This window comes from Protomyctophum parallelum (assembly GCF_964188405.1).
Source record: "Protomyctophum parallelum genome assembly, chromosome: 7".
NCBI classification, from domain to species: Eukaryota; Metazoa; Chordata; class Actinopteri; order Myctophiformes; family Myctophidae; genus Protomyctophum; species Protomyctophum parallelum.
The window spans coordinates 21,354,257-21,426,345 of NC_139705.1; the positions used below are offsets into that span (position 1 = coordinate 21,354,257).

The window sequence follows — 72,089 nt, forward strand, 5'->3', positions numbered from 1 at the left end:
CGCAATGCTTTAAACTCTTCCCACTCCACTATGTCGGAACTAAAACCTTAGTACCCGTAAAAAGTCGGTGGCCGGTGCCTAGGCTGTGAGAGACGCTAATATGGTTTCTGCCTCGGATTCGGGTTTTGAGACGGCATCGCACACGAGCAACCATGCTGCTCCAACAGCCGGAAAACAAACACAAGCACAGCGGCAAATGGGAAGAGTGCAAAGCATCCAAAGCATGACCTTTTACACCGGGGACTACAGTAGTTTGCTATCTGAAACGGAGAAGAGAAGACGAAACTATTTGTGTAAGGTTTTCCTGTCAACCGCCCTCCGCCTCCTCCCAGGCTCCTAGCACTCAGAAAGAAGTAGCACTCAGATGGATCCTCCCCCTTATGAGTAAGGACGCGCTGTGATTGGGCCAGTAGCCACTTTGAGTGGCAGTCGGTGGGAAATGCTCTCGCCACAACATTTTCTAGTATTCTGGCCATAATAATCATTCTGGGCGGCCCCAGCTGTTGGTACGCAGAAGCGCTTCCCGGCGCTTGATTGACAGCGCATTTTTAATTTTTACCGCGCATGCGCACCTGCGCACCACTTATGTGCAGCCCTGGCTATAACCCATGTTTTTTTGTTTTTTTTTCATTTTTTTCAAATCCTCAAAAATGATGAAAAACGGCGTGCTATAGTATGCCGTACGATATGGGCTAAAGCCCATGGTCCAAAATGATGAAAAACGAAGATTAAAAAAAAAATCAAAATCAAAAAACGATGGGCTATAACCCATGTTTTTTTGTTTTTTTTTATCCTCAAAAATGATGAAAAACGGCGTGCTATAGTATGCCGTACGGTATGGGCTATAGCCCATGTTCAAAAATGATGAAAAAAGAGGTAAATTCTTTTTCAAATTTTCAATAGTATGCTATAGTATGCCGTACGGTATGGGCCATAGCCCATGGTCAAAAATTCAAAAAACGAGGTTAATTTTTTTTTTCAAAAATTCAAAAAACGATGGGCTATAACCCATGTTTTATTCATTTTTTTAATTTTTTCAATTCCACTAAAATGATGAAAAACGGTGTGCTATATGCCGTACGGTATGGGCTATAGCCCATGTTCAAAAATGATTAAAAAAGAGGATACATTTTTTTTCAAAAATTCAAAAAACGATGGGCTATAACCCATGTTTTTTTTTTTTTCATTTTTTTCAAATCCTCAAAAATGATGAAAAACTGCGTGCTATAGTATGCCGTATGGTATGGGCTATAGCCCATGTTCAAAAATGATTAAAAAAGAGGTAAATCTTTTTTTCAATTTTTCAAAAAACGATGGGCTATAACCCATGTTTGTTTTGTTTTTTTTGTTTTTTTTCAAATCCTCAAAAATGATGAAAAACGGCGTGCTATAGTATGCCGTACGGTATGGGCTATAGCCCATGGTCAAAAATGTAGAAAAACGAGGATAAAAAAGAAATTCAAAAATTCAAAAAACGATGGGCTATAACCCATGTTTTTTTGATTTTTTATTTTTTTTTCAAATCCTCAAAAATGATGAAAAACGGCGTGCTATAGTATGCCGTACGGTATGGTCTATAGCCCATGGTCAAAAATGATGAAAAACTAGGTTAAAAAAGAAATTCAAAAATTCAAAAAACGATGGGCTATAACCCATGTTTTTTAATTTTGAATTTCTTTCAAATCCTCAAAAATGTTGAAAAACGGCGTGCTATAGTATGCCGTACGGTATGGGCTATAGCCCATGGTCAAAAATGATGAAAAACGAGGTTAAAAAAGAAATTCAAAAATTCAAAAAACGATGGGCTATAACCCATGTTTTTTTTTTTTTTTCATTTTTTTCAAATCCTCAAAAATGATGAAAAACTGCGTGCTATAGTATGCCGTACGGTATGGGCTATAGCCCATGTTCAAAAATGATGAAAAAAGAGGTTAATTCATTTTTCAAATTTTCAAAAAACGATGGGCTATAACCCATGTTTTTTTGTTTTTTTTTCCATTTTTTTCAAATCCTCAAAAATGATGAAAAACGGCGTGCTATAGTATGCCGTACGATATGGGCTAAAGCCCATGTTCAAAAATGATGAAAAACGAGGATAAAGAAAAATTCAAAAATTCAAAAAACGATGGGCTATAACCCATGTTTTTTTTTCTCATTTTTTTCAAATCCTCAAAAATGATGAAAAACGGCGTGCTATAGTATGCCGTACGGTATGGGCTATAGCCCATGTTCAAAAATGATTAAAAAAGAGGTAATTTCTTTTTTTTAAATTTCAAAAAACGATGGGCTATAACCCATGTTTTCATTTTTTTTTTTTCCATTTTTTTAAAATCCTCAAAAATGAGGAAAAACTGCGTGCTATAGTATGCCGTACGGTATGGTCTATAGCCCATGGTCCAAAATGATGATGTTCTCTACCGCAACATACTTAAAAGTATAGCGGTGTATGAGAATGGGTGTTGCGGAGGATGAGAAACTGTTTCTCATCCTCCGCAACACCCATGATGATGTTTTGCTAACAACATATAGAAGCCTACATTCTTAGTCAGTTGATTTGTTGGTCACCCCAGGCATACTCCATATATGGTCATGCCTCGTGACATCACGTGGCATCATCAGGGATGGAGATCTCTGATATCAATAATAATTATTAAGCTATTATGGGAATTGCCCATATATGGAGATCCCCAATGTCATCAATATTGGCCAGCAACTCTACATCTGACCTCAAACCCTTAGATCTCTATATATGGAGCTGACCTGTTCCGACATTCCATATGTTGATCATCCCCCATCCATCCTTCCTCTTTGATGTCTCCCTTTTGACCGATACCTGTTCATTTTAAATTCTAGACGGGCCTTCCCCAAAGTTATTAGTGTAGCCGCGTCCGGCAGCCGGCGAAAACTAGAGTTCTCAACAGCCCCTACCTGGGCCCTCATCAAACCCTGTACACTCAAGACACTGCCCCCGCTGCCACCCTTAGTTCTCCATATATGGAGCAGACCTGTTCTCACATTCCATATGTTGATCTGACTTCATCAAACCCTGTACACTCAAGACACACTCCATATATGGCCATATGTTGATCTGACCCCCATGCCAAATGCCAGCGCTCACCCAGCAGTTCGTCATCCCCCAGGCGGATGCGTGCACACTACCTCGCCCTTTTGCTTCTCGCCCTCAGGCGTCTTACTGGTTTACTACAGTAGAGCAGTTTGCTGTCTGTGTGGCCGTGTGGTGCAGCAGTTTACATTCCATATTCGGGAGTGCATGCATGTAACTTATGACATGCAGGGTTATTTATATACTTAAGGCTCTCAGATTTCACACAGTAATAATGTCTACAGAGGTTAGCATCAGAATAGCTTCAGAAATGATTCTCATATCTTTCACCAAGTCTCCTTCTGGACTTTTATGGTGACCCATACTCTAATCATTCGTCAGCTGACACACACTCACCTGTTGTGCCAAGGCTTTCCCCACACCAAATGATGTTATCATCAGATGTTCGTTGTCCGTACGTCCTTCTGTTTGCTTGCAGAAAATAAGCCAACTTACACAGCAGATGTTTTGGGTGTTTATTTCTTTTGTCAAGGGTGAGAGCACCATTTAGACATAAAACAGGACAGAACAATTTCGAGGGTGAAGACTACTTGCCCTGCCCAAAAAATGTATAATTAAAAACCGATTTAACATATTGTAGGAGAGAAGAAGCACGGGCAAAGACGATGATCACAAAGTAAGAAAAATGTTATTTAAGACCTGTTAAAAGTGACATAAAAAGCCCTTAACAAAGACACAAAAGTGCATTATTGCATCAATTCATGTTCAAGCTGTACTGAATGAAAACAGTTACTATGCTCCAATGAAAAGAGGGCTTTGAAACGTATTCCACCATACTCCAGGTATGCTGAAGATGTATGCATTCTTTGCATGGTTGAAACCAAATGCTTACATTTTACTGTGATTTATTGTTGAATAAAGCACACAGATATAAAAAACTACAGCAGTAGAATGATTTCAAGCCTAGTATGACAACTTGACTTCAATCAATCAATCTGGCATATAAATTAAACAAAAGCCTAAATACATCAAATACAAAATAAGTCACAGAAGGGAAAAAAGTGAACTAAAATGTACTCTTCTGTTCCAAACATTTAAAATGTGCTGACACCAACTGCTTACAAGAGCAGTGGTGGACAGAAGGAAACTGTCAATAAATCTCAATTAGACAACACAAAGGTAAGCAAGTCCTTGCCTTCAAATGAAAGAATCAGATGACACTGCCAGAACATGAAAATAAACTATGACGCCTTTTCTGTGAAATTATAACCAGGTTCCATTCTAAAAGAGGGAACTGGGGAAAAAAATACAAATTCAGTTATATGGGCCTTGATGCAGAGACACTCAGTCACAAGATACCCAAAATGGAGACCTGGCTGGTGCAGCACCACACTGTTCTCTACCAGTCACTTTAGTGCCCAAGCACATCATCCCACCTACACCAACTTCAGTAAGACACTCAATAGACTGCATGGTTGTTTAACCACTCTATGGAATGGATTACCTCAGCAAGCAATTAAAAAAAAGAGGTTCATCAACCCGGGTGCTGAGATAAGTTGTCGTTTTTATTTGTTGCAATGAATCTGAGAGCAGTAAAGAGAAGTGGATCACCAGATATGTTTTTTCTCCTTGGCTAGCTTTCCAAATGTTTCAGTCACAGTGACATGTTAAACATGAGTCCAACCTGCCTGTTGGGCCTTGAGGCCACGTTAGCGGGTGTAATGTGTTGCAACGGCAACGACTTTGGTAACGCAGGGTGAGGTGACCACCTACACAGCCTGGTCAACAGTAAAAGAACCGTGTGAATTCAAGTGACGGGTTCTAAACATGGGAGTCTGCCTTGGTGTGCTGCTTCCGTGCTGATCTGACAGGGGCAGTGGGAGGAACAGGGATAGGACGGGTCTTCCTCTTCACAGCGGGGTCCGTCCGGCTTCGCTCTCGCTCATTCACAACGGACGCGGAGGACGGGGTAGAGGACGGGGTAGGGGACGGGGGGACGGAGGGCAGGACAGGGACAGGGCGTCTCTTCTTGGTGGTGCGGCCATTGAGGATGCCCTGAGCCATGCCCTCCATCTCGGCCACAGGGAGGTGCAAGGCCTCAGACATCTCCCTCTTGGTCGCCGACACAAAGCCTGGGTCTCCGGCCAGAGTATTCAGACCGCCCTCTATTAGAGCCTGCAGGGGAGACATAGTACGGATTGACATCTTTCCTTTTTTAACGTGTGCATGTTGTGCAATGGCGTAATCACTTTCAAGCTGTTGTCCCCATTTTGGGCATGTTACACCTTTTCACGATGTGAGCTTGTAGGACAGCTATTTTTGCTGTGCATCATACGATAAAGTACAAAGGGCTTAAGCATGTGACATGTCAAACTAACATGATTCTGAATCCATTCCAAGCATTAGTTTTGCACAAAAACACCCCTTGAGCTAAAAACGGCCATAGCCACTTGCACAAATGTGCCCAAAATGTGCTGACCTCATCACATTTTGTGATGACGGCTATGGACGTTTTTAGCCCAAGGAGTGTTTTTTGTGCAAAACTAATGCTACTTAAAGCATAATGAAAGTTTGAAATGTTTGCCTTATATAGGATGTTAATGGTAGGGTCACATATAAACCCCTATAAAAGAAATTGCTCAATACCGACAGCCGGTCAGCAAGTGGATTCATGAATGTTTGTACAGTATATAGACAATATTTTAGGCCAATAAAAATACTATATACCAAATTTTGCACTTTAAACAAAAGTAGCCTGTTGGCTGCCAGACTATAGCCATTTCAACTGATATTGTTTAGACTATCAGGTTAACACAATGTTATGTTTATGTGCATACTGTATGTTTATGAGAGATTACAGTGCCTCAGGACATTGCCTGCCAACAGAGACGGCTAATTGCTGTGTTACTGAATATTAGGAAAGTCTTGGTGAGGTGAGGAGGTCACTGTTCCTCCTGTCTTACCTCTTGGACGAGCTGGTCAGCAGCGGGCAGGCCATCAACAGCATGGGTACACTGACACAGACTGTCGCCGTAGTTAGGGTCATAGGGGAACTGTGAGTTAAAAAAGAGAAATTCAAACAGTCACGTCTTTGGTCTGAACGAGAACGTTTGGTCAACGTTGAAGATTGAATTTTAGACGAGTCAGCTTGTTTGAAGCTCTTACCTGTGTGATGTCTGTCCTCGCCCTGAAGTAGGAGAAGCGTCTCTTATCTAAAGGCAAGGCAAGGCAACTTTATTTATACAGCACCTTTCATACACCAAGGCAACTCAAAAGTGCTTCACAGAATAAAAACAAAATACAATCATATAGTGCAACAGTGCATTTAAAAAGAGATGGAGACTATTATAGTTATAGATACAATTAAAACTAGAATTGCACTCTGTCGAGTGCCTACTGCTTGCGCAAGCAGAGCGCGCAAGTACTGTCGACCGCTACAAACTGTCAAATCTCAGCTTCTCTGTGAAGGAACGTTTGAAATGTTGAATTATTAGGTTTAGCTATTTGCTACCTACCTACTTATGCATGTAAAAAAGTAGTATTATGAAGTATGGTACAAGTTTCTATCTATAAAAGAAATACAGTTTTATCGATTTAGAATTATTCTGGATCCCTTTTTAGTTTCTCAAAGAAAAATAAATCATCGATATCCGATAAAAAAAGGTATATAAACTGAAAAAAAATATGTTATCACGTATACAGTATAATTATTTCATTATTTATTTTAAATTGTCAATTGCTTTAAATTTACTTAATCTTGGACTATAGTGATATTAATACTAAATGCCTCTGTGTATGTCATTTGTAAGTTGATTAGCGGTATACTGTGGTTACTTTGCGCCACTTTTGATGCGTATGCACCGTCCCAGCATAATGACGTCAGGGTATAACTGGTATAACTAGCTCTCAATGATGACGTAATAAAGATGTGGATTAAAGGACCCAATGCCTTCGATGGTGACGTATATGTCGATCAGTGTCGGGTGGATTAACCCATTCAGGCCTAAGGCCGATTCTAAAAACGCCTCTAAATCCTGACCTAAGGTTTCTGAAAAACTTCAAATATTGATATAGCAGAATCAAAAATTTTACATTTTTGAATACTGTACATACTGTACAGAACCCAAATATGGGTTCCCGGCCTGAGGGGGTAAGGTACAAATAGGGAACCCCGCCCAGAATGGGCCTCTATGTATATGTACTGTATATGTAATTTGTAAGTTGATTAGCGGTATACTGTGGTTACTTTGCAGCACTTTTGATGCGTATGCACCGTCCCAGCATATGACGTCAGGGTATACCGTAACTGGTATAACTAGCTCTCAATGATGACGTAATAAAGATGTGGATTAAAGGACACAATGCCAGAGTATAATTGGTTTTCGATGGACGTAATGCCGATAGTGTCTGGAGGATTAAAGGTAATGCTCCTACTGTATGTATACATGTACAGTATGTAATCTGGCACCACTGCCGTATCAGGCACAAGTAGTCATTACGTCATTTGCTGGGACGGTGCATACGCATCGAATATCGTCCTGGGCGAAACTAGTACTTGCGCGCTCTGCTTGCGCAAGTAATGAGATAAAGGAGCATATAACAAATACTCCCACCTTTGATACAAGAAATAAATCAAAGTGACAGCACTGCTCATTTAAAGCCCAGGCAAGACCTAGCCGTTCTTAGCCATAGCCAGAGTAAAGGTAATGTTAATGTCATTTTTTTAACTTGGACAGGGGTGAGCAGAGAAAAACATCATTTCATTCATTCATATGAAGGATCCCTAACAGCAGAGAGAATGTGTTTTTCAGGCCCATCATAATGATCAGCATATTTCTGGACACCCACCTGGCTGTACATTCTCTCTGTGGTTATAGAGGTCCTCAGCACTGCCTTCCCTCTCAAATGTAAACCTGGAACAAGCATTGACACCAAGTCAGACACAAACAGCGAAAGCACTATTTAAATTAATTCATTGCCATTTACAACAAGTACAGTTAGTTCCCCAGCAAAGTGTGTTCATATAGCATCAAAATCAGTTTAACCACTTTAGTACCGGTATATACTATTTGAAAATAGCAAATCTACATCATCACAATACATGGCCATGCAACATGTTGTGAGCTATATTAAAAAAATATCTCAAGTGGAAAATGTGGAATATTTTTAAAACACAAATATCTTGTCATGGCATGGTACGTGGGTCCATGACATGACAAAGTTTGAAGAACCACTTATAGGCTTAGACACTGCATATGGCTGTTGGTAGGCAGGTAGGAAGGAGAATGGGTGCTCACTCAGCGAAGTGCAGGGCGTTGTTGTTGGTGTTGGAGTAGAAGGAGTCACCGGTATCAGGCTGGCTCTCAGAGAACTGGAGTGGCCGCTGGCTGGTGGCCTGTGGCTGCTGAATGCCAGCCGGCTCAGAGGAGAAGGAATCCATCTGGTTGCCAAACAGGCCATGGGTACGCTACCAATGAAAAGCACACAGAAAAGTACATTGAATTGAATATTTTTATTAACAAAGTTGTTGTTTTTTTTTTAAGTACACAATAAACCAAGTAAAAAAACAATGCAGGTAAACACAAACAAGCCAAAGGCTACTGCAGAGAAAATAGCCTATCTACAATCTCACAACTCACCACGATGAGCAGCGTTGTTAGCTTGTAGATCTGCTATTTTCAAAAGATTTAATAACATACATCTTGTATGGAGATCCTTTCGCCTGATATTTTGTTCACTCCATTATTCAGTCGCAGTTGTTTTTTGAGAGGGGGGCATGGTGGGGGGCAAAGTTTCACTCTTTGGCAATTGGTGTAGATCTTCAACCGAGAAAAACACACCTTCTACAGCGTCACCAGACCCTGAATGTGAGGCTAGTGATCTGCTAGCGATTCAGGGGCTGGAGCCATAGAGGTCCTTGGCACATATTGTTTTCAGATGGGGGTTCCGCAGCCAAGAACATATCAATTTGGATATTGCAACGCAGTGCATTAATAAAGAAACGAAAACACACCCAAAATTATTAAGTATATTCCCAGGTCATACTCAGTCCTTAAAGGAGCCGTTTTTTACTGAATTCTATTGATAGTGTATATCAACAAAACATATTGGACGCTGGTTCTACACTATGCGGATGTCATGTAACAACAACACTCCATGGGACTAAAGGCTCATTCATAGTCTGGATATTTGGTGGTGAGGTGACCACAGTTCCGGTGGTGAGGTGACCACTGGAGATGAAATAACGTTGAGCGGTGGTGAGTAAAAACAGAGAGAAGGACTGGGGCGTGGCGGTGGTTTGCTCTTCACCACGGCTCGTGACTATGACTATGACTATGAATGAGCCTTTACTTTTCACAGCATCTAGAACAGATGTAAACTAAAAAAGAAAAAAACATTTCCACGCGATTGAAGAAGAGATCTAGCATAATCTAGCGGACGATAAATCCACTAAATCGGTATGGAGCGCTCTGCGTTTTTTGTATTTTCCAGTGACGAATGAATACAGGACTACAACTTAAGGTAAAAATAACTGCTTGTCCGGAATTTAACACGAAGAAGAAAACTGATTATGTCTGTGTACACGTGTTATTGGGTAACTCACCCTGTAGATGCCTTCCCCAGCCTCGTCCATCATAGCTTTGTCCATCTCTTCCTCATTCTGCAGGTCTCCTGAGATGGCTCTGTGCATCTCTTCTGCCGTCTCGTCCTCAATGCTCCTCAGACCAGCCTAGGTGGACGTGACGTGAGGGGAGGACCACAATGCACATCAACAAGGAAGAGGAACGAAAAAGATATGGTTGAGAATAATGGATGTAAAAAAGAAAAGTGCTAGAACATAACGGTAAGAAATGGAGTGCTGCTGTATAAGGAAGTATGTGACTTCAATCTGAACAACTTCCAGAGAACTTGTGTTCTTTAGATTTTATGTTTTATGTTGGTATTTTTTGCAAAACTTTGTTCCGCTGTTTTGACTCCCTTGCGAATGAGTTTTAATCTCAATGGGACTATTCCTGGTCGATTTTTATACAATTTATACATTTAAAAACTTCTTTCGTACTTTCACTTGTAACAGAGTATGTCTACATTGCAGTATTGTTACTTTTACTTAAGGATAAAAATACTGAATACTATTTCCACCACTGGTTGATGGAATAGAGGTAATCATGCAGATTACACATTTTACACACCTGGATCTCTGAACCTGAAGCATTGGTCTTCCCCTTGGGCCGGTAGCCGTAGTACTCCTCCTGGCGCTGGATAAACTTACGGAAATATTCCTGGATCAGAAAAGTGGCGTAGAACTTTCCCACCGTCACCTCATCATCTGTGGTCAAACGCAAACAAGGGACATTGATGTCGGTCAGAAATAGACATACACTCATGTACAGGTAAATCCCACCAAAAGCTGGTCGTTCCTCCCATCGGAGGAATGACCTGGTCTAGCCGTTTCATGCTGGTATGACTTGACTCACCTCCCATCGGAGGAATGACCTGGTCTAGCAGTTTCATGCTGGTGCGCTTCCAAATCTTCTTTATAATGGCTCTTAGCTCCTCATTGGACTGCTCAAAGTTACCTTGATAGAGACATCAAACATTGTATTATCACCATCACCTCAACATGAAGCACCATTCGTATAAGTGCACGAGAAATCATGTAACATCATCAGGTAATGAAGAGGCATACCTTCAGTTTTGATCTTGAGGGCAGTTCTGACCAGAGCAAACAGCGTGGCATTGAAGGTGACCGTGCCGTCGCTGTTCAGCGGCATGTTCATGCCAATCAGACGCTGAAGACAGGATGTAAAGACAGAGGCGTTAAGTGAGCATTGGAGAGGAAATGGACACCAACATGTCATTGCTGCCCTACTGTCGGACAGAAACCTCTAATCTCCATATTTTAACTTTTTGTGTTTTTTCGTAAATCGACGACCTATTTGATCATACTGCGTCACACATAAGCATCAATAGTATGCTTATGTGTGTCCACAAGCTCGAAATGTGACACGTTTCACTTCAAGCTTGTCAATCTGCTACTTTTGATGCTTATGTGTGTCGCAGTATGATCAAATTGGTCGTCGGTATCCTAAATCCTGAAAAGTAACCGTTTTAATCCACAAACTCCTATGAGTTTCTAGTTCTACACGTGGACAACGTAACACGCCATTAACATGAATGGGGTGTAATTCTTGGATCATTGGGTTTATGTATGTATGACTGACTACCGTATATACCTTGCAGGCTGCACGATGAGGACAGAACTTGCCAAAGCCAAGTGGAGGCTGAATGCGTCTGAGCAGAGTCACAACATCTAAATGTTTGATTCTCCCCCTAGAGCCAAGAGAGACACATATTACATTACAGTACCAATCCACCACTGTACAGAAGAAAGACATGCACTGGAATCAGCTTGGGTTACACACCCAGAAAAAACATGACCTAGGTCCAAGAGATAGGTCTCAGATATACATGTAGGTCATAAGAAGAACTAGAGGAAATGTGACATTGGGAGGAGAGGAGATAAAAAGGGAACATGGGGTTGATTTATGCTTGCATCTCCGTATGTCTGTGTGGTTACGTGGGGTAGACCCAGGGGGGCAGTCAGACAGATATTTTGTGAAGCCACTAAGGAAATCGGGACTTCCTGAAAGTTCATATAATGGCCTGTTGTGGCACTGTCATTGGGCCCAAAAAAACCCATAGCTCCATAGAGCTCCATGTATTTGAGCCCAACTTCACTAGACTGTATTACCTTAATAAACATGGTCATGAATACTTTCTGCTTCCAGTCACTAGTTTAAAGTCTCATTTCTCATGTCATAATATTCTTTTTGGAAAATTATGGTCCCATTTATTTAAGAAATGACCATAAAGTCGCGTATGTTCTGAGGGGCGTGGCTACCGTTACAGTCTATGATCGGGAGCCACCCCCGTTCGAGTCAAAATAAAAACCAACGAAGAAGAAGGGGGGGAAGTCCCGCCTCGTTGTCTGGGCCAGCCAATGGCCAGCTGGGCCCAAACGGATCAACAAAGATGGTGATTTACAATTCAAGGACTGACAGGCTTCATCTTACGTCCATATCAGACCCGGAGAACGCTCTGTCCATATTTCTTACAGTCTATGGGACTGACAGGCTTCATCTTACGTCCATATCAGACCCGGAGAACGCTTTGTCCATATTTTTTACAGTCTATGGGACCGACAGGCTTCATCTTACGTCCATATCAGACCCGGAGAACGCTTTGTCCATATTTTTTACAGTCTATGGGACTGACAGGCTTCATCTTACTTCCATATCAGACCCGGAGAACGCTTTGTCCATATTTTTTACAGTCTATGGGACTGACAGGCTTCATCTTACGTCCATATCAGACCCGGAGAACGCTTTGTCCATATTTTTTACAGTCTATGGGACTGACAGGCTTCATCTTACTTCCATATCAGACCCGGAGAACGCTTTGTCCATATTTTTTACAGTCTATGGGACTGACAGGCTTCATCTTACGTCCATATCAGACCCGGAGAACGCTTTGTCCATATTTTTTTACAGTCTATGGGTAGACCTGAGACTCACGTGGCTTCAGGGTCATATTCAGCCCAGATCTTCTTGAACTCGTCCAGGTGATGAGGACCCAGGAGAGACCAGTCACGGGTTAGGTAGTCAAAGTTGTCCATGATGACAGCGACGAACAGGTTAAGGATCTGTGGGTGAAGTGAAGGGACACACAAAGACAGATATAGATACTCAGTTTAGTTCCTAGACATGTCTTTTATTACTTGGTATTAAATGATGGGTGAGCTGTTGACATAAATTAAATAAGGACTGCATGTCCAACCAGTTCTCACCAGGAAGGCACATAGACAGTAGAAGCTCATGAAGTAGAAGACAGCAAAGTTGGACCCACAGGTAAACTCCTCTCCTGGCAGGAAGTCAGACTTAGGGTCACACTTCTTCCCATACATAGAGGCCAACATGACCTCGTGCCACGCCTCCCCTGTAGCACACCTGTCGACAGACAGACAGACAGACAGACAGACAGACAGACAGACAGACAGACAGACACACACACACACACACACACACACACACACACACACACAGTGTGAAGTCTCGGCTCAGCGTTTGACCTTTGAACCACAATCATAACCTGGCCTATAGACTCACCGGAATAGCATCAGAACAGCTTGAGGGAATGCCTGGAAGTTGTTGTTGCGGTTGATCTGGGTGCCGTCCACTAGAGCGATCTTTCCAAAGATCTGAAGGGTCGATGTGATGCACATTGAAAGTCTCATTTAGAAATGCTTCATTCAACAAGCACACAAAGGCAGAGTTTTCATGCATTCATGGACACACGAGGACGACAGGATCGCCGCCCATGAACCGCAAAGTGAGTCCCGATTCATACTTTCTCGTACAGAGGTGCCCAGTGGCAAAACTATAGCCGATCTAAAGGCTCACGCCGTGTCGTGATGCAATGCGACGCGATGTTCTACTGTATAAGCTCGTAGATCAGCTATTTTCGGTGCAGGGCAACATCTTCAAGTAAATTACAAAACATGCCTTTAATAGACATGTATACCGTTCATCATTCAGATACAGTTCACGGTTCCCTTTTACCATGTTCCTCCCTGAACATAAAATAGTTTTTTAAAGACCTCACCTGCATTCCAACCACCGAATAGATGAAGAAGAGCATGATGATGAGCAGTGCTACATGAGGAAAGGCCTGCAGAAAGACAGCACACAGGTATGGGTCAGTGAACAGCTGAATTGCTGATCATGGCGTTACAGACTGAACGGTAACGATGATGCCGATTAAGATAACAGCTTGACGGACCTGGAACGACTTGATGAAGGTCCACAGCAGATTACGGATTCCCTCCGATCGATTCAGCAGCTTGACCAGACGCATGACACGGAACAGTCGGAAGAACGTGATGGACACCTGAGCATTCTCAGAGCTCTGCGAGCAGAAGAGACAAAGAGGGCTTAAGAATGGTACGGAAAACGCAAATCAGTGGTAAAGTCAAATACTGTATACAGATGCAATGTTGGCTTACCGCGATGGCTTGCATAGGATCTGACTCCTGTGAAAATGTCATGAACAGATGATAATTATGCATGTTATATTTAGCAACGGGAATATTATAAGAGCAGGCAGATAAAAGATTGATCAATTGTTAAGCAATGCAATCCCTACGTAGCATTAATACAACTCAATTTCTCCACCATTGATTAGATACAAAACTACCACTAAAAGACGGTCTTGGTTGCTGAGATCAACAACCAAAGAAGAGGCAGCAATAGGGCATAGCATATATATATATATATATATATATATATATACACACACACACACACACACACACACACATGTACTGTACACATACACACATATGTGAATGGGCTTTCGATCCGTGGCACCACAAAATGGCTGCCAATGCTATGCCCTATATGTACTGTAGCTCATGCAAAATAAACAGTATACGCACACTTTACTGTTAAAATATTAACAGCTTTCATTAAACTGACACACAAAAGGTAGTAGCTTTGACCGTATCATATACCTTGTTAGAAAAATATGTTCACATTAACCTGCATAGCGCTTTTGAACCACATTTGAACACATTGGAGCAAATACCTCGAGGACAAATCTAACACTGAGCTATGGAACTAGGTATTGCAAGGCCTTTCAATGTGCTTCACCATTAGTAAACGAGCCACACAAGGTTCAGTAAGGCAGTGGTTCTCTCAACCTGCAGGTCCGACATGATTTTGGGTCGGTCCTCAGATGACCATCACTGCATCAAATTTAACTATAAAAACTGGTCAAACCTTAGCCAAATTGTCAAATACCGGTAAACATACCGGTCACTTTACACGCCTCACATTGCTAGGTGTGTTGAGCTTGTCAATCTGCTATTTTCACAATATCTTTCTGTGGAACCTAGTCAAACAAAATGGGGTCAAGCAGCCTGAACAGGTTGAGAACCACTGCAGAAAGGTTAAGTCCCATAGACAGGAGTTGTGCACAGACAACAGAGTGGGATGCGTCACACACAGCAAGGCTGTCATGCAGCGGTGCAGTGCAGTGCAGATCAGATATTTACAGCACAGCCATGGAGACAGTACAGCCCACCACTGGAGGCCAGGGCAGCCTGAGGAGGATAGGACAAATGAGGACGAGTTAACAGAGTGGACGAAAGACGGAAATGAAAAGGAGAACGTGTGCGTGTGTGTGTGTGTGTGTGTGTGTGTGTGTGTGTGTGTGAGAGAGAGAGAGAGAGTGAAAGTAATGGGGAAAGAAGAGAGAGACATTTAAGTGCACCATGAGTGAGTTTGTGTGTTTATGGAGAACAATGGACAGGAGACAAGTAAAACAGGTGACCTGCTGAGCATTACCAAAACCTATTAAATTAAGAAAAGAAAACACACATTCCAGTCAAAATTCAAATAGTTGATATTGTGCTCTTTTAAATTGGCCAGACAACATATAGTACAAGCATATAGCAATACAAATTGAAAATGGTGAACTGTGGGATTGCTTTTGCAACAGAACGTTTCAGTGAGTGAGTTGGAGTGGTGCAGATGCTTTGGATGTTCCACAAGACAATGGGGGTGTGGAGGTGGCTAACAACAGTAGGCTACTGACCATGTCCTGGGAGCTACCTCTGCACACAGACTTACTTTGTTTTGTACCTACATTCAGAAAACCAGATTTCTGTCAAACTGTTTAGGAATGGGTCAGAAAGAGCTTTATTATTATTACGAATATGATTATTATTCTTATTTATACTCACATCGACTTCGCTTAGGATGACGTCAACAACACTACCGACGACAATGAGGAAGTCAAACACGTTCCACGGGTCTCCAAAGTAGCCCTGCGCAGACAGACAGATAAACATGTCTCAGACAGAGAGTCAGTAGAGTATACTGTAGGTGGCATTCTAAACCAGAGATTCCATGGGTCCTTACCTTGACTTTGAAGGCCATGAGTTTGAGGACCATCTCCACAGCGAAGAGCACAGTGAAGACAATGTTCAGCATCTCTGACAGCTTTGTGACGTGGCTCGACTGGTTACAGTGCTATTTGAAGGGGAAACCAATCAAGTTTGAATCTTTTTTAATAGTAATAAACACATACAAGGTTTCTGCCCAACATCAATGATAGTATACTGTATCAAATACCGTAACAAAAATGTCTTTATTGCTTTTAAGAACAACAGTATAGCATTTGTACCTGCATGCCCAGACAAAGGGTGTTGAGCATGATTAGGAGGAACATGAGGTATTCAAAGTAGCAGGAGGTGACTATGTACCAGACCCTGTACTGGTAGGGGTTCTTAGGGATGTAGCATCTCAGCGGACGAGCCTTCAGGGCGTACTGCACACATGAACGCTGGAAGGAAACAATAGGAATTAGTATTACGTCGTAGCCTCAATAATTATCAAGAAAATGTAGACACGTCAACTGTATCATGTGAACTATATTTAGCTATGTCGTTAGCAAAGACTTCTCTCTTCTGCATTCAAGTAACCTCCTCTCGGAATGCCCTGGGCGTCTTTAGACTTTAGACAGTGTCACAGAAACAATGGTGCGGTTCTAGTACTGTTCTAGGTCAGAGGTTCTCAAAGTGTGGTCCAGGGATCCTCAGGTTCCCTGAGGGGAAGTTCCAAATGGTACCCTTGCAGGTATGCAACTCCGAGAGTGTACAAATGGAACCAATTCGTAGACGCTCAGGAGTTATGGAGGTCCAGCTTTGAGAACCACTGGTCTGTAGGTCTCCTGGAGTGGTACCTGGTTCTTGTCCAGCTCACAGTCCTGGTACTCCGACTCGCCCTGCTCCTGGAAGGTGACGATGACGAAGCCCACGAAGATGTTCATCATGAAGAAGGCAATGAGGATGATGTAGATGACGAAGAAGAGGGAGAGGTCTATGTGGTTGTTGAAGACAGGCCCCATGTCCTCCGCGTCAGAGTCTATGGCTGTGTACAGCAGTCTGGGACAGAGAGAGAGAGAGAGAGAGAGACACACACGAGGTGAGATCAGGGGTCATCAATATGTCCGCACATGGACAAATGTGTCCATGGCAAAGACTTGGTCTTGACTGTGTCAAATTTTAGATTTTCTTTTTTACACACCATTATAGTTTTTATTTTATTTTATTCAAGACCCAATTACTGACTTGGGTCTAAAGTTTTCAAATAATTGTAGTAAAAGAACAATATTTTCCTCTGAGATGCGGTAGCGAAGAAGTAAAGTTAATGAACAGTTGAAATACTGGCAATACTAATAATAAGTATTTAAGTAAAAAATACCTCAAATATTTACTTAAGTCCAGTACTTGAGTAAATGTACTTAGTTACTTTACAGTTACACCACTGGTTCATCATACTCACTTTGGCCAGCCCTCGAATGTGGAGACAGTGAAGAGAGCCAGCATGCCTTTGAACACATTGTCAAAGTTGAAGTTACTGTTGATCCATTGTCTCTCAGCCAGCACTGTGTCCTGGAGGGAGTTCTCTACGTGTTTCACGTATATCCCCCTGAGGAGACAGGAACATTCATTATAAATACAAAATATATGAATAAATACAAAATACTCATACTTGGAGCTTTACTCTGATGAATCACTTGGTATTTCTCTTACTGGCATTCCTCTGGGTTTGATTTGGTTTCATCTGTGCAGCTGTAGAATTTACCCTGAGAATTAAAGGAAATATGATAATAATTTAGACGTGAGTAGATTTTATTAGCCTGGATTCCAGTCTGAACTCTGAATCGCTGCGTTCCATGTGACATTTTCAGATCGGCGGAACGCAGCGAATCAGGCTGGAATCCAGGCTAAGATTTATTGACGTTAATACATTTCTTTAAATATCATACATTCTATGATGATAATATGAACATATATGACATACAAAATGTGAACTACCAAAATCCCACCTTAAAGAGTTGCACTCCTATACAGGCAAAGATGAAATTCAAGAGCACGGTAACCAACACAATGTTACCGATGGTTTTGACTGCCACAAACACACACTGGACCACATGCTGTCAACATAAAAGAGAAGAGAACAAACGGGGGTGATGAATAGGTCAGAAGAATGGACCATGAATGTGTTTAGCAAGAGAGATTCAAAAGGTACAGAGTTGTGAATGTTTGCCTTTTACCTTCAAGCCCTTGGCTCGATTGATAGCCCTGAGAGGCCTCAGCACCCTCAACACCCTGAGAATCTTCACCACAGAAATGGCACTGGACCTGCACACCGCAGATACACAATACACTCAGGTTGTGCCATGTATGACTCCACCAACAAGTTGCCGTATATATCATTGGTGTGCGGTAGTCGGTAGAAACCTCAATAGTGACGACTTTGAGGGAATGTAATGAACATGTCACAGAGACTTTGACCTTTGACCACCTACTTCCTGGAACTTGAGTCCAAGTGTAGGTTTCTGCCAAGTTTCATGACATTCCCTCAAAGCGTTCCTGAGATATTGCTACTGTAGTTCACAAGGCTGGGTTATGAATAAAGAATAAATAAAGTGCAAAATATGTGGTAAAAAGGGAATAATCGCTGTGAAATTGTGGCTATGTGTCAAAGCTTGAACTCACTCCATTCCCATTGAGAGCAGGGACACCGTGACCACGATCAGATCCAGGATGTTGAAGGAGTTACGACAGAAGGATCCCTCGTGCATGAACGCGCCATACACGGTCATCTGTTGGTCAGATTCAAGTACAGTTACTAACACATGAACGCGCCATACACGGTCATCTGTTGGTCAGATTCAAGTACAGTTACTAACACATGAACGCGCCATACACGGTCATCTGTTGGTCAGATTCAAGTACAGTTACTAACACATGAACGCGCCATACACTGTCATCTGTTGGTCAGATACAAGTACAGTTACTAACACATGAACTGGCTGGGGTTTAAATGCCCACCACCGCACAGAGTTTGGGGTTTCAATTCCACCATCGTGCATTCGGCTTTGTAGAGCGTCTTCTATATGAACACGATTGGCCTGTGTACTTCTAAATCACATTCTGAACAACAAGTGACCATCATGTCTGCATGGTAGCCATATCTTTCAACTGAATGTTTGATATTGAACTTTGTGGATATCTTGAGAAATAGCTAAAATAAAATGTAATTTGAACTATTTGAAATACTTTTGGAATTTTTCTTTTAGGACATTCCCAAAATAGGGACAATTAAAACTAAACCGTCTTCCATGCTGGGTTTACCTTCAGTACGATCTCAATAGTGAACACCGTGGTGAAGACGATGTCAGCATAGGCCAGGATCTGAGAGGAAGGGCACATACACAATATTAGTCGTCTAATATACACTGTTACATTGTGATCAATTTAAAGAGATGGGTTCTATGGAGATGGCCCTGGACATCAGTCACCTGGTTTCTGGGGGATTTGGGGTCAATGGGGTCCTCTGCGGCCAGCGAGATGGAGGACAGCAGAATGAAGAGGAGGATCAAGTTGGTGAAGGCCGAGGCATTGATGATCTTGTAGCTCAGTTTGCGGATCCTAATCCACACAAACGCACAAACTCAAATTAATTTGATTCCAGTACAATGAGTACATCGTGGTTGTGCACTGTTTGCATTGTCTGCAAATGCACCGCTTCAAGAATCTTTTTAAGTTCACTGTATCCTTGTGTAAAGTAAATTAGCAACAAAAGAGACTTAGAGAACTTAAAGTTTGTATTTGAGAACATTAAACGTATAATTTAATACCGGTAGTTAAATTCACATGAAGTTGTTGAAAGATATATATTTTTAAATCACACCTGTGTTAACTGGCTGGAACAAAAAAATAAAAAAATAAAAAGCCAATCTACAAGCTTTTCAGCTTGTGAACTTGCTTGCAAAGACATGCCCAATAGGGACAGCAGATGTACTGTACAGACAGCAGTGGGTAGAGTACAGATGTACTGTACACACAGCAGTGGGTAGAGTACAGATGTACTGTACACACAGCAGTGGGTAGAGTACAGATGTACTGTACACACAGCAGTGGGTAGAGTAGTACACACAGCAGTGGGTAGAGTAGTACACACAGCAGTGGGTAGAGTAGAGTACACTCACTTGTTCGTAGGGCTGAAGATGTAGAAGGAGCTGGCCTGAGGCAAGGGCACCGCCTCCTCCTTCAGCTGCAGGTCAGCCATTGGTCGAGGACGGGGGCTAATGGGGATTTCTGGCTCCTCCTCTTCATCGTCACCTGCGGATGGTGCAGAGTGTGACATGCAGGTGTTCAGTCTTTTGGTACAAGGCCAAGCACATTTACATAACGCTGCAGAAACCTCCTAGATCAACCTTTTGTGTGGTTTCTTTTGTAAATTAACGCCTTACTTGATCACACTACAGCGCCACACTAAGGAATAGCAGATCTGCAAGAGAGTAGATGTGCTACTTTTGCCGTTTTCAAATTTTTGGTAGTGTAAGTATATTTTTATGCCAATACTTGTACTTTTACAGTAGTAAAAAAGGATAATACCGTTTACTATTCATATTGTGATATTGCTCCTTAAAAGCTCTGTGTACTTATTCCACCGCTGTTCATACTTTGTTTCATGATTGCGACGCATTGTGAGCTTGTACTGTAGGTCGGCTATGACGCCTCCATGTGACGGAGCATAAATAAGCTCTGCACCAAACACAGGCTGATGACATGTTTAGTTGAACAAGATGATTTTCACAAATTAACACATTTTACAACAAAACTTGAAACTCCCTAAGGCTTATTTTAACCACAGATCATATTCTCTGCATACACTTTAAAACCCTATGGGGAAAAACAGCATTGGAAATCTAGAGAGGGAATCCATTGCAAACTCACTTCCAGGTTTTCAGAATGTATACAAACTGTACGAATATATTGCGCAGTTCAAAACTATGGTGAAACTTCTTCTATTGGCACAGGCTCACTGAGATTAATTGATAAGCCTGTTATAGTATCACAGAGACCAGAGAAACTAAGAGAAAGCCACATATACATTTCACTGGATGTGAGTGAGTGACAATGTTTATTCTTGGAAAGGTAACGACGTAATTCCCAATAGTGACTTGTACAGTAGTAGGCTGTATATGGTAGTAGCCAGAGTATGTGAAAATAGCCTAACTTTAGACTCTGACTATAAATGCACTAGGGAATGAACTGGTCCAGTCTAATAATAATGACATGCTACTATTATTATAACTGCAACCAGAGTAGTGGGTAGAGAGGCTGTCTGCCAGAGCCATAGGGTAAGACAGTTATGCAAACTCTGTTCACTTCATGGGGCCAGTCCGATGGCGGCTCTCCTATATACACTTCTATTGAGCATGGGGACAACCGGAAGTTTACGGAATGCATTGGAGTCTATGGGCTCGCGCGAGTACATGAACCATGTGACCGGGCTGTTTTCTGCCCCCTCAATATCGCAACTCTTCTATTAGATGGCTCTGCTGTCTGCTAATCAGAAGGTCACCAGTTCAACTCCCAGCCCACGCGTGTCTGTGTGTCCAAGTGCCGCTGAGCAAGACACTTAACCCCTCACTCAGGCTACGGACTCGCATTTCAAAATATTTTGTTCTAGGGACCTTGAAGTGCGTGCCACGAAGTGACGCACTGTATAACGCTTGTATATCTGCTCACTTGTATATGCTATTTTTGAATAGCCAAAGTATAAAATAATGGTTAAAGTGGTTAAAAATCTAAAATGACACAGATGCTTATCCGGTTTTATTGGGTTAATGACTTCAGAATTTGTGACGGTAGCAAAGGAGTTTGGGATTTGTTTCTCATTTAATTTTTTTACCTGGAAAGTCTGCCGGGGGGAAGGGATCCTTCACTTCATTCACGTTGGACTCAAACTCATCGATTTTTAGCTGAAAGTTGAAAAAAGAAGCATTCCGTATAAGTATGGAACATTGCATGGAAAACCTGATGTTTTAATAAATGTGAAAGTGTACAAATGGAACCAAATGGACACGTACAGGTCTGTATAAATGGAAGCATGGTTCCATTTGTACTCTCTCAGACCCCTTTTTCACCAAAAGAACTTTGGTTCTAGAACTGGTTCCGTTCTAGATTCTTGGAACCTACAGTAGGTGCTTTCACGGAACTGGTGGCCATTGTTTGGTTCCAGTTCTGAGCCAACTTTTAGGGCTCTGCAGTAACCAATTCATTTTCAGTGGAAACACTCTGAGCTGGTTCAATATTAGGCAGGGGAAAAGAACTAAACCGGTTCAACCCTGGTGGAAAAGGGGCCTCACGCAGAGTTAAATTAGCACTCAGTAAGGATAGTGTGGTGGTGCTCAGAGTTAACAGTGTATGAAAGGAGAACTATACTGTACTAACCTTGGCGGTGGTCGGCATGCTCTCAACTTTCTTGCTCTCTGCAAGTTTCTTAGCTATCCTCTCCCTCTCTTCTTCCTTTGTCTCAGGTATCTTTCTGGAGGAATTAACATGGAGACAGGAGAGCGGAGCTTGACACAAACACTGTAAAATCTTGAGTGGTGCTGTGTATTTTCTTAAAATAACTGGTACATAGCTCTACATTTTCATAGCAACCAACTAGCGTCTGTTCAGTAACACACATGTCTTCCGTTCTCTTCAGCTCTTTAGTACACCGAAAATATGATTTCAGGTCGGGATACCAATTTCATCCAATCAGGAGGGCCAAACAGGGTACAAGATAAATAAACAAGTGAAAATGGATGTGATCAAAACGAATGAATGAGCAGACAGAACTGGAACGTAAAGCTGATTAATTATCTTTTTAGGGTTGTCTCTCCTGATTGGATGAAATTATGTTTACCGTTTACTAAAGAGGAGAGGCAGGGAGACCCTTGATACTGAACAAACGCTCTATAACAATTATTAGAATCTAAATATAGAGCTTTGACTTTTTAACCCAAATATCACTTACAGCACCGTTAATTTAATAAATGGAATGGTATGGCTCTCTATACTACAGACCCCTCCTTTTTCTGCTCTAGACCAATCATCAACAAAATTGCAGAGATTGTAGATATTGTATAATTATGTTGGCTATTTAAAAAACATAAAATAAATATCGAACATTTTTGAATATATTTAAAAATTCTCTTAAACATCTTGGTACAAAACCTTTTCAGATGGGCGTCTGCAGCCAAACACATTATCAATTTGGGGGTCCTTGACTAGAAAAAGTTTCAGAAGCACCGCGCTGGGGTTCACATGAACCCCATCAAGAACTAGTATCTCATATCTAAAAAGTGGTCACATGGTCTTTACCTCTGCAACTTCTTATTCAACTTCTGGTCAGCCTTTTCCTTCTGGGCTGCAGTCAAGCTTTCAGCCTGGGTCAGGTTGTCAACGGCGATGGCCAGGAACACGTTGAGGAGGATATCTGGTTGCAACCAGCTCAGGAAAAATACTAAAAGTATCAATACTGCAATATAAAAAGGATGGAGGATCAGGATCATCTCAAAAGCGTTAATTCGCCGCCTAGTCTACCCATCTGACCACTTGTTAAGCCGTCATGAGTGGACCACATGCATTTCAGAGCATGTTTACTTATTATTTTAACAATCAATCAATCCTTTGTATTCCAACTTGGATCAATGGAATTAACGTGGTATATTTTCAGTTCTTATTTATTGGTATCACTTTTTAATATTAACGTTATATGACCATTCGGATAGGCTTATTGTCGGTATCAGCCTATCACAGCCCACCCCAGTGGGAGATGGATTGCAGAGGTGGAGCGCCACACCATCAGCACCATCAGTGCTTTTTTCCTCACACCAGGGTCTAAATGTCTCCGTATACATTGAGACATTTAGACCCTGGTGTAAGAGAACAACCACAGTAGGCTAGATGTACTACTTATTTTGTATTAGCCCAAAACGGGAAAGCATCTGTATAATTTCAGATTTTTACTGTATATATACTGTATATATATATATATCTCACATTGGTTGGCTATCAAAAAATTTATGGAGTACCGGGATGCCCTCCTAATACGTGAGGTGTCCGTGTTTTTTTTTCATTCTCAGTGCAAATAAATCACGGGCACCTCACGTATTAGGAGGGTAGTATCAGTCACCAGAAAAAAGGATGGGTGTTTTCGATGAATCTATCATGGTTAAAATGGAGGTTGAAGTTACGGTGGGTTTGTATAGGAAGGGGGCGGAGCAGCTGAAATGAATGAATGATTTCTTATAGTACTACAGTGTAACCACTGTTGAGGCTGTTAGGAGTTGGACTGCACAGGAAGGATACAGTGGCCGCAGGCATAGAGGATGACGAAGTAGATGCTGACCATGATGCCAGGGAAGGCAGGGCCTCCATGGGCTAAGATGCCAGTGTACATGATGGTGTTCCAGCCCTCTCCTGTTAGGACCTGCCACGGGAAAGTGTCAACAACATGGATGGATGAGAGATCGTACTAAATTAGCAGCAGCGCAGCATAGAACGCCTGCATGCATGGATGGATGGATGGATGGATGTGACCCATCCCTTGCAGGATTGTAAGACACCAAAAATAATAACATAAGATGCACAATAAGAACAATTTACACAAATGAAATATTGAATAAATAATTCAATAATCTAAACGGAGTCAATTTTTGCAAGAATTGTGGGGGAAAAAATACATTTTGGAAGAAAACATTATATATTGTTTTGTAGGAAAGGTAAAACAAAGAAAAACTATATTTAGGAAACACTCATTTAGTCCCTCACCTGGAATACACTGATGAGGGCCTGGGGGAAGTTGTCGAAGTTGCTGCGTCTGTGTTTGGGGTCAAGGAAATTTAACTTGGCCCCAAACACCTGCATGCCCAGGAGGGCGAAGATGACGATGAAGAGGAAGAGGAGCAGGAGGAGGGAGGCGATGGAGCGCACAGAGTTGAGGAGGGAGGCCACAAGATTACTGAGAGGTTTCCAGTGTCTGGGGAGTGAGGAGAGAGGCGTTACCAGAGTATATATAGACTGAAACTAGGCATCATTACAGTGACTCTCAAAGTTCTTCATTTCAAGGACCGCCAGTTTGATCTGCATTAGGCCAACCTGAAGTGTAGGTCATCACCAAAAGAATAAGGTCACAGATACAAGCAGTCGAAATTAGTTTTCTCAGATTCTTCATATTCCATCCCGATTGGCTAAGATCGACAACAAGGTGTGGCCCGTGTGTCGAGTAGTAGTACTCCCTAGCCTCGCTTTCCCCGGGAGAGTTGGGGTGGAGGCAGGGGCCCGTCACGGAACACAAAGTTTTCACTGCTACCATCACTTGTTGATTATATAATATAATATTCCTTTCCATAGATATGCTATGTTCTTGCCAAATCATCATTAATATTACATAATTATACAGACTTTATTAAAAAAAAGAAAATCACTATTTCTCCATCTGCGAGATGAGTTGACTTTGTTGAGTTGTTTTTGACTGAATGAGCAAATCCCGCCTACTCAGATCATGCTGTACACTGCTTGGCTATAGCTTTTAAAAGCTGAAAGTTAGAACACAGCTTTTAAAAGCTGTGTCAAAGTTGAGCTCTAGGGAGAAAAAAGTACGCTTTTTGTTTTCGAGCTTCTAGAAGCTAATACAAAATAAAAAGCTAATTTTCATAGAGATTACATTAAAATAAAAAGCTAATTAATGTATTAGCTTTTTTTGGTCTGAATGGGGCTTAAGGAAATTAGCAATATTCTGTGTATAATAACTGTTTGTATAGTATGCAATAAATACTCCTTTGAAAACCCAATAAACAAAGTAGAGACAAAAACAGAAGATGTAGTTGTGCTGCTTAAAGCGCAAATAACATGCATTTTGAAACTGCTTTTAATATTTAATATCATATTGTCTATGTCCATCAAAGTTATTTCTAATGGTTTGAGCCTCAATCACCACTCTGATATAACCAGGCCTTGTCATTTCTTTCTGGACTTTGAAAGCAGTTTTAGCTGCAGTACCACAATGTCCTGAGGTGGTGGGGGTGCTGCTATGCAGATTATTTAATATTTGAGTCATTATAATCCTGATGCTAGATAAAACCAGACTTGTTTCCATTCCATGCCAGCTTGGAAAATCAACAATGGTGGACATTGTAAACAAAGTGGAAATGCAAATTTGAAACTGAAGACTGAAGAAGTTGGAAATATACAAAGTAGTGTGACATTGATGACATCACGATGAGACCAAAATCAGTTGAGCTGTTCCTGAGAGCAATTTCCATTAAAGCACCTATATGATATGAAAGCCTGATTGTTCAAAATTGGTTATTTGTGGGGATATAAAACACATATGGGATCCCCAAAAACACAAAAGAAATTGAAAAAGTTGAATTTTATGTTATAGGTCCTTTAAGATGCAGAATGCTTACTTGGTGACCTTGAGGAACCTCAGCAGCCTGACGCATCTGAGGACGGAGATGCCTAGCGGAGACACAGCGTCCAGGGACAACAAGATCATCTCCACGATGGAACACAACACCACAAAGAAGTCAAAGCGGTTGAACGTGGACATGAAGCAGGTCCTGGGCCCCAGCGCGTAGATCTTCATGAACATCTCCACGGAGAATAACACCAGCAGCATCCTGGTGACCACGTCTGGTGAGGAAAGACGGGAATAGACATGCAGATGGAGACGGGATGCAGTGGTTAAAAACTGCTGTCGGGCAGAATTATCTTTCGTAGATTAACGCCCTACTTGATCAGTTAATTATACATACTAGTCCTTACCCGTTCTGAATATATGAACAGCAAATTATGTTCAGTGTGGGGAACGCTACAGTCCCCACTGTCTCTATCCTGTGTCCAAGTGGCATGCTACAGTCCCCACTGTCTCTGTCCTGTGTCCAAGTGGCATGCTACAGCCCCCACTGTCTCTGTCCTGTGGCATGCTACAGCCCCCCACTGTCTCTGTCCTGTGTCCAAGTGGCATGCTACAGTCCCCACTGTCTCTGTCCTGTGTCCAAGTGGCATGCTACAGTCCCCACTGTCTCTGTCCTGTGTCCAAGTGGCAAGCTACATTCCCCACTGTCTCTGTCCTGTGTCCAAGTGGCATGCTACAGCCCCCACTGTCTCTGTCCTGTGTCCAAGTGGCATGCTACAGCCCCCCACTGTCTCCTGCAAGACTAAGAGACAGTCAATGGGGAAGATGATTGATGAGATGTTTGTCGTCTGACCAGAAGTGTATCATAATACAGCCTCACACAAAAGCATCGAAACTAGCAGATACACAAGCTCGAAAGGTAATTAAACACAATAATTATTATTAACTATGGAATCGTGCGTTTTTCATCAAAATCCCCATACACGGGGAAAGCCCCCATGTATTGTGCCCAGGTTTCATGACATCACTATGGACAAAAGTGTAGTAATAATAATAATAATAATACATGTAATAATATTAATAATAAATGTAATAATAATAAGGATGATGATAACAAACCTTGAAAACCTGTCAGCCCTGCAGTCTGGTTGTGGTGTTCTGTAGCTATGCACATTGTGTTGATGAGGACCAGCCATATCACTGCCCAATAAAAGGCCTTGGTCTTTATATAAACCAGACACTTCATCCTGAAGAAACGGTTCCAGCGTCGGCCCAGGCGACTACACAGAGACAGTAAGTAAATATGAAATATTACCATATGCCGGTTCACAGTAGAGATGCATTTACACAAGAGTCATGAACGAAAATCTCAAAGAATGTCAATGCAAAAAACAAACACTCAACACCGTCGTACAACTAAGTGAACGTAAGGCTTAGCTGGTTATGTGAATGAAGGACCAAACTCACTAGTAGTAAACCAGTTTCTTGTCCTCCAGGCCATAGAGGCTATCCGTTTCATCATCGGAACCGATCAACGGCAGGAGACCTAACAAGGGTAGAAAGATTGAAGTTAATGAATACATCCCTAAGAGAGACAGAGACGGGATAAAGAAGGGGGGACACTGGAGACTGGATGCATAGGGGTTTAATGTGGGTTTATTGTGTCCTTTACCATCCCGGTCCGCATCTAGGACCTCGGCATAAGTGATCCACTCCATGTAGCCGTGCAAGTCCTCGTCCAACTGCTGAGTTTCTCGTAACGCCTGCCACTCTCCACGACACCTCACCTTCTCTCGTTCTTTGGTAAACTCTCTAGTTAGCAAGAAAAGGGAGGGTCAACGTGATTCAACATTTTCTGTGGAAGAAAGGAGAGAGAGAGAGAGAGAGAGAGAGAGAGGTCCTACCCGCTGAGCACACCCAGGACCAGATTGAGCACAAAGAAGGAGCCCACTAGAATAAGTGGGCCAAAGTAGAGCCAGGGAAACTCGTTCCCTATCGCATCATTCACCTGAAAGATAAAAGTAGGTCACTACTACTCTCAGTTACAGATATTACACATTTTCACAATCACATCTAAAAGTTTACAAATCCTCAGTTGAGTTCAATAAGGAATGGCAAGAATTTACTGTATGTGCCTTAATTGAGTACACAAATCAAGTGGAAAGGAATACTGATTTCCTATTTACCACAAATTTGAGGAAGCGAAGGGTAGTTGTCACTCACCCAGTAGAGCACTTCTGTCCATCCCTGCATGGTGATACACTGGAAAACGGTGAGCATGGCAAAGCCAATGTTGTCAAAGTGGGTAATGCCGTTGTTTGGGCCTTCCCAGCCCGGCCTACACTCTGTGCCGTTGATAAGGCAGCGGCGGCCATTTCCAGCCTGGGCACAGGGGGCCGGCAGCTCATTCTCTGCTGTGGCATAGATGTCTAGAAGATGGAAATGGACAAGCCATATAGTAAGTCTCTGTCAGTCACTGTATTCTTTAACTTGATTATCTTTAGCTTGGTTGTACAACTATCATAACTAACAAATTTCAACAGGGAAAGTGATGAGGATGGAAATGATGGTAATAGTAGAGGTGGATGTTGATTATTATTATTATCAAAGTGGTAAAGTACTGCAGAATTAATATCTATTTGGACGCGGACCCCCCATCTGAAAATACTTTTGCCAGGGACCCCCGGGTCTGTCATTAGTCAGATGGCTCATTACTCCCACGGTACTAACCCTGTCCCTAACCTAACCGCACACGGAAGCCACAAGATGAGTCTGAACAGGCCACGTAGTGGCATGTCAGACTAATGCGCAGTCCCAGGGACCCTCATAAATGGTAAATGGTGCATTTATATAGCCTTTATCCAAGGCGCTTTACATAGATTGTGCGTGTGAATGTATGCACATTCATACACCGATGGGCGATGGCGATGGAAACCATGTGCTGGCACCAACCAGCACATCAGGAGCAATTAGGGTTTCAGTGTCTTTCTCAAGGACACCTCGACACCAACTCTCATACAGGATTTGTGTTACTAAAATGTTGTAATAGAAAATCTCTATAAAATGCAATCCATTATTATTATTATTGAAATATATTAGTTTAGTGTTGTATAGCAGATCTACAGGCTCATGACGCATTGTGAGCTTGTACTTGTAGACGTACTATTTTAAGGTGGAACACCCTCAAGAGCCCCCCCCACCCACTTTGAGAACCACTGCATTATTATGTGCCCATAACGGTCTCTAACTGTGCTAACCCGTGTTCATCTACCAGTGCCAGTGTAGTAGCAGGTCTTGTGCATCTTGCACTTGAAGAGTTCCAAGCCCACGATGGCGTAGATGGTGACCAGCAGGAAGACTAGTAGACCAATATGTATCAGAGGAAGCATGGCTTTGAGGATGGAGTTCATCACCACCTGCAGACCTGGAGGAGAACAGTGGAACGCACTTAATTATTCGACGCTGCCTGTCAAGTGGAAATCTTGCATGTCCGATGTCCGAAACGGATACTTTCAAGAAATGGACAACAAATAAACCTGTGTTCCAATGGATCCAATTACACACAATACTCGTGGTTCAATATTTATACAAACCACAGACACACTTAAAAGGATATTTCCTTGTTTGGGGTCATTTTAACGCATACTCTTAATGTGTGGCTTATGTGAGCACAACAGGCAGTTTTTAAGTTGCTTGATTCTGTAGAAATGTGATATTCATTTGATCAGACACGCACCCTTCCTATACAAACTCCATGATTGTCATGTAATCAAGCAACATACAAACTGTCTGGAGTGAATGCTCACAAAAGCCTGAGTAGACATTAAAATTACCCCCCAAACATGTTTGAAAGTGAAATACTGTATGCCTATAAGCACTTCCTTAGTAACTGCAGTACTGTACTGTATTGAGGTGCAGATACTTACTGGGGACTCCAGAGACTAGACGTAGGGGTCTCAGGACTCTGAAAGCTCTCAGGGCCTTCATGTCGAACCCCCCACCCTTCTCCAACGGCACACCGATCATCATGTTGATGGTGTCCAAGGCAAAGGTGAACAGGCTGTGAGAAGAAAAAGAACACAACAAAGCTATCCGTGATTAGCTCTCAACAACTGTCACGTGATTGTATGCACAATTTAGAGGTATTTTACTTGCTGAATGTACTCGACCAAATGAAACCTAGCATTTGGGGTATGTCATATACGGCGAATGTTTGGAAAAGTTAGCCGAGCAACTATTTTTACCGAAGAGATTTGGTGTAGACTGTAGAGAGAAAAAAGAAAGGGGACAAGTATAGAGCCCTGGGGGGCCCCGGTAAACAAAGTATATTGAGTTAAACTTTACATCATTACACTTTTAACAAGACATCAACAATTATACAAAAAATATTTGGTCAAGGGGTGACCGGCGGTGTTGCCATGACTGCTTATTATAAGGGACTTTGGGCTTGCTTTTCTGAAAAAGTTGCTTGTAAATATTGGTAGTTAGTTGCTTATTTGGATTTGCTTCCGATGTTTTTGATGATTGTTTAAACCAGTGGTTCTCAAAGATTTTCATGTTAATAAGGACCATGTAATTTGTCCACAGGCGTTGTTCAAATGTTTCAAAAATATATACTTTGGGCCTGTTTTCATAAACCAGGTTGATTTATTTTACTTGCAAATTCTTTCTTGCTTCTTTCTATCTGGCAACACTGATGACCAGGGGTGTCCGAATGGCCTTTGACTGTTTAGAGGAGAGGGCTGTAGATGTGCAGCCCAAAGCTCATCTTACCCCATGAAGACGATGACGAAGTCCAATACGTTCCAACAGTTCCGTAAATAGGCCCCCTCGTGGAATACGAGCCCATACGCCACTATCTTCAGAAAGCATTCTGCAGTGAAGATGACCATGAAAATGCCCTCGAGACTCTCCTGGAAGACAGAAACAAACGCCATGTTGTGACAATCAGTTATATATTACTCTAAACTTACAAGGAATATATCCAAATGCTGAAGACAGTGAACAATAAAGCATGAAGCGTCATAGAAACCTTTGGCATTTGAGCCATTTTCCAAGAGAACTGCAATAGGCATTCTGTGAAAGCTCTGCTAGCATCACATGACCTCTGGGTAGCTCAGTTGGTAGAGCACTCAACGTCATGGTCATAGGTTCGATCCCAGGCACCGGAAACTCAGCATATGAGTAACACGGCTTGGGTGCGGGCCGTGCGGGAAGTCGTGTTGGTACTGTAAGTATTGTGGTATGGTAGGTGTTGTGCTCCACCTCAGCAATCCAACTCCCAAGAGCTCTAGTTTAGTGCATTGTGAAACGGAGATGGACTCCCGCGCTCTGGCTGATGCAGACAATAAGCCTCTACGACCTACCAACAAACTCATTCCGTTTGTTAGCCTGATCTTGGTGCTGATTAAACAGGGCCCAAGGGGGACCGCATGTCATTCAGACAGGGCATTAGACAGGGCATTAGACTAGCGTCTGCTCCCGTGCTTGCAGTTATGGTTAGGTTAGGAGATGAGGTGGGTTGTCATTTGTCGGACCAATGACTAGTCTGAACAACGTACTGCAACCGGCCCAAGAGGTCTTGAACTGACTCACAGAAATAAATGCAGACACAGATTGTCGAATACTCAGTAAAATACAAAAGAATATTAAAAACAAAGTATATTCAGGGATGTCAAACAGCTAAATGTATCATTAATTAATCCTGTATAACCTATATACATCTGTATTTTAGCAGTGTATTGTAATTAATGAAAAAAGGTTATGAATAAAAAAGGTGCACATAAACACACACAGTTTTGAGTGTGCATCTGTATATACAGTGTGTGTGTGTGTGTGTGTGTGTGTGTGTGTGTTTAGATTTAGCTCAAACACAGTGGTTTTGCTCTATACTAACAGCCATTAAAAGTCTTGATTCCTCAACCACTTTTAAAACGGACATAAAACCATGACTGTCTTCAAATTATAAATATAGTGATGAATCGAGTACAAACAAACTAAGGAATTGTACTGCCGTACCTAAACTCGCTAATACAATTATTTAATCAATCAAAAAACACAGGGAGTTATTTTTGCATTCCAGTGTTGAGTTCGTCGACTAATACTATGACATGTTGATGTCGTCGACGTTGACTTATTTCACTGACGAAAACTAAATGGAAACAAAATGAAAACTAAGCTATGATGACTAAAACTAAGACAAGTCAACAAATTAAAACTAGAACTAAAATGTTAGGAAGGGACTAGTGGACATCAGTCATTCTACACTGAAAATAGCAGATATACAAGCTCACAATGCGCTGCAAGCAACGTGATGCGTTGTGAGCTTGTACATACAGTAGATCGGCTATTTTCAGCAAGTGTAAAATCAGTCATTACGACGGCATCAAGGCCCACCAAAATACATTTAGTCGACTAAATCAACTGTGGATTTGGTCGATAAAACTAGACTAACAGTAAAACATTCCAGGTGACTAAAAAGTGACTAACTAAATTAAAACAATTCAAGAGACTATGACTAAAACTAAAATCTAAATTTGCTGTCATCAAACACAGTACCATTGCTTACTGGAGCTGTGTACTGTGAAAACAGATCTTCTCCCTTCACAGTTGACTACAGTACAAACATGGTTTAAGATGAGAAGCATGTAAGCAGGAAGTTTGATGATAGACCTTGTGGTATTTGGTTTTGCTTCTCAAAGTGACATCCATCATATACAAAATAAAATGAACTTTTATTTACATGCATTTCACAGTCTCTCCTCCTCATTTAAGATTCCTGGTCAATCGCACTTACGTAGACTACTTGTCCTATAAACACATACATTTTACTGAGGAAAAGATAACAAGTTCAATTAAACCCAGAGGGGTAATTGTCGGAGCATACCTACGTTCCCTGATGCCTGAGGGAATAAAGGGCAGAAAGAACACAGGGCTGACCCCATAACTGTATGTGTGGTATGCTCTGCAGTAGTGGGAAAAAGGTTATGAGCAGTCATATTTAATGAGTAACTACTGGGTTACATGGAGTGGTGTGATCATCCATAGGGTGGTGCTGTTTGGGCCAGTCTAGTTTTATGACTGCATGGGGTTTGACGTGGAGGAATGGATCTTCCCCCAGCTCTTCTTACACCCCCTAACATCTCTGGAATGACTCACTGAGTAGTCAAAGAGGGATTTGGGATGAGGTAGGTTTGGGGCCCGTGGCAGGATTCGTAACGAAATGGGGTCAGGATGAGGTGCAGAGGAAATTTGATATGATGGTAGATTTGGCAGTGGAATGTAGGTCAACTTACTGGCTCTGTTGTATCATCCAAATTGATATTGCGTTGTGTCAACTTGTGTGTTATGGTGAAGTAACGGGTGTAGTGTATTAAATTCTATTTGAGGGGCAGGCGGTGGCCGACTGTGCATGGCCACTGAAATGTTGGCACACGCACTGAAGGTCAGGCCCCCTAAGTGGGGTCACAGACCTCCAAGTGAAACTTCACGTGTCTCTTATCAACCAGTGTAGCCCTCCTCGAGACCAACTGTATAAACATCCACCACAGCAGCATACTGTACGTGGCCTTTTAGCCTCTGCAATGACATATTAGAGCCCGACCGATGCCAGATCTTTGGGTTCAATGCCAATGCTGACTTTGTAGAGCCACCGACTTTGACCGATATCTTGTCCAAAGTTGCCAAAATGTTCCAATCAATTAGAAAAACTTAGACCTGACTAAAGTTTCTATTTCAGAATATTTAATGCATTTTATCCAACCACTTACTGTAAGCCTTATGTTTTTTCAAAAACGCATGTGAGCTTTTAGGTGTACTATTTTTGAAATGTTTGAAATATTTTAGTTTGCGCTTACATAGCTTAAAAACCAGGACACATCGTATGCATAATTGCAGATACCGATGTTGTCAAAAAAGGCAAATAACCGCTATATTCTCTAGGTCGTCCTCAGAGAGGCCCTCCATCATTTCTTCCAGTCATCCCGGTTCTCCATACATTGGCAGGAACGATACCGGTTTGGCTTTATACCAAATTCCCTCTGTTGCTCACAGTAAGCATCTTGTGCTCACTTATAGTACAATACATGTTTACTCCCATTCACAAAATAAACAAAAGAAAAACACACAGTATTAATTGTCGCTCAAACAAATGTCCATTTTGTCTTGATCTCTACTGGTGTCAAACTCTCTAACTCCCAGGGACAGCATCAATACACACACCTATGAGTTATTAATATAAAAACTCCAGGGTACGCTTCAAAAGCATCCAGGGAGCCACCCGGCTAACCTTACACTACTCTGTTGGAGACATTCAGTCCTAAGACACATAACCAGCTAGAGAGAGGGAAGAGGGAAGATGTAAACTAAACCACAGTCCTGAACAACACATAAGCTATTTAATTTCTTAATGACAATATTCATACTACGGCCATTATGCTCATACCGTGAGCATGAAGTAAAGAGCAAATATTGTCCATTGCTAGTCTGCCAGCATTTCTGCATACGTTCTCAACCTAGATTCTTGCATGGATAGTCAGGTCCTAAGTATTGCAAATGACTTTGAAACATGATGCGATTCAGCAGGTCATGTTTGAGATGGCCAAAGCATGGTGTCACTGTCAGTCAGCAACCTAATAAAGCATTGTGCCAGAGCATTGTTCCAGAGCCTTGGCCATTATTTGGCTCTGGGATAAAGGCTACAAGAGCTGAGACGGGGGTGGAAGCATGTCGTCAGTGGAGATTATGGGGATTTACCAGGGACCAGCTGAAACACTGCAGTAGCTAATAGTGTTAATATGCAGAGTTTGACTTCACATCCACTGCACCATCCACTGAAAATAGAGAACTTCAATATTTAACAAAGAATCTGGCAGAAACCTTTTCATCATAAATGTGTCCCACACAACGCATTATGAGCTTGTAGATTGGCTATTTTCACAATTTTAAAACAAAAAAAAAGAAAAGGAGAAAAGGGACTTCCAACTGACGATATCCTTTCAATGTCATACAAACGTATCACAAAAACACACAGTGGTCACATTTGTTCCACCTCACGGAGGTTGAACATTGAAGTTACATTTGATAACATTCTATGGGGCCACCCAGGATGTCATTGTTCACAGATTTGGTTGCTTCCTCCTAAATATAACAAATACAGTGTGCTGTGTTGTCATGGGGCCCACAGTTCCAAATGGTTTCACTGGAAGCCCTAATAGAAACAACTGATTCACACTTAAAGATGGAGTGCCGTGTTTTTCTCCCCCTAAAACATGATCATCAGGTACTATGATTTTACCAGGAGGAAGATTTCATTCAAAAAAAGTGTACAGAAAGTGTTAAAATTATGTTTTTATGTGGCCACACCCACCAATTCATTAAGTACAGGTATGCCTGGTCACCACCCAGCTCGCCTACAGCTGTTGTTGTATGATAATGTGGGAGGGGTTAGGGTTATGATGACACTAAAATGGTGTTATTTCGATTGGGCCTTTTAACTCAAAGACTTTCAGAAAGAATCTCTGGGTTACTTTAGTAACCTCAGTTTATCAAGCGAATCGAGAGAGAGAATCGCCTAAGGGTGTCGCCATTTCCATGGTGCCAACACAGAATAAATCCATATACTCACGAAACAATACTGATTGGGTCGTGCAGCTGTCTGTCACGGCTGTAGCTGCAGGCTCCGCACGGAGCCTTTAAAGCAGCCCACCAGCCGGAAAGACGTCATTCCTATCAACCAGTCCTTTTTCTGTGCTCTTTCTAAGCAAGAAGGGTAGTAAGGGCGATTCTCTCGCTCGATTCGCTTGATAAACTGAGGTTACTAAAGTTTATCTAAGCTCATCTCGCTCAAGAATCGCCTAAGGGTGTACATAAACCCCCCGTATCACTACCACCAGTTGAAAAGGAGGCCCGACCCGGGATCCCTCCCCCAGCAGTCCCCTGCCCGTGGGGAGAAGGAAAGGCAAGGAGGCTATCTGGACCACAGGCCCAGTAGACAAGAACCTATCTAAGGAGCTAGCCAGCGTAAACTGTCTAAGCACTCAGACGCGGGCTGATGGTTCCCCATCTTATATGCCCTAGGATCTATCTCCTGAAGTGCGCGTGTGTGACCGTTGTTCCCAACTGTCCCATCACCTAGCGGCAGCTCCCAGAACGGCGTGAGCAATTCCAAAAGATGCCACGTCCAAGTTATAGTACGTGGCGAAAGTCGAAGGGGACGACCAACTCGCCGCCGTACACACATCCTGAAGTGAGGCTCCCTTTGCAAGGGCCCAGGATGCAGACATGCCCCTCGTAGAGTGAGCCCGCAAACCCTCCGGGGGTTGTGCTCCTCTTTCGGCATAAGTCAACTGTATGGCTTCCACAACCCATTGTGAAAGTCTCACCTTGGTTATGGGAGTCCCTCTTCTCTGAGGGTCCCATGCGATAAACAACTGACTGCCCTTCCTAAAGGCAGCAGTCCTGTTCACATACAGTTTCAGTGCCCTGACAGGACAGAGACTGTTCAGTCTCTCGTCCTCCGCCGATGCGAACGGGTGGAAAGCCGCCAAATCTACCGGAGCAGGAATGACGTCTTTCCGGCTGGTGGGCTGCTTTAAAGGCTCCGGGCGGAGCCTGCAGCTACAGCCGTGACAGACAGCTGCACGACCCAATCAGTATTGTTTCGTGAGTATATGGATTTATTCTGTGTTGGCACCATGGAAATGGCGCCACCCTTAGGCGATTCTTGAGCGAGATGAGCTTAGATAAACCAAAAATACACAGGGAAGACACACCTGGGAAGACCCCCACACCTGGGGGCCTTAGAGTAATGTTAACTGCATAGACACATGCAAAACAGAAAAAGTACAAAAATCACGGCACCATCTTTAAACTGTAAGTGTGTGCGTGCGTGCATGCTCACCAGGTTGGTGTTGGTGTTGTTGCTGTCCTCCTCAGGCATGGGCAGGAACACAGCCAGAGCTATACAGTTAGCGAAGATGGTCAGCAGGACGATGATCTCAAAGGGTCTGGAGGAGGAAGCGGTTCAGGACAACAACATACACCGCTGCAACTACACATTATTTCCTCTTTAGCCATTATTCTATATAATTCAGTGGTTCTCCAATCTGGAAACCCATTGGCAAAACAAAGGAAACACAGCGGCCTCTTTAGTTGACGTCAGTCTCGAAAGACCTAAACTTGTCAGGTAGAGACCCAAAAGAGATATTAGACGCTTGCCTGGAGACCCAAATTAGTGACAATAGCAGTTTTTGTTTCATTTGTGGAATTTCTTAAATGTATAAAATTATTTTACATGTTATTTTTATTTATTTTATGAATCTATAAAGAGATTTTGGAAACAATTTTATTGGTCAGTTGTTAATAATTGACAGATAAATTCTACTTGACTTTAGCCTGATTAATACTTCATGTCGCACACAACTGTGTCGCACAAAAATAGCTAAAATGGCAGATCTACAGGCTCACAACACGTTGTCTGACACATTGCGGGCTTAGGCCTCACTCACACCTTTCGATCTAGCATACAACATTGATGCATGCTAGATGTAAGCAAGATGTAAGTGTCATGGCCACCCAATGTATTTCCAATGGAAGTCACAACATTTTGGACTACAAGCTGTTGTATGGGTTTCGGCTGTGTTTCGACTGCCCCCCCTCCCACTCATACAACACAAATGTTGTGTCAAACCATGTGACTCCCATTGGAAATGCATTGGGGCAAGATGTATCACACCCTTTGTATACAACAAGCATACATCAGTCTGTTGGGAAGGTGTGAGTGAGGCCTTATAGATCTTTTAATTATTATTTTTGTAACATTTCACCTGTGCAAATCTGTTACAGTAACTGTCTTTCTTATGTTAGCATGCTACGCAAAAATGTATGTCGGAAAAGAAAGGCTAAAGAGCTCGAAACATCACACAAGGTGAATAATTAAAAACTTAACTGGAAGGAGTTTCTCAGTGTAAACATAATTTTTTTGTTCTGCACATGAGCCACCTTGAGTGCATGGACTTGGATTTGTATGCCTTTGTGGCAGTATTTTTTCCTCTCTCTGAATATTAGTTATATTGGGATCTGCATAATGTGCATTGAAATTTGGTCTAAATGTGTACATGCACAACCCCCCCCAAAAACATGTACAGGTGTCAATTGCACACGTTATTTTTAGATCCATGATGATGTCGTTTATCTGACTAAGTTCATTTCATTGTCTGCATGAGGTAAAAAGTTAAAATCAAAGTGTTATAACAGCTCCATCCCTGTGTTGTTATCAAACAACACGGTGGGCCTCTCAAATTCCATCTATAGACTCAACCAATCTCATATTGCAGGCCTTGGCATGTGTGTGTGTGTGTGTGTGTGTGTGTGTGTGTGTGTGTGTGTGTGTGTGTGTGTGTGTGTGTGTGTGTGTAATGCTGTCCAATGTATAGGTCAATTCTCACCCATAGGGGGCACCCTAATAGAATTTCCCTGCTAACTCAGCATCATGTCTCGTCTGTGATGCGACAGGACAGCTGCAAATCCCCAGAATATGACCACAGCTTTTTTTAAACACTCCACTTATCAAGAAAAGAGACTGGATATTTCCACCCACGCATGTTGTTCCCCAATGGCTGTCAACAGCATTGCTATGAGAAAGGAATATCATATATTAGAAGTATTCCAAGTTGTTTTATTCTATCTCTGGGACGTCCCTTGGCTCTCAATACTGTACCTGCGTTGTGATTAAACCACTACAATAAAACTTTATATTGAGTTGGTGGTGCGTGACTACAATTCAAGGTCATACAGTGCTACTAAACAATGCACAAATAATAGTACTAAAAATAAAAGTACAGTTGATAGTCTCTGTTGAAAACATGGTTCTAAAGCTCAATGAATCAAAATATCTTCCGACTTCAAAAGCTATGAAGACCACCGTTTACAGATTAACACAGGCAATTCCAACACATTCTACACAATTATTTTTGAATATAGATGCCATACTAATAACGACACCATATCCTAATCTATTTCAGATCGACTGGAACTATAACCATGGCTTAAGTGGGAATGGACCTCAGACTAAAAACAGGATGGAAACCCCCCAACAGGAGGCACACTACAGACAAACAACAGGCTTCACAGAGCAGCTTTTTTCCACATTAAAAGCACAATGCCAACCAGCCAGGTTACTTATCACTAACTTAAAGGGCTTTCATTAATAGTTTCCGTCAGACAGCTGTAAATATATTGGGGTCACAGTGAAAACACTGGGGTTATGCTTTACGTGGACGTGGGGCCACCTCACACATAACAAAAGTCTTAACACCTGGGGGAGGCCCTTAGCAGACTTTCGAAGGAGAGCTTGACCATGCTGATCACAGCAGGTCTACAAAGCAGCTGTCAGTCCACCACCTGGCATTCACACCTTTGTGTACAAGCTCTGCTAATATTGATGACAGACAGGTGACATCTTTCAGTGATCTTAAAATCCCTGTGCCTTTAAAAGGCTCAGCAGCACACATCCTAAAATTACATAACTCTTAACCACTTCAACAATACTGTATTTTGTATAGTATAGAGCCCTGGAGGAATCCAGTCAACCAAGTCTGCTAGTATTTGCCTCTACACGGTGCACCTAATGTCGCTGCAGAAGATAACAGATCTAGTGTCAAAAAAGTTGCAACGCTGGCCTGGGCCGGCCTAGCGGCCTGGGCACCTAGGCTGGTAATCCAGCCCGACGGCGTGTCACAGGTTCAAGTCCTGAGCCCGTCCAGCCCGACGGCGTGTCACAGGTTCAAGTCCTGAGCCCGTCGGCCTTTGCTGCATGTCTTCCCCCAATCTCTCTCTCACTTTCCCGTCCAAAAATATACTGTACCCTATCAATAAAAGGCAAAGAATATATATCTTAAAAAAACAACAAGGCTATGTTCGGCTTCGCCCCCAGAATAGTGTGTGTGTGTGTGTGTGTGTGTGTGTGTGAGAGAGAGATAAGACAAGGATACTTCCACTCGCAAATCTTGATGCAGGCCTTGCGGACAGGGTTTTTGAGCCCAAACATGAAGAGGGTTCGGGCAGGTCGAGGGTTTCCCCCCGTGGCCTGGAGCTTTTTCAACTTCTCTCTCTGCTTCTTCTTCAACTCCTCCTCGTTCATGGGCTTGGCGTCTGCCATCTTGATGCCGCCTTAGGAAAACCCCTATCCTGGGAGAAACGCGTCCACTGGAAGAAATATTCCAACAAATGAGATACTGATACAACTCCGTGCCGTTAAGGCTCCTGGTTTCCAAATCCTTTTGGTCCACAAGTCAAGGTGCTCCGTCCTCCCCCACTTCCGTGTCTCCCCTAGCTGGTCTTCTTTCACCCCCCGGCTGACTTGCAGAGAGAGCCACAGGTCTCTCCTCCTGACTGAGGGCTGACACAAATGTACAGCAGCCAGGGAAAAGTGATAGGCGCCCCAAGTCAGAGGGGGAGCAGTTGGTAGTTTAAATATAGACTGTAGACCACTGAGTGGCCATGCTTGGGGATGGCAGAGAGGGTGGGGTTAGGAGGTGGGGGAGAGAGGTTAGCCAGGGTGGGGGGGAGGGGGGCAGCAGTGGCTGCCTGGCAAGAGCACAGGGAAGGGGTAAAATGGGGGTGGGGGGTGTTGTGTCAATACATAGACACAAACAAACTTTCAAAAGAGAAATCAGCCTTTTCCCTGCAGCACACATGGGTGACAAGCAAGAAAATGATGACAATGACAGGCAAGAAAATAAAGACCAATGAATGATAAAGGGAGCTCTTGGGATGCCGGCCACAGAATTCTAAACTCATGCACTCCGGTGTCACAGGGGTAAAGTTCCTGCCCACCCCCACAGAGACTTGGGTTTGAATCCTATGGGTGCTTTAGGACAACCTGTCACTAGTACACTACTAGCAACTACAGGTTGGTCAGGGGCCTGAAATGAGAATAGCGTGTGCTTTCACTCTTCCTGGGGAAACTCCTCATTGGGGGGAGGGGGGGGGGGGACTGGCAGCATCACGTGTATAGGAGGTGACAAATGCTCATCTGTAAGCTTCCATACGAACCAACTATAAGGGGTCAGCCATGTATAAGGGGACTAAATTGGGAGGGGGGGGGGGGGGGGGGAAGTAATAACACAGCATATTTAAACCAACTGGTCAGAGTTCCATGATTGCATTTTCTTAAGTTAGTCATTATGTGCAAATAAGAACTAAATGATATACAGTAGCACAGCTTAAAAACATTCCAACTACAAACAAATTTCATCTCAGTCCTGCAGCAACTTACTAACTTAGAAATGATAGACAAATGATGTGCAACTCTATTCTCACACATGCAAGTACAATTCACTGCAGTTGGATGGCAAACATAACGTACTTTGTCACCCTCTAGTGCTCATCTAGTGCTACTTACAGTACAAATGTAGACCTGAGGCAGATTCTAAAAACTCCTAAATCCTGACCTTATATTTTCTGAAACTTTAAGGCATAACAACATATAGGTGTTCCAGGTCTAAATGGGACAGTAAGTACATACGGTAGGTGTGGAGAGGCTTATTGTCGTATCAAACAGTCATCCCTGCTTCACAATGCGGCTAGAGCCCTGTGAGATGGATTGCTGAGGTGCTGAGATGCACCTACCATCAGCTCCCCGTACTTAACACATGACTTGCCGCACTCAAGCCGTGCTACTCATACGCTGAATTGGCGGTTCCCGGCATCGAACCCATGACCTTGTGATCAAGGCCTTGGCAAGTGCTCTATACGGACTGAGCTACCCGCACACAAATGAAGAACAAATTTGTAACCAAGCCCAGTTAGGACTCCTAAAACAAAACAAGGCAAGAGAAACCTTAACAGAATTTTTAATTAAACATCAGGCAGAATTCATAGGTATGAGCATTCAGTGCAATGTAATAATCCGGTCAGGTTCGGGATACAAACATAAATAAAAGTACACAGATAAAAACGTTAATACATAAAAAAAAGGCCATATCACTGACATGACATTATGTCCAAAACAACATTAAGCAAGTGTTTTTTTCAAACATTATAAATAATTAACTATGGATAAACTTCAGTAGTTCTCACCGAGTGTGACATGAAGTTATGTAGGCCAGTGCAGGTTTCTTTCTTACTTTGAGGAACAGAAAACCAGGGGCCAGTCTATTCAGTAGAACAGGGTAGTCATATTGAACACATGTGCTGAAAGCCATAAAGCTTAACAATAAATAAAAGCTATCAAGCCACAATTTACAAACGGCAATGATTAAATACAGCTGTTAACCACTTGAACCCTTGGGGGGCACATTAGCCAAAAATAGCAGATCTGCTGTATAACCTCAGAACGTGAGATTCTGGGTAGAAGGAAAGAAATTGGCAACTGATGACTATTTTACTAAAAATAGAGGATTTAACACATTCACACCGGGAAAGCATCCCTTTGTCAGTTTTGACATTGGCATTTCCAAAGTAGCAGATATATAAACTCAGTCATAGAACGTCATTTTGATATTTTTGAAAACTCTTGACAGTGTGAGAACTACTGGTTTAGAAGGAATCTGTCTCAGGTCTTAATGGGTTAAGTGGTTAACTTGGGAATGTGCATTGTTTGGCAAATCAGTGATGAAAAGTAGGGTCACTTGTCTTTACCCGGTCCAGTGAATATTCATACACGTACAGTACGTGTATGAAACGTGTATGAACGGCTTACATGCCCTGACGTAGCTTCAGGCAATAATGATAGACGACGAACAAAAACAAATAATTCAATAGCTTCGAAAGTAAAACTTAACTTTCATGAGAAAGCCGTTTTCTATGGCGTTTCCTAAACTGCCCAATAAGTGCTAATATTACAAGTTGAAATTCCAAACCTACTGCGTAAATCAGTTTGACAAGCTTGGTGAAATGACTGAAATGGTTTCAAATACCTCAGATAGTATGGTCCACTACAGTATACAAAACCTGTACTCCAAATAAATAACAATAATTCAGTCATTTCCATTGAAGTACCAAAGGTTTCCAAATAGCTGCTTGTCGACAGTCAGTGAGCTGTGCTAGTGTGTCATGTTACAACATACTAACAAGTCACAAATTACAGCTTTCATTTTTCATCAGAGCGCGATATGTCTCATGAACATTGTTTTATCACCACTGACAGACACGTCTGCTCTCGGCTCACTGTGAGGATGTAATGGAAGGAAAATTGGACCCATCAGTCTGAGTCACGATGTCACAATAACATAGCGAGCGTGCGATTACTGCTTCATAGATTTAAAGAAATCTTGGCAATGGTTTTAATTGTTTAGCAACCAGTTGAAATAGGGAAGTACTGTATGTTAGGAAGGGTGGAAAGAAGAAATAGAGTAGATTATACTGCTCAACAGCAACGAAATGGAGCTGTTGACATTCATTTTATATTGGCTCGCCCAGTCTGTGTCGAAGTGCCACTGAGCAAAACCCCCGACGCCCTAAAAAATGTTTCCCCTCCCACAGGGACCAGAACATTTATTTTATTTTCCTTAAAATTATTTCACTTTTTTTTATTATATTGCAATACATAATATTGCACCACTTAAAAATATAGCCATATTAATTTGTTGCCCAAAAATGTCCCCTCCCTACAATATAACCAGCTCAAAGCATGCTGTCAACAAGCAGCTATTGAATAAAGTGATGGATTGAGAGTTGCTATGCTAGGAACAGCAACACAGTAAAATCTGTGTTAATTTTAACCATTTGTAACTCTGAGAGTATACAAATGTATGTGTATACTCTCACATTTAAACTAAACTAACACTGAGGATTTTACTGTGTAGTGTCAACAACAACAATGCAGCAGCTGGTGACAGTTGTCAGAGCACTGAGCCTGATGAGATTACCTCCACTAGCCCTGCTTTGAGACAGGCAGGGTTTAACTAAGCATCTTGTGGCGATCAAACACAGTCTTGCGCTGTTCCTGGACCTGCTTCTTCCAGCGCTGCTGTGCCCCTTCCACTCGCTCCAGCATGGTATTGCCCCGGGCTTGGGCAGGGTCAACTGGTGGACGCATCTCCTGAACATGCAGGCACACGCACACGCACACACGTTTTAAATCAGGAACTGAACACTTACCACTCAAATGTCAACGTGGGCAAGTTACTTTTTTTACACATTCAAACATGAGGCTGATTCTACAAATGCTTTCTAAAAACAATACTTTCAAGATTTTTCAAAAATAGTAATAATAATATTCCATCAAAGGGAACCAATTGGTTTAAAAAAAAAAAGGTGGACTACCCAATAACAGACATACTTTACAGAGTCTGAGGAAGACCTAAGACACTGAAAACATCTCTCACCTTGGTGGCAATAAGGGCCTTTCTCAGCCCCACCCCTCTCCCATTGTTTAAATTGTGTTTAGGATCCAAGATGGCCGCAGCACCAGGATGGGGTGGTATGGGGCGGAGGTGAGCGGGCGGGGTCGACATATGCCCTTACTGGGCTGCATTCAAGAAACTTGGGACCACGATCCAGTGTGCAGTAGAGGTGTTCACGGCTTCACGAGAACCAAAGATATGCAGCCGACAGTACCCGAGATCCAAACAGGTCTGTTTTATCATGGGCACTCTGGTCGGGGTCAAATGCTGTCTGTTATGATTATGCGAACCTAGGATCAGATAACTGCATCAACGCAGTATATGGGCGTGCAACGTTGCCAGCCGTCAGTTCAGTGACAAACTACTATACCTCTATGGAATAAAAAGGTTCACGAACTGTGGCGCGTGAGCTCATAGATTCCTTCTTTATCGAGGGGAAAACATGCAATTCAATATTTCATTGTCTCTTATTGCTGGCTGTGTATCTGCTGGATTCTAATTCATGGAGTAACAGTAACCTTTTTAAGACAGTAATTCATAATACTTGTGTTAACGGAATATCTCATCTCACTGAACTATTTACTGATTATGCATTCCTGTGTGTGTGTGTGTGTGTATGTAAATGGTGCAATTATATAGCGCTTTAGTTTTATACAACGCACTTTACATAGATTGTGCAATACATTCACCACACATTCATACACTGATGGCAGAGGAAACTGCGGAAACCGAGTCTTGCTCAAGGACACTTCAATAGTTTACACTAACTCTGGGGGAGCCCGGGATCGAACTTGGAACCATGTAGTTCCCATCCAGACGCTCTACCCCTGAGCTACCACCGCCCTCTGTGTGTGTCTGTGTGTGAGCGTACCTCCGAGTCCTCCTCGTTATGCAGGGGCTGGGTGTAGGGGTCATGTTTCTGTGTGTGTCTGTGTGTGCGCGTACCTCTGAGTCCTCCTCGTTATGCAGGGGCTGGGTGTAGGGGTCATGTTTCCGGATCAGGGGGTCCACCAGGAGCAGGAACAGCATGTAGAGAAGCAGGGCTCCCACCACAGACAGGTAGATTATGATGGTCACCTGACACACACGACAGGTGTCCCAACAAGATTCTATCTTTTGACAAGACTTTCAACTGTCATCAGCTGACACTGGAAAAGTTGTAAGTATTTGTGTCAATTTAAAATTGACAGTTTAAGAATTTAGCAGACGCTCTTAATCCAGGGCGATATACAGTAAGCAAGAACACTATGTAATACATCAAATGCATCTAGGATCATAAGTAAACTAAGAACCTATCATCCATCTAACAGTAGAATATCCGTACATTGAAACTACAAACACTATAGAATGCCAGATCAATAATGATCTGGCATCGGTCTACATAAAATTCACTCTGACATATTTTAGCCTTTGCATAACTTAGGCTGCAAGGTCGTAGAGTAGAGCTGTGAATCTTTAGGTGTCCCACAATTCGATTTGATTCCGATTCTTGGGGTCACGATTCGATTCAACTCGATTCTCAATCCAAATTCCAGATTCAAAACGATTCTCTATTCAAAATGATTCTCGATTCAATACATTTCATCACAATCTACTCCAGCCAACAGAAGTGACTATACTACTGCAACTTGAAAATGACTGAAGACATGATGTTTACTGTGATTAAGGTACGCTTACATTTCATATCACAAATTTCGATTTTTGGAAATTATGAATCGTTCGTAACGGGAATCGAATTCGAATCGATTGACACCCCTATCGTAGAGGCTAGGGCAAATGCTACGGAAAGTGCTACGGGCTAAGGTGGAGTCTGAAGAGGGCAGTTTTTAAACTACGGCGGTAGACTGGGAGTGAGTCTGCACTTCCAATTGCAATGGGGAGTTCAGTTCATTCCAGTTTGGGAGCCATAAGGGAGAAGAGTCTTGGACATATGGACCATAACTTGTCCCGGATGTTTTAGTGAAGGTACTACTAGCTGCCAGGTTCTACAGCCAGGGGTTGTAGGGTTGGATCAGACTTTGAAGATATGGGGGTGCTATACCTTTGGTTGCTTTGTAGGCCAACATCAGTGAATTGTACTCTGTGCGGGCAGTAACATGGAGCCAATGGAGGGAGCGCAGAAGGGGGGAGACATGTGGAAACACTTTGCTTGCTTACAGAACACAGATCCGTTTAGAATCAGAATAATTCTGATGCCGATCTGCTCTGTGTGACAAGATGTATATGGACTTATAGCATGGCCAGATAGCTATCCGAACAATAAAGTAGGCTTTCAACTTATCTGATGCTCCAAAAACAATTTGACAAAATACAACATTTTTATCCCTAAATGGTAAAAGGGTCCTCAGATGTAGCTGTCAAAATAAATGTTTGGAACATCAGCTGCAATCCAACTGTATTGTTTGGATACCTGTAGTCTGCATGGCCCTCTAAAATCAAAAATGAAGGTCTGGAGAAACTCATTGGAAACAGTGGACAGAATTAATGAGCAGCTCCCTCGTTGAGCATGGGTAAAATCATGTGATTGTGGCGATGTAGAGTGTTAGTATGTCTGTGTTTTTCTGACTGGGTGGGAAGCAAAATTAGATTGAAACGGTTTAGTGTTAATCGATCAGCAAAAATGGAAGAGTAGAGACATTTATGAAAAAACATTGCTTGAGGTATGTGCACTGCACAAAAACTGCATAATTTAAAAGACATCCATCCATCTAAAACCCGACACATGTCAACCGCTTCTGTTGGCATAACATTACTTGCTGAAGCTTGTTTCACTGTGTAGTTCTGTGCACAACATCTATGGAAAAGTTCATAAACTGCCAATGGCCAAACCTCATTGAGAAAGCAAGCTTGGGATGGAATGGAATATGCCTAAGAATGACCACAAACATTTAGCTACAGTACAACGTAATGAACGTTTACAACTTAAGATTCTACTGAAGATCAATATTGCTTTAACACAACCAAAGTACTGGAAAGTACAATAAAGGAAACAGGGATTTATGTAATGCCTAACACTAACCAGACAAACAAGAATAATAGCAGCGTCAGATTACTCTGTAAAGTGCTCAGCGTTAATTTATTTATGTAACTAACCAGTAAGTACACTCACGAGTTAAATGTATACAGAAGTAGAAAGCAGCCTTTCAGAGTAAATGGGAGTCGGTAGTACCTTGATTGTGTTGCTGCTGCGTTCCTCATATTTGCACTCACACAACAGGCAGTAAGCTTCCACATCATGGCCAGGTACCGGCATAGGTTCTACCACATGGAGGCAGGTACTGGAATGATAAGTCCATAAAAAGATATGAAATTGCTCATCCGGGGGAGAGTGGTCAAAAGATTGCAACTACTGTAGCTATAGCAGTTCATACAAATCGATTAAGACAAAATTCCAGACACATGTTCGAGAATCAAGGTTTTATTTGTCACAAACTTATATCAAGCACAAGCAGCGAAATGTTGTTCTTGGGACTTGTTCCTCAAAGAAATCGCAACATCCTAAATGTAATAACTTATTAACCCTTTTACTGCTGCCATTTATTGAGAAATTAGGACCTAATTCATGCCAGCATTTTTTTAATTTGAGCTCTTATTTTGAAAAGCCACATTTTGCCTCAACCGGAAGTGAGCTTATCCCTGCCAGCTTTACGTTGCCAAGACAACCTTTGTTTACATGATCGAAAAATGCCGGTACATTTTTGCACTCCACAACGTCGGCTCGTGCCGTCAAAGAAACGCTGTTTTGACCAAAAATGCCATCTGGGACAAGGAATAGGAGATACAGGCGATTGAAAGAAACGGATAGAATGGATTCTTATGGCGACGGTGAATTAATATGAACGATCCAGTGCAGTGCTAACAACAGTGCTAGCTAACCGGCTAACGTGAGTAGCATTATGGCTTGATCAATCATATGCACTAATAAAGGGCAATTGCCGAAGGGCTTCGGCAATGGCAGCAAGCGTTAATATCAAATTAATGCTTCAATTGCCGAAGGGCTTCGGCAATGGCAGGAAGACGGTTAAGGAGAAATAAATTTGATAAAAAATATATACAGTGTGAAACAAATATGAGATCTAGTCTTAGACAGGTACATTAGCTTATCAATATGCAGCAGTTCCAGAACAAGTGTGCAGGAAACGTGCATAATGCATATCTAATCAATAGCAGCAATGTCACAGTCGAATGTGCAAAGTTCAATGCTAAAACAATGCTGCTCCGTTTTTTTCAACAACTTCAACCCCTACAGTAACAGAAGTACAATTCACCATGGACTTAAGTCTATAGAGCGTCGCAGTCCCGCCCCCTTTCGTGACGACATGAGACCCAGAAGTGAATTCTCTGTTCATTTTCTCCATAGGCTTTTTAAAAAGTATTTATTTAAAGACGTTTACACCGCGGACAAAGCCAACTCGAGTTGTGACAAATCATGACAACAAACACAACATTTTGGGCCGAACAAATAATTACAAAGAAGAAAAACAACAAAAAATAAAGTGTTGTAACCTGCCATTTTCTTCTTATTTGTTGTCATGATTTGTCACAACTCGAGTTGGCTTTGTACGAGGCTTAAAAGGTCTTTAAATAAATACTTTTTGAAATATCTATGAGGAAAATGAACGGGAATAATTTCCTAGGCCCTGGTAGGGGGCAGGACTGCGACTCTATTGACTCTCACCCAGAACGCAGGATGACTTTCAATTGTCAAACATCTCTGCCCAAAGAGGAAGTAAACTAACCAGTGCTTATTATATTATAGACTTAGAATTACATTTTCCCTAAAACACTGAATATTATTGTTCCTGATAATAAGGTCTAGGGGGACAGGGGTACATTATACTTTTGTATAAGGTTGTTCCAAATTATTGATTATCTTTTAATATGAAACACTTTGATTTTATGGTTATTAAAGGTGCTGTACAGAAACCAGCCTGACTTCTTACCAGTCTTTCTGGGAGACATTCCTGTTGTAGATATGACCCGTGATGTTCCTGTAAGGCGGGCAGATACACTTGCAACGCACATCCTCAAAGTTCTGTGGATTGGGAGGAAATTAACCATTATACAATTATCTTTTTTTTTTCTCTTTCTTTACTTTCTTCAGCATTTACAATTTTTCCTTCTACTCCACTACATCTCAGAAGAAGATATTACATTTTTTACTCCACTGCAATTGAAAACGGTACTATAGTTAATTCGTAGATTTTGTTTACAAAACATACATGAACCACTTCAGCCTACCCCTACATACATATCAGCCCATTTGAAAATAGCAGAGCAATTGCAAAAAGTAGCTCATAAACATGGTGGATTTTTATAAAACAAACGCTTTGCAGATTGAAAGAGGATAATGAAAGCGTGACCTACAGCTGCAATGTTGGTGATTTTAACGATATGAGCAGATCTGAAATTCGATTTGGATAAATGGCCTGTCAATGGAGGTATTGTAACTCTAGATTCATCCATTATAAACTAAATCTACTGTTGCGGCTACAGAGCTACAAGCTTTTGTAGATTTAAAAAATATTTTTTGAAATACATTTTTGAACTTATACACAATACACAATATGCACAATACACTACTTAATAAATGGCACTTTTAAGTACATTTTTATGCTAAATTTGCCAATATACATTTCATTTGTACAGTTTTGAATACAGGACCTTTACTTGTAACAAACAGGGCATATCTACATTGCAGTATTATACTATTTATATGTTTACCCCCCTCCCCCCATACGTAAATCACTACTATAAGAACACCTGCCACTACATTGATACACCTACCTTAGCCTCTGCAATAACAGCATACTTAGACAGCAGGAACACAATCAGGGTTGTGGACGTGATTAAACACGCAGACGACATTTTCCACCCACTGCTGCAGAAAAAGGAAAATCAGCCACAGAAGAACCAAAACACATTAGTCATTGGTAATAATAATAATGCTATAGCAGGCCTAGCCATGGTTCATGACTCTCGTATTCATACGAGAGTCATGAAGAAACTTCACCCTGTTTTTGGCGAACGCTACATTTACAAAGAATTAAAATATTCGCATTTCAAATATAAAGTACTCACAATTTGTCCCACGGGTGTTAGTTAGTTACAGCACCAGCGATTAGAATTTCTGCATCCCGCGTTGTTTAATAAAAAGCATTTTTATCCGAGCTGTTATTTTGCCATTGGCTTTCAACTACGCGCCCCTATCGGTCGGGAGTAGGGTGGCACTCGGTGTGTTCGATATAGGTACGCTGACCGCCCTGCCAATACAGACTAATAGGCGAGTGCGCTCCCGGTGTGCAACTGTGAATTTCCCAAACGAACCCCGTTTGAAAAAACACCCGTGGGACAAATTGTGAGTACTTTATATTTGAAATCTGAATGTTTATATATACGGAAATCTTGTAAATGCAGCGAGCGCCAAAAACAGGGCTAAGTTTCTGCATGACTGTCATGATAATCATCATGGCAGTCATGTTTCAGGGCTATAGCAGGCCAAATTCTAGCTATAGTTAAAATAGCCTCGCATTTCTTTTGCTGCGACAGTTAAATCTAGAAACGTTTTATGTAAAAGATTCACGAGGAGAGCAGTGCGTTTAACTTACGTAGCGGTAATAATTGTAAATGTTGATCCAGTTATTCATTCATTATCATTCAACAACAAACGGACCAATGTCACAACAACAAGCTGTCTGGCGTCTGCTGCTGCGTACGCAATTAATTATCTTTCGCTCCCTACTTCCGGGACTTCTTCCTCTCGGCTGCCGTTACACAACGAATCATGAAACATGGACTTACACTGCCACCTATTGGTTGACAGTGGAAGTAGAAATACGACCGCAATACAAAATAATTTGTAGGAAAAAAAAGAGAATGTTTAAACCCTTTTCAATTATATTGACACCTGACACACTTATACTGAGTGATATTTTATAATGATGATAGATTAGCAGCATTAATTCATAATGCTAATCAGAGAAAGAAAATGCAATATATATTCATATTATGCTCAGAAAAGATTTGGATAAGATTGTGTGTCATGCTCATTATTTTTTATTTTTTTCTTCTTTTACAGTCTGTTTTCATATGTGTGTTGCATGTTTTTTTTTTAAGTGAAATCATTTAATTATTACGGAAGTATGCAAGGCAATCGATCCTGTGTCAATGATGCAGGGAAGTGAACATTCCATGTACCTAAATAAGTTTAATATCATGCAGATGTGAACTTCTAATAAAAAAATAAAATAAAATAAAAAGATAAGATTTGCATGAATCCCATGTGTGAGTCAGACATGGTATGTGATTCATCAAAAAAATTTGTCTTCATCTTCCGGTCAGCACTGTTGCATATCTTCACTTCTCTGGCTGGTGGAATTTGTTATGTCCCCACCCAACACCCTCCCTCCAATCAATACCTCTATTTCCCGGTCATCCTGCTTTCACATCTCTCTGTATAGTAAGCTACTCATACCTTTAATAAGCCATAGAAATCAATGGCCCACGAATTCGGCTTGAACCACTTGAGCTCATGGTCATGGAGATCAATTGAGGCCACTGTCTCTTTCTCAAATGAGCACTGTGTGGACAGCATGGTGCACCTTTGGCTTCCATGTCTAGTCATAGTCTGCAGTGGTTCCCAAACTTTTTCATGTCAAGGACCCCCAAATTGACACTAATTAGCCCACGGACCCCCATTTGAAGAGATATGGCAGGTCAGGGACGCACACAAGAGACCATTTTTACAGCTCTAGGACTAGCAGTGATTCTCAACCCGTTTAATTTCAAGGACCCCCAGTTTGACATTCATTAGTCTACGGACCCCCATTTAATGGCATTTCTATCTCTGGGACCCCCAATTTATATTGTAAAATCAATGTTAATTAAAAATGTAAAAATGTAAAAATTATAGAGTTGGTTCCTAATCTATAATTCAGCTGGGGACCCCCTGTAACTCTCTCAAGGACCTCTGGGGGTCCCCGGACCCCACTTTGGGAACCACTGGTCTATAGCTATAATGACTTATGATTACACGTCCTAGGCTGTATCGCAGTGATCATCAGCTGTTTACGATTCATGATGAAGACTTGACGAAGCTCATTTATACTGTGCTGACGGACAGAAATGAAGCAAGCTGGCAACACTCCTTTTTTTAATTGTGACTGTCAAGCACATGAACACCAAACCAACTCACACTGATAGGTTATTTGTGGTACTGTATGCAATTAAAAAATATACAGTATCCACGGGTACAGTGCGTGCTATGGTGCCTGGCTGGCTGCACACCACCGCAGAGGTTGTGGGTTCAAATCCAACGTGGTGAATCCGGCTTTGTCCAGCGGCTGCATCTACAACTCAAACACAATTGGCCCGTGTTCGGGCAAGGGAAGCCATGAGGCAGGGAGGGTGATAATTGTCACTGCATGTAATCCTTTTTTTTTTTTTTTTTTTTTTGGCTTTCGCCTTTATTTTATATATATTTTTATGAAGGGACAGAGAGTAGGCTGACAGGAAATGGGGAGAGAGATGGCATGCAGTGAGGGCCGTCGGGATCGGGAGTCGAACCAGCGGCACACTGCCAGACTGGATTACCAGCCAAGGTGCCTGGCGCACTGAGCCACGGTCCACGGCCCAGGCCTACTGCATGTAATCCTACAGGGAGAAGAACTGGAACTAGCTTCCCATTTCAGGTGTCTTGGAGTCATTTTGGACTCAAACCTGACCTTCAAGAAACACATAAAAAATGTATACAATCAACTTCAATCTGAAAAACGTCCGTCCAATCCGACCCTATTTAACAACAGAAGCTGCAAAGACATACCTTACCTTCACAGGAAGAGAGACAGCGGTTATGGTACCAGATCTGTATTCAGGGGTGACTGTGAGGTCTATATGGCAGAAAGTCTACCTTCAGTCAAAATGTTCTTTCCATCAAAGGTTGTCATATTGGAATGAGTTCCCTGTCACACTGAAGGTGATCTGATCCCCACTTTCACAGCTTTTAAAGGACAATTGAAACAGTGGCTAAAAAAACAACCAGTCTTGTGATCACATATGACTGTCAGTCCACAATAGAGTTAGCCTACCCTAGAAATAGTTTTCTTATTTTCCATGTTTGAAATGCTTATGCTGTCCTCTCATGTCTTGTTATGTCAGTTTTGTTTAGTGTTCAATGTCCGGGGACTACGGATGAAAACTAGCATCTCTGCTAAATCTGGTGTATTTATGCTACATTTTTAATGTAATGTTCATTAATATACTCTGTCCTGTCCAAATAAACAAATAAAGTAAAGTAAAATAGCTTACACAAGCTGGGGCGTCACCCGTCAGCAGCACAGGGAGTACTGGGCGGGAGGATTAGGATGAAGGCTCTAGTCTACAACATCCTCCCGGTGGGGGCTCCTCACTGGTAGGTGAGTCAGTAAGATACAAGAGCAGTGACAATACAGAAGTGTGTGTGGGGAGGAATCAATTTTCTTTGAAACTAATGGTTGTCTGGATTTGGTACAGTTACAAAGCATGTCTGCGGCAGAGCTGTTTTGCAGACTGTGACATATAGGTATATGGACTCCGTTCAGGTGAACAACAGAAGGGATGGGGGTGCATCCTGCAGAAATACCCCTCTCAGCCATAATTTCCCCCCACATACAAATAGATAATTAAATGAACATAAATGAATGGCATTAAGCACAATAACAAATAGATCCAACCAATTGACAAAATAACAAGTGGGAAAGTGCTTGCAAAGAGGCACAGACACAAAGAGCAAACATGTGTAATTGTCTCCACCAGGCCGAAGGCATGGGGGGAGAGTATGTTGCATCCAGGGAAGGTGTGTGCAAAGTTTGGCATGGATCAGGCCAACGGTGCCGGAGATTAGCTGGTAACGGACGGACGGAAGGACGGACGGACGGACGGAAGGACACACGGACGGAATGCAAAACATACTCTCCCCCCATGCCTTCGGCCTGGTGGAGACAATTATTTGGAAAGTACTGATTTGGGATTCCTGACAGACATTTTGTCATGACTGCCGCCACACCCACTCTACCCCCATCCTCCCCCTTACTCATCTGTCATCTAATTATAGGAGTGGAGACAGGGGTCCAAGACAGGAGGCGGAGGCGACCAATCAAGCCACCTATAATGCCTGGGTCAACGCTTCATGCCCTGCCAGATAATCAGTCTCTGTTTGACCTAGTCTGTCGTTTTCCACCCGGGCTAGCAACATATATATCTCTTGTGTGTTATTCTGAATACTAACCTTACTTTCTCTCCTGTGTTTGCACTGACCACCTGAACCTTGGAAGTCTGCCTCATCTACCTCTGCTGTCAACCCTGTGACCCACCTGATCCACCATTGCTATTTGCTACACTCAGCTGCACTCCTATCTGAATAAGCCTCCATCCTGTCTGTCTCTGTGCTTGCACCTGGACCTGGGTTCAAACAAACATTACATTGAAACACATTTTGTTCTGATTTGATTTAGTTTTGGTGGATTTTTTTGCTTCCACTTTTTGTTCTGGGGATTTTGTCTTTTGTGTTGTTATTTTACCTTGTTGTGTGTGCGTGCACATGCGTGCGCGCGTGTGTGTGTGTGTGTGTGTGTGTGTGTGTGTGTGTGTGTGTGTGTTTGTATGTGTTTTTACTTGTTTGTTTGAAATCGATAAAAACGTGTACACGACTACACAGCTTCCACTGTCCCAGTAGAGTAAACCCTTCTTAACTGGCCACAAAGTCCCAGAGGTGCATGGCGATTGGCGAGGCAGGCAGACATATTTCTCTTCCCATGGCTTGGTCCTTCTCTTCCCATGGCTCGGAGGTTCTGGTGTCCCCAAGAGAGAGGAACGTCCAGTGTGGGTTGGCTGTCTGCCTCCACCCGGTGCCAGCCAGCTTGTAGATCTGCTATTTTCACAACTTTTACACAAAATTATAAAATAGGGCATTAATTAATCAAAAAACACAAAAAGATGAAATATGGAGGTTATACAGTAGACATCTGTATGGATGTAAAAAGAAAATATAATCTTGAAAAGCAATTGCCATAAAATATAGGGTGGAAATTAATGCTATAAGCTATAAGCATGGGCATGTGCAGTGTGCACATATGCAAGTACCCAGCTGTCTATAAAATGCCTAATAAAAATGGAAAATACTACATCAAAATTCCCCTTATAAAATGGACGAGAAAGCAGCATCAACATTTTTTCATCTGTCAAGGTTCCCTGAGTATTGATTGTGTCAATCTATAGCCTACAAGGTGGGAATGCATTAATTTTCATTGGGCTGAAAACAGCAGGCAGGTTGCCCACTAGGAGATGCTAAAAGGCCCACGGCAAAAGCCAACTAAATCCAGACCACCAGCACACACACACCAGGTAATATAGCAGCAGAGATCTCTCTATCCAGTTAAAATGTAGTCTTATACAAAACAAGTCCATATTCCAGTTATCATAGAACCAATTAAGCCACAGAAGAAGCACATGATGCACAGTAGTTGAGTGACATTGGAATGCGTTAATTATGCATCGTTAGAATTATGTTCACAAAAACATGTACATCAAATAGCAGGTCAGCATTAAATGTAATTGCGTTGTTTTCACTTTGTCAACGTAGTTACAAATCTATATATATATATGCTGTAGTCCAAAATATATAGTTCAAAGATAAAGCTGTCCACAAGCTGGAACGGTGTATGTATGTAGCCTGCTTGTGCCTTTACCATTCCTTTCTTTACATCCAACCTTTCACTATGGTTCTTTCTGACCTTTATCTCATCATCTGCGGTGCATTTTAGCTATGGTGTTTTCTTTTTGCAGAGGACACTGTTTGAATAACAATACTATTGCTGAGAAGAAGTGCCATTCCCCACCTTCAGTCCTCTCCTCTCCTCCTGGCTGAGGTGATACATGGTGGGCAGCAGCACTATTCTAATAGACACATGTGGTAATTACAGTAGTGGGAGGCAGCAGACAGTGTTGGTCTAGGGACAACACAAAACTATAAATCACGAGTCGCGGTTCCGCCCTCCTGAGTGTAGCCGATCACGCTCAACCAAAAAGCAATTCTGCCAACATGTGTTTGCACATTTGTCTTCATCAACAGCCGGCTTGTTTGTGGCCCTGGTGACTGCGTTTTCTCGTTCCCATGGTAATCAAACGCACGGGCGTCTCAATAGTGCACAATACTAGAATGGACCCTTGCGGGTCCATCTTTATGCTCTCGGGAGTTAAACTAACGCCAGAAGTCTTCCCTGTGTGTAAGTTGAAATTTTCTATTTATGTAATGAGGCACAACAAGATAGTCAGTATCAGATTAAGAAAAATCTCCATAAAGTAAGAATTAGAAAGCACTGTTTCAGTATAAATGGAGTCGTGGCAGTGGTGTGTACACGTCATTTTTAAGTACAATGTTGAGGTGTTTTAACAATCCAACATTTTTTAACTTATCAGTACTTTCACTTTTAGTACTTGTATATTTTGATGCCAATACTTTTGTATGTTACTTTACTCAAGGCTACATTCTGAATACCAGACTTGTACTTAAGTTGTAACAGACTATTTCTACTTTTACTTTTTAAAACATGTGAGTAGGCCTTCTTCTTCCATCACTGGTCAGTGTTACCCAGTGTTAATTTATCAATTTGTAATTGTGAGAGTGTACAAATCTCCATTTGTTTACTGAGTTCACTCTCAGTTTTAACATTCAGGTGTTTATGTTGCTTGAACGTGCTGCTTGGTTCCCTCTAAGACCCAGCGTTGCTTTATAGAAACAAGTTATATTTTAATTAATTACTTAATTATTATTATTTTTTTCTGTAATTTTTTCACCTAAACGTCATCAGTGCAATGCCATTTCAATGCCATTGGTCATGATATTTGCATATAAATACCCCCCACAGAGGCTGAAATTCACACAAATTAAAAGTTTCTGGAATTTTTAACCTATGACTTTTGACCTTTAACCCTAATAAAAGTAAGTAAAATAATTGTAATATATGTTTTTTTGTGATCATTAGAATGTCTAGAACATGTTTTATTCATTATTGTGAAAGATATCCCCCAAATGTAAATTATGAATTTATTATATTATTATATAATTATTATACATTTTTCATCAAACTTACACACACACACACACACACACACACACACACACACACCCACACACACACACACACACACACACACACACACACACACACACACACACACACACACACAAATGTACATTTAACTAAAAGTTAAACTTTTTTCTAAATGCATGAATACTATTTAAATATTGCTGTAGAGTAGACCTACAATTTATTTTAACCTGCTCAGGGACCCCTTCATGGGGCCCCGCAGAGCCCACTGGCCTTTAGTGTGCAGGGTGACTCCGGGTAAAGTGTTTGATCCAAACAGACAGCTGCCAGCAACCCAGCTGAGCCTGTGCAGGGGAGAAGGTGTCTGCTGAGGACTCTGTGTCAGCAAGGTGAAAGCTGAGCACAGCTACACTGAGCTAAGCTGAGATAGATGCGGAGGAGAGAGCATGTGCTCTCGCCTCTAAGGGACATCGATTCTTAGTGAAGGAAACGGAGACTGCTGGAGCAGGAGACTCAGCCAGACAGAACATGAAAGCCAGGATCGGCCATGACACATGATGGACACACACGTGGTCTAAGACAGCCTCTTGCTATAACCCCCTCCCTGTTGCCCCTGCTCACTATTTTTCCCTCAGCAGCACCTCAGGTAAAACAATAAGTCAGAAAACAGTGGAGATGAGATGATGTTTGAATCACAGCAGCTATACCATTTGAACTCTGCGCCTGCATAATGAGCGGCTCTTGACGTTCCTTAAGGATACAATTCATGAAATGATCTCTGCGTGCTTGGGATGGCGGGGGAAAAAGGCAACCTGACGTAAATTCACATGCATCTCACATGAGCACATGGGCAGAGAGACAGTCGGAAGCAATAGCAAGAAATAAAAGGAGACGTAAATTGAGAGGTGGATAAATAGCTGTGGGGAAGGACGGAACTTTGTTGTCGGAAATAAAGGAGAGAGAGGAAGGCTTTGGTCTTGGTAAAAAGCTGCCAGAGGGGGTTTAACAGGGCTTGGCAGGCCGGTCGATAAACTGTCAGCCCCTTAATGTCCACAGTCCTAATGACAGCACCACCATAAGACTGATTCACAAAGACAACGGACGGAATCTATAAGGACAAGTGCTCCACATCTGGTTAACCCAGGGATATGCAACTTGCTGCATGTGGCTCTTACTGTATATTATGCCCACTCCCCTGGCTCCCAGTTGCTTTGGCAAAGACGTATGTCAAGAAAAAGTCAAGATAATGTTGTACTACTTGTAATACTCTGTTACAAGTGAAAGTGAAACCCTAAAATAGGGATGACAGATATCACATGGTTAATCAAGACAATGCATACATAAGAGTAATCGTCAGAGAGAATTTGTCAGAATTGTATTGGGAGGATGGCCCCTTGAGATGCAGGATCTCGTTTTAGTCCTACACATACCTACAACATTATATACAGTGCAAGTACACAATACACAAAACATATATAGACAGTATTGAGCCAGTCGAGGTGATATGGACTTTGTAATCCTATGTTCGACGAGGGATTAGGCATTTAGTCAAAGTAATCCCAATTTCTCTTAATTATCAAATATTATAGTTGTAACATTACTAAACTCTATATTTTAACTTTGACTGAGCCTATTTATACTGAAGATTTGGTATTCACTTCAACTGCATGTTACTTCAAGGCATCGGGGCCAACATGGTCATCAATGGTCAGAAAGAGTCAGGGTTTAGTTTGGCAATAGCCTTGACAGATACGAGAATGTTGTCAGGTTCAATCGTGTTTGCCATCAGTTGGTGGTAGCAGGGGTAGCGTGTGTGTGTGTGTGTGTGTGTGTGTGTGTGTGTGTGTGTGTGTGTGTGTTCTGGGTCTGCCTATCCCAGCTGTGGCTCACATCTGCAGGAACAGGCAGTGGCTGGTGTCCCCTCCCCAGTCCCCAGCTCCTCCGAATGCCACCGCAACTCACTGTCCTCTTCCCTGCCTAGTGCATGCACTGCAATCTGACCTATAGCAGCTCTGCGTCAAGCCATACTACATACTGTACACCATTACCGGGTCCCCCTCACCCTTTGGCACCCCCCAAGGGAGGCCCAGCAGACTCCAGTTTGGGAAAAACTGATTGATTCGTTACAGGAAATAGACAAACCAAAACAATATAGGTACACATGCCATTGGACGATACAAAGGTACAATACATGCCTCTAATATACAATGCAATTACAGGCAAACATCTGCCACGCCTTGACCAAATGAGGGATTCATTTTCCTCTCTACTTCTCCTCTCCTCCCTTTTTCATTGTCTGCCTTTCTTTGAAAGCAAAAAATAAATAACAGAAATAAATAAATAACAGCTTGCTGTGTATCAGCTGTAAACAGGAGACCAAAGTTGTCATATCACAGCTTCGGTAATCAATAGAGCCCTGCTTTCTCTCCCTCTAATCTCCCCACATGTGTGGAGTCAGCTCAGGCTGACTGGGCACAGCAGAGGGCCATGGAAAGCAGGGAGGGAGGGAGGGAGGGGATGAGAGGGAGGAAGGGACAGAGGCTAAGGCTAATTTATACTTCATCGAACGACCGTGTTGGCCGTCAAAGATGAAGCATTTTCGACACTTCTTCAGTTGAGAATAAGATGTTTGTGTAGGGCCGACCCAGTCGATTCCAGGCACTTGCCTTACAAGTAACAGACATAAGACAATAACAGAAGAGCATGTATGGATGCAGCACGGGAAAACCTGGCGGGGACAGCAAGATTCACCTCTTTCTGCACACATAGAGGTTGTGGTTTAGTGGGAATCGAATCGCGGGTATCACAACACTAAGATTCAGCCATAAACAACATTACAAATCTCACACTGGTTGAAATGCCATTATGCTGTGTTCTTTACTCATAAGACTATCTCGTTTTTAGCTTTCCCACTCTCCATTTGGAATTTAGTGCCGTTTTTGTTTTGGGTTTTTATTAGATGCAATTCCCTGGGCCAAATGAATGCCCTCGATCTCTTCCACTCCTTGGCTACCAAGTACTGTATGCATAGTTTGCCTACACAGCTACAGTACCCCACTCTGTTGAATACATATATCAATCATGTCTCATGTCTTGGGGTGCCCGCTGGCCTAGCGGTCCAGGCGCATGCCACATATAGGCTCTGGCCTGACAGCGCATTGTGTGTTCGAGTCCCGTTCATGACTACATTTGCTGCTTGTCTCTCCCCGACAGCTCCCTCCCTCTTTCCTGTCCATCTTCACTGTAATTATCAATAAAGGCACAGAAAAAATCTTTCAAAAAATGTCATGTCTCACTCGTCTACACTACAGTAACATCAACATGGCTCTTTCTTAACCACAAACCCTAAGCGTCCCTAGGACAAACAAAAATAGCAGATCGTCAAGATCACAATGCATCACATTGCGACACACAATATGAAGAGTGTAGTAAATTAAAAAAACAGGAAAGCCTAGTACAGAGTAGAACCCTGGGGTACTCTAAGTATATACTGTAGGGTTTAAGAGGTTAAAACTGGGAGGTGACTGAGAGTCCGGTTAAGGCGCACTGCAGTCAAAGAGGATAGATAGATAGATAGATAGATAGATAGATAGATAGATAGATAGATAGATAGATAGATAGATAGATAGATAGATAGATAGATATGGGGAAAGTGTGCACTGGCGAAGTGGAGGTTTAGAGAAGGGAGAGGAAGAGACAATACGGCAAAAAGAGGGAGAAAGAGGGTAAAAGAGAGGAGAGAGGCATGGAACAGGGAGGAGGAGGTGTGGGTGGGTGGGGGAGACGCTCCACTGCCTGGCTGACAAACAGAGGGTCCCTCCAGAGCCAGGCAGATGAGAAGGAGAGGAGGAGAAAAAAGACGGAGCAGGGCGAGAGAGGAGGGGAGTTTGATGTGGGCAGTCAACCCCACCACCCTCCTCCGCCAGTCTTTCCCTTCACTCCCTCCACCCACTTGCAGCAGAAAATCTATGCGTGCTTTCTTAGTATTCCTCCCATCTCTTGTGAGGGCTCTGTGGGGGGACAAGCAGACAAGTAGACTGCTAGTGAGGCTCTGGCTGGGTGTGATGCTGGCTGGGAGAACGGACGGGGGTTATTATTTTATTATTTTCATTTTAGGGGGGTTTGTTTGCCTAGGGCTGACAGGACGGACAAAGCGTCGAGCCAGTTGAAAGCCCCCACCAGGGACCCGCAAGGCCGGACACGTCCTCTTTCTACGCTTCTTTCCCCCTTTCTTCTTCTCTGCCTCCTCCTTCTATTTTCTTTCCTCAGCTGCAGATCAAGCCACTGCTCTGCTGTGCTCTGCTGTTCTGTGCTTTGCTGTGTGGCCGTCTCTTCCCAGACGGGCCAGAATGTTCGGATTGAACTGCTGGAGAAGAGCCTGTGGTCGTGCGAAATCAATTTAGTGCATTGGTGTATGCCTTAGCTTCATGCTAGGTAGGCATACATACAGTAGTGTGATGCAATGTCTCTAGACTGGTTCTCAGAAGACTGAACAACAAGATGGAAGGGATCAATCAGAAGGTTGACAAAGGGTCAATTAGGTGTCCCAGTGGCATACAGTACAGTCCTCTAGTCTATCACTATCACCCATTAGGCCACAATTTTCACTTTCATACAAGATATCTCAAATATTTTCATGGAATTTGCTGTGCTCATTTAGACTCCCCATATGACTCGCCATTCTAATTTGGATGATCCAATGGCTTTTGCTTTAGTGCCTCCCTTAGGCCAACATTTGCAAATGCACACACAAAATATCTCAAAATGTCATGAAACTTGTCATGAAAGGTAGCACTCGGCTACCTTTCCCCTAGAACCACACTTAAGCCAAACTTTCCACACACACAAATCCTCAAAATTGATTTGAATTCTTCTGAGCATGGTGCATTCATGTGCCCTGGAAGATGAACCCTAATAATTTGAGTGGCTTCATAACGTGTCCTCTACAGTGCCACCCTCAGGCCAAAATAGCAACCTTTCACACATCATAATTATCTCACAATTTAATAGGCAGCTTCCAGGATGGAGCCTGTGGATTTTTTCCTCTGTAGAGCCAGCCGTTCAATTTCCAGTTTAGCGTAAGGTGCAGCATGCAGACTGTTAGTAGTGCTTTTAGATTCTCAGTCTTGTAGTGCAGATGTAGTGCTTGCCATACATATTCCCATGGCCTGAAGACTTGCATCACACATACTGTACCTTAACAAGAGAGTCTAAAAGCCCTGCTAGAGTCCCCTAGAGACCATGCAGCTCCATAGGTTTCTTCTAGCGTGAGGTCTCTTCCTACAATCAGACTCTAATGGTTAGGGTTCCTCCTCTGGGGACTAGTATGAATGACCATTTATGTCAATCCACCAATTTGATTTAGAGATATCCTTTTCTTTTTGAGTGGAAATTCATCACTGCTAAAACTGAGACACACACAACTCTGCCACCCTCTCCTATAAAGTAGCACATTCCTCTGTCACCTTGAGCGTCGCTCGTCATGCCTGTGTGATTGCGCTAAAGGTCACAGCTTGTAGCCACTGTCATTAGCTGTCACTCTCCCACACTCCCTTGCCCTCCCTCTTCAACTCGCTCTCTGTCATGCATTTCTTTCCTTGGCTCCGGAAGACAGATCAAAGTGCCATCCTTAGTTGGCTTTGAAGGTTAAGAGCAGAGAGTGAAGTGATACCCTGCTGCAGAATGGACCCACCACGTGTGCGTGCGTGCGTGCATGCGTGTGTGCAGCGTGTGGGTGTGTGTGTGTGTGTGTGTGTGAGACACAAATGACATCTGATATACCATCAGAGTTACAAAGCTGTAGATCAAGATATCTCTTCGTGGGAACTGAGTGTCTTTAACCGTTACGATGTTTTACACAGTATAAAGCCTGTTACAATTACAGCTTTTTTATCTGAAGATCAGATTTGATCTATAGTACGGTGTGGCCCCCTGAGGATCCATCCTATTGCCTTTAGATACTGAGGAAGGTGTTGTGATTGTCCGTGATCTGATGCACAATATGCAATAAATGTACCATTAATGCTGGCTGTCTCTCTCTTTAACAGTGATTCTTCGTGAGCCGTGCACCCGGTAATCTGCATTTTTGTATTGAGTTGTATCGTTTTTTTCTCCTTCTATGCACAACTGTGAATACCCATGCAATACAATTTTGTTTAAGATGAATGCCACCAGAAACACTATAAATTCAATTATTGACTAAATGAAAGACAACACAGGTACTGTAGGACCCATGCAACATTGCGTGCCACCGCATACTGTAGGCTACAGTGAAATCACACATGACTTAATTGAAAAGTGCTTTATTGAGAGGAGACGGAGAGCAAGAAAGAGGAGAATAAATAAAGAGACAGCAAACACAGGTGTGGCGTTTTTATCAGTCAGGGAGGTGAGGGGTAATCACGGCAAACTTTAATCAGATCAGATCAATTATTCATGGTCAGGGGCCTAGCGAGACGATTTCTAAAATACCACCCCTCTCTCTCCCTCTCTGACAGCCCTGGATGAATTATTCAGGCTGCATTTACACAAAGAACTCCATCTCTGATACCTGATCAGTCAGTTAGAAACATCATGCTACGGGGAATGTCAATTAGAAATATGGAAATGGGTCTCCCGATACCTTTATGATAAAAAAAATCTAATAATAATAAGATACAGAACATATAAAAGGAGTGTTGTCTGACTCAATAAAAAACACACAATAAAGGAGCCCTGACTTCATTCTAAAGTTTCCAGTCGTGGCGAGCATTATCACACCCGTTCAGACTAGGTCAGGAGTCTCTTTCAAAGAGGACCACCTTGAACAAGTTTGAATTATTAGCAGAGCTGAGGTCATAATAAGCTTCTTGGTATTGTCCACTACCCTTCCACCATCTCACCAGCACCCTGACCGAGATGGAGGCTTCCACCATCTCACCAGCACCCTGACCGAGATGGAGGCTTCCACAATTACAATTTACAATTTAGGCATTTAGCAGATGCTCTTAATCCAGAGCGATTTACATTAAGCAAGAACAAAAAGCATGGGAATACATCACAAAAAAGCATTTATCATGAAACATGCGTAAGCTAAGAAAGTAACAGTGGAATATCTATATTATGAGACTATACATATAAACTATATATATATACTACTATGCTGTACATATGTACTATGGCGTGCTATGACTATATACAATGCAATTATAGTGCTGTCTACATAACATGCTATAAGTCTGTATCAAATGCTATCTAAGTCTACAGAAATGCTATCTAAGGGGGTAGGGTAAGTGCTATGGGCCATGATGGAGTCTGAAAAGGTGGGTTTTCAGACTACGGCGGAATATTGGGAGTGATGCTGCAGTTCTGACTGCAATGGGAAGTGCATTCCACAGTTTTGGAGCCAGAAGGGAGAAGAGTTTGGGACGTGTGGAGCGTTGTCCCGGAGTTTTTAGTGAGGGTACTTCCAGCTTCCCTGCGTTGGCTGATCTGCGTGCGCGGGAGGGTTTGTAGGGTTCAATCATACTTGCAAGATATGGGGGAGCCATACCTTTGGTTGCTTTGAATGCCAGCATCAGAGTTTTGTATTCTGTGCGGGCAGCGACCGGAAGCCAGTGGAGGGAGCGGAGCAGGGGGGAGACATGTAAGAATTTTGGCTGGTTGAAGACCAAGCGAGCTGCGGCATTTTGGATCAGCTGGAGAGGCTTAAGTGCACATGCTGGTAGGCCAGTAAGGAGGGAGTTACAATAGTCGAGTTTTGACAAGACTGTTGTCTGGATTAGGAGCTGGGCTGATTCCTGGGTGAGGAACGGTCTAATTTGTCGTATGTTATAGAGTGTGAACCCACCCACCATCTCACCAGCACCCTGACCGTCTCGACTGAGGTGAAGGCTTTCATCATTTCGTCAACATGCTGAATGAGATAGAGGATAAACCCTAAAAAGTCTCCACCACCCCCACATCTGAGGACATAACCACCACAAAGGAAAGAGAGAGAGAGATCGAGGGAGAGAAGGAGGGAGGGAGAGAGGTATAGGATGAAGTGGTAGAGGGGTGGTCAGGCAGGGAGAGGTAGATAAATAGACAGTGGGATAAGGGGAAAGTGTAATTCTTGCCCAGAACAATTTATCTTTAAGTCCCGACAGCCACTAGCCATAAGTCACCAAATGATCACTCTCAATAATTCACGGAAATCCCTCATGTCCGCCCATCCCGTCCCTGCCCTTGTAACACATTCCCATGAAACGAGGTCAAACCACTGTCCATTGACACCTTCCACGCGCTTTTTCACCGAGTTTGACTGGAGCGCGGCGTCACATTGGAGGTTGGAGTGAAGTGCAGAACACGCTGTCCATTCCTCCCACTGTTTCTTAGTGATCCCGCATCTAACTGCATTAATGAGCCAACACTATTGATATCTCCATGGGAACGTCCTGCTGCATCCCTGATAGTACAATTCACCGCTGTTTTCTTCTTACCATGCTGAAGCTTGTGAGCTGAGCGAGTGCAAGAGATGGGTTTGTCAATAGAAAACGTATTGGGCTATGGGTGTCTATTGGGTGTAATATTGGGTGTCTATATGGAAGTATTGCTGAATGTGCCAAATGCCAGATACATGTCTATGGCTATGAAATGTGGGCAGTTCCCAACCAGTGTGAGGGATCATACTGCCGGAGAGGCAGAAAGAAATGTTAATCACAGCCCTTTTCTATTGCCAAGTATGAGTTTCATATTTTCTTTGGCATCTGGTGCTGTGACAACCATACAAAAGGGGGGGGGAAGAAAAAGAAGAAACAACGAAACAACAATGACAAAGTGCAGGAAAACGCAGGATGCTGCAGAACATACTGTAACGTTACAGTACCACGTAGTACTACAGAGAACAGAACAGACAAAGCTCACTGCTTGGAAGAAGAAGTATTACAATAGATGACATTATAATGTTAAACTCTATGTAAATGATAACACGTACGAGAGATGGCTTTTGTCCAAGTGCCATGGGTTCCAGTATATTTGGAATGATGCACTGGAAATGCAAATAGATCATCCCAGCTGTGTGAACGCTACAATTGGAGGATTTATTAAAAATGGGGGCTGATAAGACTAGGACTTGGAGAAGTTATGGGGTGGATAAATGTATCATTTCTCTTTGGAGAATGTGCCGTGGTTGGAATATAGTTGGACAGTCCATTCATTCCTGTCATGTTGCTGTCAAAGTGCGGCTACACAGAAGTGATGACCACTCTTGTCAGACCACGCACTCTGTCTCCCCCTGAGTGATAGAAACGTAGTGTGTCGGTACAGAAGGACGGATCAATTTCTTTCACTCTGTCCTTTACGTCTTTCACACACTCTCCCCTTGTCATACCTGGAACATCAGCGTAATATCTCCCGTCCCAAAATGGAAGATTTGGACACTTTATCCACTGCTAACGCCGGAATCTTAATTCATGCTTCCTATACACGCTGGTACAGTATACTGTATGGTTAAAGGCCAGGGGGTATATATATTATTTTATATTAACAATTATTTATTTAAATTGTTTGCTCTGTAACAATGGTCTCCAACTGTTTAGTAAACTGTTTAGTAGACTTATAATGGGAAGATCGAAGACTAATTGGAGACCGTAATCGCCATGTTTACAAGGTTCATAATAATTATGAAAATGAATTGAAAAGGAATTAGATCAGTCGGCCTCATGGTGGCGCTATAACAGCCCACTTTACGTTTTTCCCTATAACTCTTGAACCGTAAGTCCTTTTCCATGGATTCCTTGGGTCATGACGCATCTCCCCATATAGGCCACAGCCGCCACGCCCATTTACGTTCAAAAATCATCAAATTTGAATTTTCTTCAAAACACACTTTTAGCTTTTTTCAAAAATTGGTACAGATTATCTCTGGACCTATCCGATTAAAACATCACAGGCACAATTTTGATAGTGCATATCGTTAGGCCGTAATCGGCTTCTGAAGTTAGTGGGAGAGGCCTATTTTACAAAACAAATCACAAATCCCGAACAGAATGTCCAATGTCCATTTTAATCAGATGTCGCGGGTGGTTTAATCAACCCAGAGACAAAAGCAATTAAATTTTCGGCCATAGCAAATGCAAAAAAATTAACAGTTTGGTGCAAAAACATGATTTTTTTACGCATGATCACAGGGTTGCCGTGACATTGTAATTGGCTGGCAATATTAGTGGGAGGGGCCTATGTAAGCGACTGCGGCAACCACACTCGCGATTCGCGAGGATTATGGCGATTCGTAGGGGATTATGGCGATTCGTAGAGGATTATGGCGATTCATGAGGATTATGGAGATTCGTAGAGGGTTGACATATTGGCGAACATTGACGTATTGGTGAACATTGACGTATTGGTGAACATTGACGTATTGGTGAACATTGACGTATTGGTGAACATTGACGTATTGGTGAACATTGACGTATTGGTGAACATTGACGTATTGGTGAACATTGACATATTGGTGAACATTGACGTATTGGTGAACATTGACATATTGGTGAACATTGACGTATTGGTGAACATTGACGTATTGGTGAACATTGACGTATTGGTGAACATTGACGTATTGGTGAACATTGACATATTGGTGAACATTGACGTATTGGCGAACATTGACGTATTGGTGAACATTGACGTATTGGTGAACATTGACGTATTGGTGAACATTGACGTATTGGTGAACATTGACGTATTGGTGAACATTGACGTATTGGCGAACATTGACGTATTGGTGAACATTGACGTATTGGTGAACATTGACGTATTGGTGAACATTGACGTATTGGTGAACATTGACGTATTGGTGAACATTGACGTATTGGCGAGCATTGACGTATTGGTGAACATTGACGTATTGGTGAACATTGACGTATTGGTGAACATTGACATATTGGCGAACATTGACGTATTGGTGAACATTGACGTATTGGTGAACATTGACGTAGTGGCGAGCATTGACGTATTGGCGAACATTGACGTATTGGCGAACATTGACGTATTGGTGAACATTGACGTATTGGTGAACATTGACGTATTGGTGAACATTGACGTATTGGCGAACATTGACGTATTGGTGAACATTGACGTATTGGCGAACATTGACGTATTGGTGAACATTGACGTATTGGTGAACATTGACGTATTGGTGAACATTGACGTATTGGTGAACATTGACGTATTGGTGAACATTGACGTATTGGTGAACATTGACGTATTGGCGAACATTGACGTATTGGCGAACATTGACGTATTGGCGAACATTGACGTATTATACGGCGATTCGTAGAGGATTATGGCGATAAATACAGGATTATGGCGATAAATACAGGATTATGGTGATTTCGCAAGGATTATGGCGATTTGCGAGGATTATGGCCTAACCTAACCTACATAATGTAATGTTAATGGTTGAGTAGCGCTGCCCTAACCTACATGTTCGCATGGATTCCTTGGGTTGCATCTCCCCATATAGGCCACGCCCATTTGCGTCAGGATAGATTTTCCGCCATTTCGAATTTTCTTCAAAACACACTTTTTTATCCTAAACCTACACAATTTGTCCAAATTTCACAGAAATCGGTACACGCGATCTCTGGACCTATCTGATTAAAACACCACAAGCGTAATGTTGGTAGTCCGTATCGTTTGGCCGTAATTGTAGTCCGAAGTTAGTGGGAGGGGCCTAGTTTACAAAACATGCCACAAATTACGAACAGAATGTCCAATCCATCCCAAATTTGAATCACATGTCGCGGGTGGGTTTATCAACCCAGAGCCAAAAGCAATTCAATTTTCATCCATAGGGGGCGCCGCAAATGCAAAAGATGTAACCGTTTGTTGCAGAAAAAAGATTTTTGGGGGGATAAATCCCCTTCCACATGATTGCAGGGGTGACATGACATTGTAATTGGCTAGCAAAAATAGTGGGAGGGGCCTATGTAAACGATTGCGGCAACCACACTTTGCAAATTTTCCAAAATTGCAACTTTTCTAGTTTTCTTGTGCTGCACTACTGAGATTATCAACTGTGTTCTCATCTCCTCACATATCATCATCATCATCTCACACATCATCTTCATCACACTCAGAGAGACAGGTAGAATTATGTTACTTCACACTGGCTTGGCTTTCTCCAAGACAGAATGGAACATGCATGCCTCGTTCACACCCATTTTTTTTTTTTTTTTTTTTTAGATATTTTTTTGCGGCTTACGCCTTTTATTGATTTTTGAAGGGACAGACAGTAGGCTGACAGGAAACGGGAGAGAGATGGGGGGATGACATGCAGTAAAGGCCGTGTCGGGTTCGGGAGTCGAACCCGCGGCACACTGCGACTGGATTACCAGTCCGGTGCCCAGACCGTTACGCCACGGCCTGGGCCCGTTCACACCCATTTTGTCTGTCTAAATGGGGCCATTCATTTTCTGACCATTAAGAGGCGGCGTGAAAAAGTCTGGGCTATATAAAGAAGAGAAAAAAAGGAGGTTTGTTCACCATGACAAACATGGGTTCAGTCTCCCAGCATCATAGTGGCTGTAGGTTTACAGTACATGGACAGTGTTTGGCTGCAATATGTGTCAAAGGGCCGGGGCTCGCCTTCTTTGGTTGTGCCCTGCTGTATGACACAGTTTATACAGTGTGGATGACTTTTGCTTCCCAGGAGGCCTCACTGGCACTGCTTTGTCTGCCTGGAACGGGGGGAATGGTAAATAAGTGGTAAGGGGAGTGGATGGGAGGGGGATTCAGCTAGCGCTTTTCTGTCATCACTTTAGAAGGTTGCGACCCCAAAGCCCAGTGGCACGGAGCTGCTAAATTATTCAGGCTGTGTCTCAAAACTGCGATCTCTGGAGAAGACGGGCCTGTGATTGCTGGGAGCTGACTGATTGACATTTGCACATGAAAATCGTCTCTGTTTCCCCCCCAAACACTGGCACTGCTTAAGGAAAACAGAGGAAGGACCCGGCCGGGCCGGTCTGCGGGCTGTGGTGGCGCTGTGTCAGAATGTGTGAAGGCAGTGTAATTAGAGGCATGCTGTCACACATACAGGCTCCCTCACCGCCCCTGGATTGGCAGCACTGACTGCTTCTTGCATTTAGCAGTCGGCTGCCGTGGGCAGTTTGTTGGCATTTATCTATACGGTAAACAATGCTTAAAATATAAGAATGTATCCACCTCCACTCAGCACAGTCTAAAGCCTCAATCAAAATGAAATTCTACAACTCGTGCTGTCATGCATAGAGTTTGACGGATATGAAGTTATGGGTAAATGAGGAAACTGAGAATGTCAATTTAATAAGCATAAATGCAGCTTGAAAACTGGAGTGTCAGAACAGGACATGGGGGACTGGCTGACTCATAAATCATTCTGCTGAGTAGGGTCAAGGGCCATTTGACTTGGGCATGAGCAGAAATGTGATTTCTGTATTGGGAATATATTTTTTCTCGCCAATAACTCCAAGGATACAATGTGCACATACTGATATAAATATTGATTAAATGTCACTCTTTCATTTGAAGAACATTACAAAATAAAAAATAAAAAACATCTCAGATTGGTTGGTCATAGCATAGTATAGGACAAAAAAAATCAATATGCTTCTGTAGGCCGGGACATGTTTATCACGGTTAAATTTCAATATTGATCAGCTTTACATTACCGACGGACACCATACAGCCTCCACACTGATCTGTAGCTACAAATAAAGGTCTTGCCTTAATTACAATCTGGAACAGATTTGCTCCCAAAACAATAAACACAAATACCAAGTATTCAACTTGACCAATTACAGACAGAGGGCTTTTGTACAAATCACTATAGTCTCGCTTAGTCAGACAATCAGACATCTCTGCCTACTGATATGTCTGGGGAAATCTATATTCCTTGAATGGGCTTAGACCGCGGTGAAAACCAGCGGTAACAAACCTACGCCCATTGCTTTGAAAACCTATCCTATCCTGATACCGACCCAATATGAAGGACTGCCCTAAAGTCTTTGCGTTGATTTTGTGATGCTGCAATTCTGAATTCCACCCAGATTAAGCCCATTCATTGAATTTAAGTAGAAGAATTGGGCGTAGAAGATCTCTGATCGCCTGGCTATACGCGAGACTATACAATCAGACTCCTTTGGGGTGGGAAAAAATGGGGTGGACTTTAAGTGAAGATGCAGGAGAGAGACGAGCGAGAACATCTCTCAGTATGCCACACCATCTCTCTGAGCCACGGGTGAGGAGGGGGGTCTAGGAC

General features: G+C 42.4%; 2 protein-coding genes across 3 annotated transcripts; both read right to left on the reverse strand.

The window, feature by feature from the left end:
* Positions 1–3,565: 3,565 nt before the first annotated feature.
* LOC310862359 (dihydropyridine-sensitive L-type skeletal muscle calcium channel subunit alpha-1-like) lies at positions 3,566–40,807 on the reverse strand. The gene is made up of 45 exons (XM_083770228.1): positions 40,392–40,807; positions 37,301–37,406; positions 31,174–31,313; positions 30,327–30,460; positions 29,672–29,824; positions 28,624–28,829; positions 28,305–28,408; positions 28,073–28,212; positions 27,868–27,946; positions 27,520–27,680; positions 26,450–26,675; positions 24,810–25,017; positions 24,348–24,468; positions 23,358–23,472; positions 22,440–22,533; positions 21,898–21,967; positions 20,186–20,318; positions 19,496–19,625; positions 19,329–19,388; positions 18,690–18,796; positions 18,245–18,332; positions 18,017–18,124; positions 17,721–17,773; positions 17,470–17,616; positions 16,868–17,069; positions 16,310–16,468; positions 16,045–16,155; positions 15,867–15,950; positions 15,177–15,224; positions 14,127–14,153; positions 13,904–14,029; positions 13,727–13,792; positions 13,231–13,322; positions 12,912–13,071; positions 12,640–12,767; positions 11,299–11,395; positions 10,752–10,854; positions 10,540–10,641; positions 10,255–10,391; positions 9,669–9,794; positions 8,362–8,531; positions 7,913–7,977; positions 6,230–6,276; positions 6,028–6,117; positions 3,566–5,239 (listed from the first exon to the last, which is right to left on the reverse strand). Exons 1-45 carry the CDS (start codon positions 40,556–40,558, stop codon positions 4,886–4,888), a joined length of 5,544 nt encoding a protein of 1,847 aa, XP_083626354.1. The 5' UTR covers positions 40,559–40,807; the 3' UTR covers positions 3,566–4,885.
* Positions 40,808–42,240: 1,433 nt separating this feature from the next.
* On the reverse strand, positions 42,241–51,473 carry tmem9 (transmembrane protein 9). Of its 2 annotated transcripts, none has more exons than XM_083768714.1 (6): positions 51,356–51,473; positions 50,535–50,625; positions 49,691–49,782; positions 47,917–48,025; positions 45,693–45,824; positions 42,241–44,443 (listed from the first exon to the last, which is right to left on the reverse strand). In XM_083768714.1, exons 2-6 carry the CDS (start codon positions 50,613–50,615, stop codon positions 44,303–44,305), a joined length of 555 nt encoding a protein of 184 aa, XP_083624840.1. In that variant the 5' UTR covers positions 50,616–50,625; positions 51,356–51,473; the 3' UTR covers positions 42,241–44,302. The 2 variants fall into 2 exon arrangements, with proteins under 2 accessions (XP_083624840.1, XP_083624841.1); XM_083768715.1 differs by having other exon boundaries at positions 50,535–50,628.
* Positions 51,474–72,089: the final 20,616 nt, after the last annotated feature.

Excerpts from the sequence above, each read along its gene's own strand:
- LOC310862359 (XM_083770228.1), bottom strand. The coding sequence starts at position 40,558 with ATGGCAGACGCCAAGCCCATGAACGAGGAGGAGTTGAAGAAGAAGCAG. Across the intron at positions 28,213-28,304 it reads GTCCTGGGTGTGCTCAGCGG|AGAGTTTACCAAAGAACGAG; the intron begins GTAGGACCTCTC and ends CTTGCTAACTAG. Across the intron at positions 14,030-14,126 it reads ATCCTATGCAAGCCATCGCG|AGCTCTGAGAATGCTCAGGT; the intron begins GTAAGCCAACAT and ends TTCTGCTCGCAG.
- tmem9 (XM_083768714.1), bottom strand. The coding sequence starts at position 50,615 with ATGTCGTCTGCGTGTTTAATCACGTCCACAACCCTGATTGTGTTCCTG. Across the intron at positions 48,026-49,690 it reads AATGTCTCCCAGAAAGACTG|TACCTGCCTCCATGTGGTAG; the intron begins GTAAGAAGTCAG and ends TTATCATTCCAG. Across the intron at positions 45,825-47,916 it reads GCAGCAGCAACACAATCAAG|GTGACCATCATAATCTACCT; the intron begins GTACTACCGACT and ends CGTGTGTGTCAG.